The sequence below is a fragment of the Zea mays genome, chromosome 5 (assembly GCF_902167145.1).
Source record: "Zea mays cultivar B73 chromosome 5, Zm-B73-REFERENCE-NAM-5.0, whole genome shotgun sequence".
Taxonomy (NCBI): Eukaryota; Viridiplantae; Streptophyta; class Magnoliopsida; order Poales; family Poaceae; genus Zea; species Zea mays.
The window spans coordinates 69,667,041-69,739,129 of record NC_050100.1 but is presented as its reverse complement, the minus strand read 5'-3'; the positions used below and the strand labels follow the sequence as shown (position 1 = coordinate 69,739,129).

The 72,089-nt window shown below is 47.7% G+C and overlaps 1 protein-coding gene across 1 annotated transcript; it reads left to right on the top strand.

The window, feature by feature from the left end:
- The first annotated feature begins 29,063 nt into the window (after positions 1-29,063).
- On the top strand, positions 29,064-50,218 carry LOC100284108 (ferrochelatase-2). Its single transcript, NM_001157005.2, has 9 exons — positions 29,064-29,397; positions 30,199-30,517; positions 31,105-31,248; positions 47,285-47,386; positions 48,021-48,124; positions 48,416-48,542; positions 49,081-49,233; positions 49,421-49,521; positions 49,642-50,218. The coding sequence occupies exons 1-9, from the start codon at positions 29,309-29,311 to the stop codon at positions 49,955-49,957; spliced, it is 1,455 nt and encodes a 484-aa protein (NP_001150477.1). The 5' UTR covers positions 29,064-29,308; the 3' UTR covers positions 49,958-50,218.
- The last annotated feature ends 21,871 nt before the right edge of the window (positions 50,219-72,089 follow it).

The window sequence follows — 72,089 nt, the reverse complement described above, 5'->3', positions numbered from 1 at the left end:
CAGTCCGGTGTACACCGGACAGTCTGGTGAATTATAGCCGATCGTCGCCAGACTTCTCCCGTGAGCGGCCTGTTCACCGGAGTTCAGCCTGGCGCACCGGACACTGTCCGGTGCGCCACCGGACAGTCCGGTGTGCCAGACTGAGTTGAGCTTTGGCTGTACACATCCAAGCCTTTTGTATTCCTTTTCTTTTCTTCTTTTCTCTGTTTCTAACACTTAGACAGATACATTAGTACACAAAAGCTGATGTACTAAGTCTAGAAACATACCTTCTCTTGACTTTCACTTCTTTAGCATTTGACATGCTTTGAGCTTTGATGTTGGACTCATAAATCATCAAGTCAGCTTGCCTTGATCTATATTAACGTTTCTGAGCTCCAACATCCTGCGAAGGTCACATAGAACATCTCCAAACATGGGAACAACCCAAACTAAAGGTCAAGGTGCACTTAGCTCTTTTGGGCTGCTTCCAGTCCTGGCTTTGACATTTGTTCTCCTTCTAGTGACCTTGTTCACTTCTTAGAGCTTGATCTTGAGCCTTATGACTTACACCACATAACTATGGCTGTTACCTCATTGGTTGTAAGTCATGTCCTTATGTAGTGATCCTTGATGTGCCATAGCTCTTCTCAACTCGATCACCCTTGACTTTGCAAGTCTTCTTCTTCACCCTTGGCTTTGGGTTCCTCAGCCTCTTTGACCTTCTCCCGTGCACTTGGTACCTCGAAGCTCTTCTTGCCTCCATCCTTGGCTTGATCAGTTGTTTCCGAGCTACGCACCCGAGTCTCACTTTATGCAATGTCCATCTTACTTGTGATGCCCGTTATCTATCCATCATCTAGTCCTTGGACCATCACACTTGTTCACTTGTGTTGAACCCTGTTAGCTTTACATTAAGCACCTGTTCAACACTTAGCATACTTGTTAGTCCTTTAATTGAGTTGTCATCCAAACACCAAAACTCACAAGAGAGCTTTCAGAGTTCGCCTGTGAACGGCCCACCGGACAGTCCGGTGCACCACCGGACAGTCCGGTGAATTATAGCCGTACACCACCGTCGATGTCCCGAGAGCAGCCTGTTTGCTCGAGCCAGCCTGGCACACCGGACACTGTCCGGTGCACCACCGGACAGTCCGGTGCTCCCAGACTGAGCATACTTTGGCTGCTCGAGCCAAGGCATTTTCAATTGGATTTTTCCTGTTTCCAGTACTTAGACACAATACATTAGTCCATAAAACAATGTACTAAGTCTGAGAAACATACCTTTATCCTTGATTTGTACTTTGTCCACCTTTTTACACTTAGGCACTTGTGTTGGACACTAAATCACCAAAATACTTAGAAATGGCCCAAGGGCACATTTCCCTTTCAATCTCCCCCTTTTTGGTGATTTATGCCAACACAACATAAAGCAAGTAGAACAAATACAAAATCAATTCAAATAAGAACTCAAATTGGTTTGATTCAAATTTGACATATATGGATCACTCTTTGCCACCACTTGGTTTGTTTTTGCAAATCAAACTCAAATTTCTATCTCTAAGTCAAACACACATGTTAAGACATAAAGAGAGTCATTCCAAGAGAAATTGATTCAAGATTTCAAATACTTCTCCCCACAAGAGGCCAACTTTTGACAAGAGAGACAATAAAAGAGTTTTGACAAACCAAAAGCTCTATTCTACTATTTTCAAAATCTCTCAAGTGGTAGCTGATCCATTTATCGCTTTGGCCTTTATTTTCTCCCCCTTTGGCATCAAGCGCCAAAACGGGATCAATCTTGGCCCTTTAACCCCATTGTCTCACCAAAATCTTCAAATAAGAGTACAAAGGCAATAAGAGTATAAAGATGAACTTGGAAAAGTTACTCTTTTCATCGGAGTGCAGTGGAAGTCTTGCATGGTCCAAGTCCACCTTTTTCCCTTTTAATCCTCCTTTGAGACTAAAACAACCAAACTCAAGTACATGGTTAGTCTCAAAGGGTCAAGTTGTAGCACAGCTCCCCCTAAATATGTGCATCACTTGCAAAAAGGACTTGTGAGGTCCAGGGAGTGTTTGTACAACTTGAGCACCACAATAAGCAACAGAATGCAGAATGAACATGATCAAAGGCATAAACACATGTATGCTACAATTCAATCCAAGTTCCGCGAATCTAAGACATTTAGCTCACTACACAGCCTGCAAAAGGTCTTCTCATCTAGAGGCTTGGTAAAGATATCGGCTAGCTGGTTCTCGGTGCTAACATGAAACACTTCGATATCTCCCTTTTGCTGGTGGTCTCTCAAAAAGTGATGCCGGATGTCAATGTGCTTTGTGCGGCTGTGCTCAACAGGATTTTCCGCTATTCGGATAGCACTCTCATTATCACATAGGAGTGGGACTTTGCTCAGATTGTAGCCAAAGTCCCTGAGGGTTTGCCTCATCCAAAGTAGTTGCGCGCAACACTGTCCTGCGACAACATACTCGGCCTCAGCGGTGGATAGGGCAACGGAGGTTTGTTTCTTAGAATTCCATGACACCAGGGACCTTCCTAAGAATTGGCACGTCCCCGATGTACTCTTCCTATCGGCCTTACATCCAGCATAGTCGGAATCTGAGTACCCAATCAAGTCAAAGTTAGACCCCTTTGGATACCAGATCCCGAAGCAAGGCGTAGCGACTAAATATCGAAGAATTCGCTTCACAACCACTAAGTGACACTCCTTAGGATCGGATTGAAATCTAGCACACATGCATACGCTAAGCATAATATCCGGTCTACTAGCACATAAGTAAAGCAAAGAACCTATCATGGACCGGTATGCTTTTTGATCAATGGACTTACCACCTTTGTTGAGGTCGGTGTGTCCGTCAGTTCCCATTGGCTTCTTTGCGGGCTTGGCGTCCTTCATCCCAAACCTCTTTAGCAAATCTTGCGTGTACTTCGTTTGGGAGATGAAAGTGTCGTCCTTGAGTTGCTTCACTTGGAACCCAAGGAAGTAGTTCAACTCGCCCATCATCGACATCTCGAATTTCTGCGTCATAACCCTGCTAAACTCTTCACAAGACTTTTGATTAGTAGAACCAAATATTATGTCGTTGACATAAATTTGGCACACAAAAAGATCACCATCGCAAGTATTAGTAAAAAGAGTTGGATCGGCTTTCCCAACCTTGAAAGCATTAGCAATTAAAAAGTCTCTAAGGCATTCATACCATGCTCTTGGGGCTTGCTTAAGTCCATAGAGCGCCTTAGAGAGCTTACACACGTGGTCGGGGTACCGTTCATCCTCGAAGCCAGGGGGTTGCTCCACGCACACCTCCTCCTTGATCGGCCCGTTGAGGAAAGCGCTCTTCACATCCATTTGGTACAACCTGAAAGAATGGTGAGCGGCATATGCTAGCAAGATACGAATTGATTCTAGCCTAGCCACAGGAGCAAAAGTCTCCTCAAAGTCCAAACCTGCGACTTGGGCATAACCTTTTGCCACAAGTCGAGCCTTGTTCCTTGTCACCACCCCGTGCTCATCCTGTTTGTTGCGGAACACCCACTTGGTTCCCACAACATTTTGCTTGGGACGAGGCACCAGTGTCCAAACTTCATTGCGCTTGAAGTTGTTGAGTTCCTCCTACATGGCCAACACCCAGTCTGGATCTAGCAAGGCCTCTTCTACCCTGAAAGGCTCAATAGAAGAGACAAAAGAGTGATGCTCACAAAAATTAACTAATCTTGAACGAGTAGTTACTCCCTTGCTAATATCACCCAATATTTGGTCGACGGGATGATCCCTCTGAATCGTCGCTCGAACTTGGGTTGGAGGTGCCTGAGGTGCTTCTTCCTCTTCAACTTGATCATCCTGTGCTCCCCCTTGATCATGCGCCTCCACTTGAGGTACCTGTTCGTCATCTTGGGTTGGGGGATGCACCATAGTTGAGGAAGACGGTTGATCTTGCTCCAATTGTTCCTGAGGCCGTACATCTCCAATCGCCATGGTGCGTATCGCGGCCGTTGGAACGTCTTCTTCATCTACATCATCAAGATCAACAACTTGCTCTCTTGGAGAGCCATTAGTCTCATCAAATACAACGTTGCTAGAGACTTCAACCAAACCCGATGATTTGTTGAAGACCCTATACGCCTTTGTATTTGAATCATAACCTAATAAAAACCCTTCTACAGCTTTGGGAGCAAATTTAGAGGTTCTACCTTTCTTCACAAGAATATAACACTTGCTCCCAAATACACGAAAATAAGACACATTGGGTTTGTTACCAGTCAGCAGCTCATATGAAGTCTTCTTGAGGAGGCGGTGAAGGTAGACCCTGTTGATGGCGTGGCAAGCCGTGTTCACGGCTTCCGACCAAAAGCGCTCGGGGGTCTTGAACTCTCCAAGCATAGTCCTCGCCATATCTATGAGCGTCCTGTTCTTCCTCTCTACCACACCATTTTGTTGAGGTGTGTAGGGAGCGGAGAACTCGTGCTTGATCCCTTCCTCCTCAAGGAACTCCTCCACTTGAAGGTTCTTGAACTCGGACCCGTTGTCGCTCCTTATCTTCTTCACCTTGAGCTCAAACTCATTTTGAGCTCTCCTGAGGAAGCGCTTGAGGGTCCCTTGGGTTTCAGACTTATCCTGCAAAAAGAACACCCAAGTGAAGCGGGAAAAGTCATCAACAATAACTAGACCATACTTACTTCCTCCTATGCTCAGATAGGCGACGGGTCCGAAGAGGTCCATATGCAGCAGCTCTAGAGGTCTTAAAGTGGTCATCACATTCTTGCTGTGATGTGCTCCTCCCACTTGTTTACCTGCTTGACAAGCTGCACAAGGTCTATCTTTTTCGAATTGCACGTTAGTCAAACCTATCACGTGTTCTCCCTTTAGAAGCTTGTGAAGGTTCTTCATCCCCACATGTGCTAAGCGGCGATGCCACAGCCAGCCCATGCTAGTCTTAGCAATTAAGCATGCATCTAGACCGGCCTCCTCTTTTGCAAAATCAACTAAATAAAGTTTGTCGTCTAGTACACCCTTAAAAGCTAATGAACCATCACATCTCCTAAAGACAGACACATCTACATTTGTAAATAGACAATTATATCCCATATTACATAATTGACTGACTGATAGTAAATTATATCCAAGAGACTCAACTAAAAACACATTAGAGATAGAGTGCTCATTTGATATTGCAATCTTGCCTAAACCTTTCACCTTGCCTTGGTTCCCATCACCGAATATGATTGAATCTTGGGAATCCTTATTCTTGACGTAGGAGGTGAACATCTTCTTCTCCCCCGTCATATGGTTTGTGCATCCGCTGTCGATAATCCAGCTTGAACCCCCGGATGCATAAACCTGCAAGGCAAATTTAGGCTTGGGTCTTAGGTACCCAACTCTTGTTGGTTCCTACAAGGTTAGTCACAATTTCCTTAGGGACCCAAATGCAATTTTTATCACCCTTGCATTTTGCCCCTAATTTCCTAGCAACTATCTTCCTATCCTTTCTACAAATAGCAAAGGAAGCATTTAAAGCATGATAAATTGTAGAGGGACCATTCATAACTTTTCTAGGAACATGAACAATATTCTTTCTAGGCACATGATGAATATTTTTCCTAGGCATATCTCTACCATTCATATAGGAAGAACTGGAAGCATACATAGCATAAGAATCATAGGCATGTGAATCAAAAGCATTACAACTCCTATGAGACTGTCTTCTATCATTGTACATAAAAGCATGGTTCTTTTTAGTACTACTTGCCATAGGGGCCTTCCCTTTCTCCTTGGTGGAGATGGGAGCCTTATGGTTTGTTAAGTTCTTGGCTTCCCTTTTGAAGCCAAGTCCATCCTTAATTGAGGGGTGTCTACCAATCCTGTAGGCATCCCTAGCAAATTTTAGTTTATCAAAATCACTTTTGCTAGCCTTAAGTTGGGCACTAAGACTAGCCATTTCATCATTTAACTTTGCAATAGAAGCTATGTGTTCACTACAAGCATCAATATCAAAATCTTTACATCTATTGCAAATAACAACATTTTCTACACAAGTTGTTGATTTACTAGCTATTTCTAACTTGGCATTCAAATCATCATTAATTCTTCTTAAGCTAGAAATTGTCTCATGGCAAGAAGATAATTCACAAGAAAGCATTTCATTTCTTTTAACTTCTAAAGCATGAGATTTTTGTGCTTCTACAAATTTGTCATGTTCTTCATACAACAAATCTTCTTGTTTTTCTAAAAGCCTATTCTTATCATTTAAGGCATCAATCAATTCATTAATTTTATCTACCTTGGTTCTATCTAGGCCCTTAAATAAACATGAATAATCTATTTCATCCTCATCACTAGATTCGTCCTCACTTGAAGAAGCATAGGTAGAGTCTTGAGTACATACCTTCTTCTCCTGTTGGGGGCCTTTGTCCTCCGAAGGTCCTCAAAAACATGATTTGACAATATTTTCCAAGTGAAATGTATGAACAGGTATCTTCGGACTCAAATTATGAACATGAAGTACGATCAGGACGAAGCTTAAGCTAGACGAAGGAGGATTGAGATGAAGGACGGGCTGATCACCAAGCTGTACGCAGGATGGTGCATAGCCGAAGCTATGCGCAGGGGAGCTTCGGCATGGTGGCAGAAAGGGGAACCGACTTAAAGATGAAAAGACTACTTAGGCCTTGACAGATCCCCATAAGTCATTAGCAAATGTAGTGGACATGAATGTAATTTTACATGGGCTGCGTCCCACGTCTATAAATAGATGAACAGTACTCCCGTACTGTTCACGCTGACTTGGCATTTGCTTTTGCGTCACACTTGTATTTTCATCTCCTTCCAAGTCGAAGGTACATTTGTAATTCGATATTGTCTCTATTTTTCTATGATGATATAATAAAGTTAAATTGATGATGTTATATGATTATTCATGCTATCTTTTATGTTTCATATGCTTCGTCTTTCATTAATGTATACTGTGATGATGAAGGTTCGTCCTTCATATCCTTCGTCCGAAGATCGTTATATCCTAAGGGAAATAATGCTTCAAAGGACGAAGGACTTTATCGTTTAACATTCTCTGTGTTGCCTTGTTCTTAACTCATAGCATTTGAGAACAAGTCCCCAACATTGGCACCCACCTCCGGTGAACTCACTTCCACTTCGAGTTTTTTGAACACCTTCGGAAGCCATAGACCCTCGCTATGGCACCGAAGAAAGCTTCAGCGACTGGGGCTGCAGCTCTGCAACCGCTGGACCCTAACCAGGAAACTGTCTCTCTTCAGGAGGCCCGAAGCCAGAAGAGGAAGGCCGTCAGCCCGACGCTTCAGGAGGATGAGCTAGACCAAGAAATCAGGGATATGGAGATGCTACATCAACAGGTGCAGAGGAAGAAGGAGAAGATGGCCCGACTAGCTGAGTTGCAAAGGCAGATAGACGAAGCCTCTGAGGAAGTTCGCCATCTTTCTCACGATGAGCAGAACCGAAGGCCTCAGCAGAAAGACCTTCATCAGGAGGGCTTCGTCAACGAAGATGACTGGTATGACAATTTCCATCAGGGAAATTTTGTTTTCGATGATGCTTCTCCTCTGTCTGCTGAACTGCAGGCTACACCTTGGCCCCCGTCCTATAAGCCACCCCAACTTCCCATCTTCGACGGCCATTCAGACCCGAAGCAGTTCTTGATGAGCTACGAAGCAACAGTGTCTTCGTATGGTGGCAATGCTGCAGTCATGGCAAAATCTTTTGTTATGGCTGTCAGGAGTGTTGCTCAGACCTGGTATTCCTCCCTTCGACCAGGAACAATCACTTCATGGCAGAAGCTGAAGGATATGTTGTTAACCAGCTTTCAAGGGTTTCAGACGAAACCGGTCACTGCTCAAGCCTTGTTCCAGTGCACTCAGGATCATGAAGAATACCTTCAGGCGTATGTCAGAAGGTTCTTGCGTTTGAGGGCGCAGGCACCAACGGTGCCCAATGAAATTGTCATCGAGGCCATGATCAAGGGGCTTCGTCCTGGACCTGCAGCTCAATATTTTGCTAGGAAGCCTCCTCAGACTCTGGAGAAGCTGCTCCAAAAGATGGACGAGTACATTCGTGCCGACAATGATTTTCGCCAAAGAAGGGAGGAGGCTTTCAGATTTTCTGAGATGACCAGGGGCTTTGGAGGAAGATCCTATCCGAGGCATGTCAGGTCCATCCATAACTCTAAAAGTGATGATAAGGGGAGTCAGCAGCACAGGCCGCAGCCCTCCTCACAGGTTTCGGGGCAACAACAAAGCTTCTTCCGGCCACCAGCTCCAAGAGGTAGAGGCGCCAGGGGCTTTGGCGGAAGATTTGGAGATCAACCAAGGAGAATATTTTGCTTGTTTTGCGGTGAAAACAAGGGCCATACCACCAGGATGTGCCATGTTACCATCCAAAAGCAAAAGGAGATAGCCGAAGCTGCAGCACAACAAGCTCAGCCGAAGCAGGTCATGCATACTGCTTCGTACCATGTGCCTTACATCCCAGAATACGTAGGTAACCACCCTGCAGTTTCTGTTGCTTCGGCAAGTCAGCCTCAAGCTTCCTGGCAACAACCTCCGCCTCCACCATCGCTGCAACAAGGCCAACAGCCAGAAGGGAGCCAATATGCTCCACACCAAAGGGACTTCAGAGAGCAGTCCGAAGCTCGTACAGTCAACAGCATCGTGCCGGAGTCAAAGCACATTTATTGACAAGTATCCTACCTTGATAGCAGTCTTTTCCATTTAGTTCTATTTTCTGTATAATAAAGAACATTTCGATTTTCATGTAATAGTTTTGTGGTTGGTTATAAGGGAAATCTATTTTCTCCGAAGGCTTAAGTTGCTGAAGCTTGAAAGTTTGCGGAGGATCTTCGAATTATTAAAAATCCTTCGAAGTAACAAAAAGCCGTTCCAAAGGGAGCGCAGTGTAAGTTTTTTGCTCCAAAGACGTTCCTAAGGGAATGCAGAGCATACAGCGAAAAGTCAACGCTGATACCGCCTAAGTAAAAGGCGAAGAAGCTCCAAAGACGTTCCTAAGGGAATGCAGAGCTTATACCGCCTAAGTAAAAGGTGAAGAAGCTCCAAAGTCGTTCCTAAGGGAATGCAGAGCTTACAGCGAAAAGTCAGCGCTGATACAAAAATATTGTGTGGGGATATGTGTGTATCTTTCGGAACAAATGTCATCTACATAACATATCATCACATCATTTTGCATAGCATAAGCATCATACATCATGTTGCATATGGCATAAGAAGGGGACACAATATTGATCTTCGGAAGTATGCTTTGAAAGAGTGAAAATCGTGTTAAGTCACAAGGAGACACAATCTTCATCTTCGGAGTATAGCTTCGGAGAATGTTTTCACGAAGCTTGGATATTCTTCATCAGAGCACTATGGACATTGTTGTGATACATAAAAATTTTTCTTCACGAAGCATGAAAAGAAGGGAAGGTGTTTTTTCGCCAAAGGCTCAAAAGCGGTACGTATGTAAAGTTCGCATCGTAAAGAATTGAATAATGAAAAGAGACTTGTATATTACATTCAAATGTACAAAATATTACATAAATCACACTTCAAATGTTTTTCCTAATAACACCTAGTCTTCTCTTAATACTACTTCGGCAGCCTCATTTAGAAGCTGTTCAACAACTTTATCCACGATAGTTTCGGCCATTTGTTTAATTTCGTCATCCCCTTTTGTGTGAGGGTCAGCAGACGATCCAGCAGGTTCTGAGGGAAGAGGATATTTTTACATTACTATTACAAACCGCGAGCAAAGTTTGGAATAAAAATTACAACACGATACAAACTATTAATTAATACCTAATTGACCTTCGGGCTCTGCGCTCTTTTCAGCAGCCTTAGCCACTTCTCTAGCATCGTGAATGCCCTTTTCACTTCTTTGAATAATTTCTCCTGCCATTTCTCGGCCACCATTATCCCAGACGTCGGTGAAAAATTTTCCACCAACTTGGCTAGCTTCGGTCGAGGGGTCTTTAATATCTTCAGCGGATAAAGTGGCTTCGGATTGCGCAAGCAGCTTAATATGATCACAACCTTTCTTCTCTAGAACAGTAGTAACTCCTCTGGCGCCCGAAAATGCGCAGATATCACCGCGGCTGCTCAGGATTTCCTCGAAAGCTTCTGCTTCATGACTAATCCATTCCAATGGACCTTCGGGATTGCCTCTGGAAAAACTTTCTTCACTAGAAAATGCGCCAACGCTGGCGAAGCTGGATTTTATCTTTTTGACGCATTCTATAGATTTAACATAGCATTTCCTCTGGGATGCACGAAGCTCCTGAGCACTTAACTCTAAATGATTAACCAACTGATCACTAAGCTCTCGTTTTGTTTCTTCAAGCACACGTTCCTCTTTAGCTCTAGCTAGCTGTTTCTGAAGATCTTTAATCTCACGTTTTTGGGCTTCGGCCTGGATCTTTGAGGCAGCTTCGTCCTTTTTTACCTTGTCTATCAATGTAAGCAGAATTTTATCCTTTTCCAGAGCTTCGTTTCTCAGTTTAATAACTTCTGACCGAAGGTTGTTGAACGCAATTTCATAGCTCTCATCTTCGGCACTCTTTTGTGCTCTTAATGCGTTGCTTAGGATTAAACCCTATATGTAAAGACTTGGTATAAGAATAAAAGAATGAATTACGTATTGTAAAATTTTTTCAAAACGTCTAATTCCCATACCTTTAGGCTGTTATACGCAAGACTGTCCGCGAGATCCTCCTTCGTCATAGCACATAATCCAGCTTCGAGCTTCGGGAACCCCATACTTCTAGCCATCTCCCGACAGACAGATAATTCTTTGTTATCAGGGAGGCAATATAAGAAGTCATCCTCATTTGTCCCATTGAACACCACTGCTCCCTTTGGATATTTTAACTCTCTGGCATAGTGATTGGCTTCATAAGTCTCTTCTTCAGATAATTTTTTTCCCCGAAGCATGTCGTATGATATAATCGCATGTGCTGGCAGGAGCTTCGGGGACGGCAGTGTCAATTTCCTCAACCAAAACTGGTTCTGATGTTTTTTCGGTTTCCAAAGATCGTTCCTTGGTGGGCTCTGAAGGCCCAGCTTCAGCTTCAGCTTCAGCTTCAGCTTGTTGCTTCGAAGCTTCAGTAGACGCTTCAGCAAGTTCAACAGTCTTCTTTGGAGTTGTGCTTGAAGACATAATTGTCTCCAAGACATCTAATACGTTCACCATTCTTTTTCTTTTTGGGGTCACCAATGGGCCCTTTTGGATTTTTCTTGTTTCGACATTTGCTGAAGGACTTAAGATTTCCAATATTTTTTGTCCTTCAATTCTCGGTTTTTCCGCCTTCTCTGCTAAAGGCGCTTCAGATTTCTCTTCTATCTTCGGCACTGGAGCTGGTTCTATAGCTTCAGAGGCCAAGGAAACTTCACCAATGAATTCTGGCACTGTGGCCGGCTCAATAAAGCGCGCTCGGTGGGTGAGCACCTTCATCTTTTTCCTTTGCGGCGCTGGCTCATTAGTGGCACTTGTGGTAGTTTCTGTTGCAGGAGAAGTATTCTTTCTTTTGCGACCCAATACCAGATAGTGATAGTCAGGGTAGACAAACCCGACTGCGTCAAATACCCGGTTGAGTCTTTTCTTCTTTCGGCCTCCGAAGGCTGCTGATAATGCAGTGTTCTCGGCCTTCGAATATGCCCCAAGCAGTTCGTCACTTAATGTTTCAATGCTTTTCAACCAGTCGTCATCAGGTTCAACAAATTTATCCCCGTATTTGAATGTGTATTTTAGTCTGACAAGTCCGCCTTCGTCGGACTCTTTGATGGTCTCCTTCGGCATTTCCCACTTCCCTGCAAGTGGCCACACCCTGAAGGCAATATGTTCTTGAATCAAGTCCCTTGTCCCAATAAAAGAGCAGACTACGCCGAAGGCTCTTTGGCATTCCTCGGCTGCTTCATCCATTTTAACCTTCGGCCTTCGAAGTCCGAAGCGTTGCCAGATGGGGCGCATAATGATACTCTTGACATCTTCTTGCGCTGTTAGGTCATTCTTTACATAGAACCATTCAGTCATCCAGGCTCCGGGCCATCTCTTCCGAAAGGTCGACACGGGGCAGCTTGACCCGGAGCGGGCAACGAAGCTGTAACACCCAAAGTTGTTGTGATATTGTTCTTTCCCCCAGGGCTTCGTCTCATATAACAACTCATGAATGTTGCAAAAGCTTTTGGCATTTGGTTCTAAACCTTGGCTTCTCGCAGCCCAGACAAACATCCCCATTCTTATGATAGCTTCGGGAGTAATTTGATGAAGGTAGATTTGAAATGTTTTCAGAACTTCAACAACAAAGTTGCTTAGGGGGAATCGAAGCCCAGCCTTGAGAAAGCTTCGGAAGATTACGACTTCATCTTCTTCGGGGGTGGGAGAAGTTTTTTCTCCAGCGTCAGCTCTCACAATAGATATATCTCGAAAATACCGCCCCCTCATATTATCAATATGACTCTGCTTAATGGTGGTTTTCCCGAAAACTGCGTGACTTGGCCGCCATGGCCGATCTTCGGACTCTTCCCCACCACTTTCTACATCGTAACTGTCGCTGTCACCAGTATCTTCAGACAAGCCTTCAAGGATCTCCTTGGTGATTTTTTCCGTATTGGTCTCCGCCATCGCTATAAGGAACCCCAGGTTCTTCTCTTCAGAGAGACTCAGCTTCATCTCGGGACCGGCCTTTTTGTCTTCAGACATCTTCGGAAATGCTAAAAACTGTTTTCAATGCCGAAGCTTCAAAACTAAAAGCTCAGTAAATTTTTGCGCGCAAGAGCTAAAATTGAGTAAGCGGGGGCAGATGGCAAGTGTGCGTACCAAAATGAGTTTGTGGTATGATCTTATTTATACGCCCAGTGCGTTGAAAATTGAAAGACCCGCTTGTCAGTGAATGTTGCTATTCTAGCAAAGGGAAGGTGTTTTTTTCGGACCTTCGGCTTAAGGCCTTCGTCCATATCGCAATCTAAATTTATCACTAACAAATTAATATTGCGAGGGGCTACTGTTGGGGGCCTTCGTCCTCCGAAGGTCCTCAAAAACATGATTTGACAATATTTTCCAAGTGAAATGTATGAACAGGTATCTTCGGACTCAAATTATGAACATGAAGTACGATCAGGACGAAGCTTAAGCTAGACGAAGGAGGATTGAGATGAAGGACGGGCTGATCACCAAGCTGTACGAAGGATGGTGCATAGCCGAAGCTATGCGCAGGGGAGCTTCGGCATGGTGGCAGAAAGGGGAACCGACTTAAAGATGAAAAGACTACTTAGGCCTTGACAGATCCCCATAAGTCATTAGCAAATGTAGTGGACATGAATGTAATTTTACATGGGCTGCGTCCCACGTCTATAAATAGATGAACAGTACTCCCGTACTGTTCACGCTGACTTGGCATTTGCTTTTGCGTCACACTTGTATTTTCATCTCCTTCCAAGTCGAAGGTACATTTGTAATTCGATATTGTCTCTATTTTTCTATGATGATATAATAAAGTTAAATTGATGATGTTATATGATTATTCATGCTATCTTTTATGTTTCATATGCTTCGTCTTTCATTAATGTATACTGTGATGATGAAGGTTCGTCCTTCATATCCTTCGTCCGAAGATCGTTATATCCTAAGGGAAATAATGCTTCAAAGGACGAAGGACTTTATCGTTTAACATTCTCTGTGTTGCCTTGTTCTTAACTCATAGCATTTGAGAACAAGTCCCCAACATCTCCCTTGCCATAAGGCATGTGTGACGCTCGTTGGGGAAGAGGGATGACTTGTTGAAGGCGGTGGCGGCGAGTCCTTCATTGTCGGAGTCGGACGAGGAGCAATCCGAATCCCACTCCTTGCCAAGATGTGCCTCGCCCTTTGCCTTCTTATAGTTCTTCTTCTCCCTCTTGTTCCCTTGATCCTGATCACTATCATTGTCGGGACAGTTAGCAATAAAATGACCAAGCTTACCACATTTGAAGCATGAGCGCTTCCCCTTTGTCTTGGTCTTGCTTGGCTGCCCCTTGCGACCCTTTAGCGTCGTCTTGAATCTTTTGATGATGAGGGCCATTTCTTCATCATTAAGTCCGGTCGCCTCAATTTGTGCCACCTTGCTAGGTAGCGCCTCCTTGCTTCTTGTTGCCTTGAGAGCAAGGGGTTGAGGCTCGGTGATTGGACCATTCAATGCGTCGTCCACGTACCTTGCCTCCTTGATCATCATTCGCCCGCTTACGAATTTTCCAAGGACTTCTTCGGGCGACATTTTGGTGTACCTGGGATTCTCACGAATATTATTCACCAAATGAGGATCAAGAACGGTAAAGGACCTTAGCATCAGTCGAACGACGTCGTGGTCCGTCCATCGCGTGCTTCCGTAGCTCCTTATTTTGTTGATAAGGGTCTTGAGCCGGTTGTATGTTTGTGTCGGCTCCTCGCCCCTTATCATCGCGAATCGTCCAAGCTCGCCCTCTACCAACTCCATCTTGGTGAGCAAGGTGACGTCGTTCCCCTCATGTGAAATCTTGAGGGTGTCCCAGATCTGCTTGGCGTTATCCAAGCCGCTCACTTTGTGGTATTCATCCCTGCACAATGAAGCTAGAAGAACAGTAGTAGCTTGTGCATTCTTATGAATTTGCTCATTAATGAACATGGGACTATCTGAACTATCAAAGTGCATTCCACTCTCTACAATCTCCCATATACTAGGATGGAGAGAGAACAAGTGACTACGCATTTTGTGACTCCAAAATCTGTAGTCCTCTCCATCAAAATGAGGAGGTTTACCAAGTGCAATAGATAATAAATGAGCATTTGTACTTTGAGGAATACGAGAGTAATCAAAAGAAAAGTTCGAATTGACCGGTTTTCTTCTCTCGTAGTCGTTGTGGTCGTCGTCCTTTTGGGAAGAAGTAGACTCATCACTGTCGTCGTAGTAGACGATCTCCTTGATGCGCCTCGTCTTCTTCTTCTTCCCATCTTTCCATCTATGGCCCGAGCCCGAGTCGGTAGGCTTGTCATCCTTCGGCTCGTTGACGAAAGATTCCTTCTCTTTATCGTTGATCACGATACTCTTCCCCTTAGGATCCATCTCTTCGGGCGGTTAGTCCCTTTGTGAAGAGAACGACTCTGATACCAATTGTGAGCACCTAGAGGGGGGGTGAATAGGTGATCCTGTAACACTTAAAAACTTAGGCCACAAAAACTTGGTTAAGTGTTAGCACAATAACCGCCAAGTGGCTAGAGAGGAATCTTCAACAAAACACAATAACCAACAAGATCAATCACACAGATGGCACGGTGGTTATCCCGTGGTTCGGCCAAGACCAACGCTTGCCTACTCCACGTTGTGGCGTCCCGATGAGGGTTGCAATCAACCCCTCTCAAGCGGTCCAAAGACCCACTTGAATACCACGGTGTTTTGCTTGCTTTTTCTCAATCCCGTTTGCGAGGAATCTCCACAACTTGGAGCCTCTCGCCCTTACACTTGAAATTCACAAAGAAGCACGGAGCAAGGGAGGTATTAGCAACACACTCAAGACAAGAAATCACAGCAACACCACGCCCACAAGTCGCAACGAGAGCTCACAACACAACTCAATGAGTTCACTACTCAACTAGAGCTCTAATTGCTATCGCAAAGAATCAAAGGCGCGGAATTGATGTCTTGGTGCTTAGAAATGTTGTAGGAATGCTTTGTGTGCTCCTCCATGCGCCTAGGGGTCCCTTTTATAGCCCCAAGGCAGCTAGGAGCCGTTGAGAGCAATCTAGGAAGGCTGATCTTGCCTTCTGTCGACTGGCGCACCGGACAGTCCGGTGCACACCGGACACTGTCCGGTGCCCGATTTCCTTCCATAAATGGCACAGTCGACCGTTTGCAGCCTGAGAGCCATTGGCGCACCGGACATGTCCGGTGCACACCGAACAGACCGGTGCCCCCTTCTAGCCGTTGGCTCGGCCACGTGTCCCGCGCAGATCGCGCGGCCGACCGTTGGCCCTGCCGACCGTTGGCTCACCGGACAGTCCGGTGCACACCGGACAGTCTGGTGAATTATAGCCGTACGTCGACGATGAATTCCCGAGAGCGACGAGTTCGCCTGTGAACGGCCCACCGGACAGTCCGGTGCACCACCGGACAGTCCGGTGAATTTTAGCCGTACACCGCCGTCGACGTCCCGAGAGCAGCCTGTTTGCTCGAGCCAGTCTGGCACACCGGACACTGTCCGGTGCACCACCGGACAGTCCGGTGCTCCCAGACTGAGCATACTTTGGCTGCTCGAGCCAAGGCATTTTCAATTGGATTTTTCCTGTTTCCACTACTTAGACACAATACATTAGTCCATAAAACAATGTACTAAGTCTGAGAAACATACCTTTATCCTTGATTTGTACTTTGTCCACCTTTTTACACTTAGGCACTTGTGTTGGACACTAAATCACCAAAATACTTAGAAATGGCCCAAGGGCACATTTCCCTTTCACATCTCCTCGTTGTCGAGCTTGGAGGCGTCGATGGGAAGTCTACTTGATGTAGACTCTTCTTTCTTCTCCTCTGTCACCTTGAATGCGACAGGTTGCATTTCGGGTGTGGAGGAGACGCCTTGCTCGATGATTTTCTTGGAGCCTTTGATCATCAATTCAAAGCTCACAAATTTTCCTATAACCTCCTCGGGAGACATTAGCTTGTATCTAGGATCACCACGAATTAATTGAACTTGTGTAGGGTTAAGAAATACAAGTGATCTTAGAATAACCTTGACCATTTCATGGTCATCCCATTTGGTGCTCCCGAGGTTGCGCACTTGGTTCACCAAGGTCTTGAGCCGGTTGTACATGGCTTGTGGCTCCTCTCCTTGGTGAAGCATGAAGCGATCGAGTTCCCCCTCGATCGTTTCCCTCTTGGCGATCTTGGTCACCTCGTCTCCTTCATGCGCGGTCTTGAGTACGTCCCAAATCTCTTTGACGCTCTTCAACCCTTGCACCTTGTTATACTACTCTCGACTTAGAGAGGCGAGGAGTATAGTGGTGGCTTGGGAGTTGAAGTGCCGAATTTGGGCTACTTCGTCCGAATCATATCCTTCATCCCCCACGGATGGTTCCTGGACACCAAACTCAACAATGTCCCAAATACTAGCGTGGAGTGAGGTTAGATGGTGCCTCATTTTATCACTCCACATACAATAATCTTCATCGTAAAAAACCGGTGGTTTGCCTAGTGGGACAGAAAGTAAAGGGGTACGTTTGGAAATGCGAGGATAGCGTTAGGGGATCTTACTAAACTTCTTGCGCTCATGGCGCTTAGAAGTGACGGAAGGCGTGTCGGAGCCGGAGGTGGAGGGCGATGAAGAATCGGTCTCGTAGTAGACCACTTTCTTCATTTTCTTCTTCTTGTCGCCACTCCGGTGCGACTTGACGCGGGGAGGTGATTCCTCCCGCTTCTTGTTGGCGGACTCCCCCGATGGAGCCTTCCCGTGGCTTGTGGCGGGCTTCTCGCCGGTCACCACCATCTCCTTCTTGGCGTGAGCTTCCGACATCACTTTGAGCGGTTAGGCTCTTAATGAAGTACCGGGCTCTGATACCAATTGAAAGTCGCCTAGAGGGGGGTGAATAGGAAAATCTGAAATTTATAAAGTTTAAGCACAACTACAAGTCGGGGTTAGTGTTAGAAATATAAACGAGTCCGAAAGAGAGGGCGAAAACAAATCACAAGCAAATAAGAGCGGATGACACGATGATTTGTTTTACCGAGGTTCGGTTCTTGCAAACCTACTCCCCGTTGAGGTGGTCACAAAGACCGGGTCTCTTTCAACCCTTTCCCTCTCTCAAACGGTCACTTAGACCGAGTGAGCCTTTCTCTTCAATCAAATGGGACACTTAGTCCACTACAAGGACCACCACAACTTGGTGTCTCTTGTTTTGATTACAAGTGAGTTGAACACAAGAATAGAAGAAGAAGAAAAGCAATCCAAGCGCAAGAGCTCAAAAGAACACAAAAGTCTCTCTCTCTCTAGTCACCAATATGTTTGGAGTGATTCCAGACTTGGGAGAGGATTTGATCTCTTTGTTTGTGTCTTGGAATGAAGTCTAGAGCTCTTGTATGAGGTTTGATGGCTGAAAACTTGGATGCATTGAAGTGTGGTGGTTGGGGGGTATTTATAGCCCCAACCACCAAAAGAACCGTTGGTGAGGGTTGCTGTCGTAGGGCGCACCGAACAGTCCGGTGCGCCAGCCACGTCACCAGGCTGTTGGGTTCCGACCGTTGGAGCTTCTGACAACGGGGCCACCGGACAGTCCGGTGGTGCACCGGACAGGTACTGTTCATTGTCCGGTGCGCCACCTGACGCCTGCTCTGACTCTGCGCGTGCAGTCGGCACTGTTCCTGTTCACTGTAGCCGTTGCAGACGACCATTGGCGCTTGGAGCCATTGCTCCGCTTGGCACAACGGACAATCCGGTGAATTATAGCGGAGCGGCCTCCCGAATTCTCGAAGGTGGCAAGTTCGGAGTGGAACTCCCTGGTGCACCAGACACTGTCCGGTGGCACACCGGACAGTCCGGTGCGCCAGACCAGGGCTGCCTTTGGGTTGTCTTTTGCTCTTTTTATTTGAACCCTTTCTTGGACGTTTTATTGGTTTGTGTTGAACCTTTGGCACCTGTAAAACTTATAATCTAGAGCAAACTAATTAGTCCAATTATTTGTGTTGGGCAATTCAACCACCAAAATTATTTAGAAAAGGTGTAAGCCTATTTCCCTTTCAGGACCTAATTAGGAAGAAATGATATATTATTGAAAGATCTCTTGTGAGTTTTGGTGTTTGGATGACAACTCAATTAAAGGACTAACAAGTGTACTAAGTGTTGAACAGGTGCTTAAGGTAAAGCCTACAGGGTTCAACACAAGTGAACAAATGTGATTGTCCAAGAACTAGATTATGGATACATAATGGACATCACAAGTAAGATGGACATTGCAAAAGTGATACTCGAGTGCGTAGCTTGGAGACAACTGATCAAGCCAAGGATGGAGGCAAGAAAAGCTTCGAGGTACCAAGTGCACGGGAGAAGGTCAAGGAGGCTGAGGAACCCAAAGCCAAGGGTGAAGAAGAAGGCTTGCAAAGTCAAGGGTGATCGAGTTGAGAATAGCTACGGCACATCAAGGATCACTACATAAGGACGTGACTTACAACCAATGAGGTAACAGCTACAGTTATGTGGTGTAAGTCATGAGGCTCAAGACCAAGCTCTAAGAAGGAGATCAAGGTCACTAGAAAGAGAACAAGTGTCAAAACCAGAACTGGAAGCAGCCCAAAAGAGCTAAGTTCACCTTGATCTTTAGTTTGGGTTATTCCTATGTTTGGAGATGTTCTATGAGACCTTTGCAGGATGTTGGAGCCAAGAAATGTCAATCTAGATCAAGTCAAGCCGACTTGATGATTTATGAGTCCAACATCAAAGCTCAAGCATGTCAAATGCTATAAATGTAATAATTAAGAGAAGGTATGTTTCTAGACTTAGTACATTAGTTTTGTGGACTAATATACTTGTCTAAGTGTTAGAAACAGAAAGAAGAAGAAAAGGAAAGAGGTGCAAAGGCTTGGCTGTGTACAGCCAAGACTCAGCTCGGTCTGGCACACCGGACTGTCCAGTGGTGCACCGGACAGTGTCCGGTGCGCCAGGCTGGCTCGAGCGAACTGGCCGCTCTCGGGAATTCACCGACGACGTACGACTATAATTCACCGGACTGTCCGGTGTGCACCGGACTGTCCGGTGAGCCAACGGTCGGCCGGGCCAACGGTCGGCCGCGCGATCTGCGCGGGACACGTGGCCGAGCCAACGGCTAGATGGAGGCACCGGACTGTCAGGTGTGCACCGGACATGTCCGGTGCGCCAACGGCTCCAAGACTGCCAACGGTCGGCTTCGCCATAGAAGGAAAGAAATCGGGCACCGGACAGTGTCCGGTGTGCAACGGACTGTCCGGTGTGCCACCCGACAGAAGGCAAGATTTGCCTTCCTGGATTGCTTCCAACGGCTCCTAGGCCCCTTGTGCCTATAAAAGGGACCCCTAGGCGCCTCAAGCAATGTAGAAGCGCAGCCAACAAGTGTAGACTTCACTCGAATCAATTCTCACTCTCCCTCTTGTGTGTAACTCTATAGTTTGTGTAGAAGGCACAGCTGTAAGCCTTTAGAGAGAGGAGAAGTGCTGCTAAGAGCTAGAGCAAGGTCTTGAGCATATTGTTACTCTACCGAGGTGCTGCCAAGAAGTGTGTAAGCAGCCACAGTATTGTTGTAACCCAAATCAATAGTGAAAGGCTCTATCTGTCATACTAACAGATCTGAGCAAATGGAGGAAGGAGTTGAAATAGACTCCAAGCCCAGGTGTGGCTAACTCCAACGAGGACTAGGCAAGCATTTCAGGCTTGGCCGAACCTCGGGATAAATCCTTGCGTCTGTGTGCTCTGTTCTGTATTGTATCCTGACTCTCTGCCTTACTTGTCTTTATATCTGCACTTCAATACTTATCTGTGGTATAAGCTTTATTTGAAGTGCAGGACATTTTGAGACAGGATCTTCTATTCCGCTGCAACCTACTCGAAGAGTCTTCTCACTCCACTGCGTACTAAGTCTTCGAGTAGAGTAAGATTTTAAGTTTTAAAGTGATAAGTTTTATTCGCCTATTCACCCCCCCTCTAGGCGACATCCAGATCCTGTTCCCGGGTCAAAGGGAACTTTCAATTGGTATCAGAGCTAGGCCTCTCCAGTGTGGGCTTAGCCGTCCGGAGATGACGATGTCGTCACAAGAGGTAACTGTAGAACTTCTTCTAGGCGATGGCTCTAATTACAAGTCTTGGTCTGTCTCTATTTATAGTGCTTTCATGAGTGTTGATCCTGATTTGAGACAGATCTTTAGTAGAAGTATTTTTCCATCTGATATTAGTAAAAATCCCTCTAATGATGAACTAGGATGTTTATCTCTCAACCACCGTGCTTGCAACATCTTAGTTGATTCTCTTTCTAGAGGTGCTTATTTTGCCATCATGAGGAGTGATAATGATTTATTTGTTGATGCTCATGATTTATGGAATAGAATTAAAGTAAAATATTGTGTGGCAAATTGTACTGCTTCTACTCCCTATATTGCTTGTGATACTAACCTTTCAAAGGGAGAAGATCAAGAACGATGGGCACCCAACGATGAATCCACCTCGTCAACAGGTTCGGTCTCCACTAATAATAAGTGTTTTATTGCTAACAATGACGGTGGAGACAAAAGCCATGATGAGGAGGAATATGAGGATGATAGCGAGGATGAATCTTCATCACCTCAAGGTACATTTTCCTATTTGGCTTCCACTGACATTAATGACATGGAAAATGAGACCGATGATGTGGAAGAAGAGGAGATTCGCCGTTTCTACATCCATCTCAACAAAGAGGACAAGGCACTCTTGGTTAAGCTGTTGAGAAGGAACAAGGAACAAGGCGAGACGCTTCTCAGGCTAGAGGAGTCCCTCATCAAAACCGACAACAGCCTGGAGAAGATGACCAAAGAACATGAGAAGCTAAAGCGCTCTCATGATGATTTGGTCCAAAGGTATGAATATGTTTTAATTGAGCAAAGAAATAGTCATGATGCATTATCTAATATTGCTCAACTTAAAACGGAAAATTCTATGCTTAAGAGTCAAGTAGAAACAATGGACTTAGAAAAACGTGCTCTAGGTAAAAAGTATGATATGTTGTCAAATTCTCATAATAAATTAGTTGATGACCATATCATGCTTAATGTTGCTCATGAGGTTATAATTGCAAACTTAAATTCATGTGAACCTCATTCTCGCACGTGTGCGCATTTGAATTGTATATCACCATGTGCTAACCCATGTTGCTCAAAAGAAAGCCAATCATTGATTGAGCTACAAGTTTTAGGGTCACAAAAGAAATTCTGTGGGAACAAGAAGCAAAGACAACTAAGGAGAAGACACATTGCTCAACTCTCTCAAGATATCCACGGGCGCGTGGTGAAGAAGCTTGAGAAAGGAAAAACTGCAGCAAGTGTTAAGCTCAATAAGAAGAATGTTCCCAAAGCTATAAATGAATAAATCAACATGAAAAAGGAAAAAGGTAAAAATTCAATTAGTCATGTTGTTTGCACTGATCATCTCTCCATGTCATTCAAGCACAAAAAGGGAAGAGGAAAAAGGAAGTGCTTCAAATGCAAGGAGATAGGCCACCTCATCGCGTCTTGTCTGTACAAAGACAAGGATGAAGGGACAAGAAGTTGCTTTGGATGCAAAAATAAGGACCACATGATCACTTCATGTCCGGTCATGAATAATCAAGGATGTGCATCCTCTAAGATGACCCTCACCAAGGAAAATGACAAACAGCAAGCGTCATGTCAGGTTGAGCGACGCCTCTGCTACAAGTGTGGTGAGCAGGGTCATATATCAAAGGTATGTGATGAAGGTAAGGTTCCTAAGCAAGTAAATTTGTCTCAATCTCATTCGCTTAGGAGACCCAAATCATACACTTGTGCTAGATCTATAATGAGATCACCTAGAACTAGCACAAAGGCCATTTGGGTACCAAAGGCACTTTTAGTTGAACGTCATGGACCCATTCCGAGATGGGTACCAAACTGTGCTAACTAGACCATGCAGGTGCCTTGAGATGGACTGGAGTCCATGGGAGAGCTTAAGACGGTTATCTAAAACTCTATGTTTAAGCTATTAATTGTTTTGGTGTTTATTGACCCAAGGTTGAATTATTGTAAAACACTAATCCCATGTTCATCTCAAGTGAAATAAGGTGTATAGGTCCTGAATCATTATTGGTGAATCAAATAAAGGACTTTGATGAGAATCTACAACTTGCTCTCCAAAGGATGGTACCCGTGTATTTTAAGTACATAATTGCAATTTAGTATTGCTCTTAAGTTGGCTTGTTGTGCTACCTGTCTTTGGAGTAGTTATGCTTTATGATTGCCTGTGTTAAATGAATCATAATGATGTCTGCTTAATCATGACTGGTGCTATATAGGATATATCTTTTGAATCATTCATGGGTAGCTTTTTCATTTGTTATATCCACAACGATTAACTCTCTTGGTGTATATGGATTAACCTGTAACTTTTTATAAGTCATGCTATGTGCAAATATGACATTTTGTTTAGTCCATGTTCACATGATTACCCTAGTTTGGTACTATGTGAATTTCAAATCCATGTCATGCCCTTTTGAGCTATGAGGTGCATGAGCAAAAGGAGCCCTGAATTGGTGATAACAAGTGCTCTCATAAAGGCAAAGGTATGGAAAATGGAACTGTGCAATTTTATTGAATATCTTGAAGTTCCATTGATAGTGATCATAGTTGTGCTCTTGCATTTCATTGGTAGTATTGTGGCTTAGGAGACTTTTGCCTTAAAATGTTGTTTCTTTTGGTGTACCTAAAGAACCTTCTTAACTATGATGTGCTTAGACATGATCATGTTGTTTTTCAATTAGTATATGTGATGCAATGATAGTTAAGTATGAAGCTTGCCTAAGTTGCGTGTAAATGTTATACTTCCTGTGAGTATTCAATTGGCTTAGGTGCCACTGAGGCATGCATTGTTGTATTTAGTCAACCTTTCATTTAGCCATCAATTGGTGTTAAGTGGCTTTTCATTTGATATTCAAATTGGCATCTTTGGGTGATGAAAGTGATAGAGTATGCCTTGACCAAGGTATGTTGTGATTCCCTCTAGTTCTAAGGAAGCTAGAATGTGCAAAGTGCAAGTCATTCAAATACTTGATGCACAACTTGAGGGGGAGCGCACATAACTTGTGTCTTTTGAGACTAACTGGTTCTTGAGCAATCTTGTATAGTCTCTAGGTGGAAAAGAGAAGATGAGCAAGAAATGGAGCAATCAGGACTTGGGTACCTCTGTAAGTCAAGAAATTGGTATCTCAAGTTGTGAGTAAGTGCATATTTTTAGATTGCTCATGCTCTATAATATCTGGTGATAATAGATGCTTATTCTTAAATATCATGGAGCTATGATAATAAATGAACTTTGCAATTGGTATCTTTCAATTGGTAGCCATGATAGTTTGCTTCAATTGACATCTTTTGATAATCATTAGAATAGAAGTTTCTTCTTGTGCCCAATACTATAACTTGTTCTAAGTTTGGTGTCTTAGTAACAAGAAAAAGTTAGGATAAAGAATCAGGCACAAGTGTGGAGAAGCTCTGGAGAGATTAAATACTTTCAAGATGGGAAGTACACTACAACATGGTAAAGGTACAAAAGGAAGTATTAATCTCTTTGCATATATGTATCTTACCTAAATGTTGATAGTACATATGTTCAATAAGTAAGGGGGAGTGTTGATAGTGTGTTTTTCCTCCAAAACACCCTGCTGTCCCTTGACATCATCCTATGTTCTTGCTTGAGTATGGTTTTTGGTGTTTGATGTCAAAGGGGGAGAATTTGTGTATTAAAGCTTATCTCAACCTGAGAGGAAAGCTTATCCTAAGGGGTGATGTGTTAGTTGAGCTTTGCCAAGTGTGATATTCATATGCTTCTTGCAGTATTACATGTGTTGCATCATATGGACTAGTGTTTCCGCTGCGATGAATTATTTGGCTTCTATAGTGTAATAGATAGTCATGTGGTTAATGGTGCTTTAAGATTGTTTTAAATTAGTATCTTAGTTTAAATTGGTATTAGTTTGAATTGGTATCTTAATGGTGAATAGTGGTAGGTTGATATTCCTGTGATATATCCACTAATTTGAATGGTGTTTAACTCTGATTATGTGCATTTGTGTGTTATAGCATCATGGTTTGATTTCTGACACAATGCATCCTAAAAAGTGCTAAGGTGTAGAAATGTTTCGAATTGCCTAAGTATGTGCAATTTGGCGTCTGAGGCCAAAATTATGTTTTTGAAGTAAGCACATATTTAGGGGGAGCATTCTATAAACTTAGAATTCAGAATTTGTGCATAAAATCTTATTCTTATGTAAGCTTTAATTGTGTTGCCATCAATCACCAAAAAGGGGGAGATTGAAAGCTCTCTTGTGAGTTTTGGTGTTTGGATGACAACTCAATTAAAGGACTAACAAGTGTACTAAGTGTTGAACAGGTGCTTAAGGTAAAGCCTACAGGGTTCAACACAAGTGAACAAATGTGATTGTCCAAGAACTAGATTATGGATACATAATGGACATCACAAGTAAGATGGACATTGCAAAAGTGATACTCGAGTGCGTAGCTCGGAGACAACTGATCAAGCCAAGGACGGAGGCAAGAAAAGCTTCGAGGTACCAAGTGCACGGGAGAAGGTCAAGGAGGCTGAGGAACCCAAAGCCAAGGGTGAAGAAGAAGGCTTGCAAAGTCAAGGGTGATCGAGTTGAGAACAGCTACGGCACATCAAGGATCACTACATAAGGACGTGACTTACAACCAATGAGGTAACAGCTACAATTATGTGGTGTAAGTCATGAGGCTCAAGACCAAGCTCTAAGAAGGAGATCAAGGTCACTAGAAAGAGAACAAGTGTCAAAACCAGAACTGGAAGCAGCCCAAAAGAGCTAAGTTCACCTTGATCTTTAGTTTGGGTTATTCCTATGTTTGGAGATGTTCTATGAGACCTTTGCAGGATGTTGGAGCCAAGAAATGTCAATCTAGATCAAGTCAAGCCGACTTGATGATTTATGAGTCCAACATCAAAGCTCAAGCATGTCAAATGCTATAAATGTAATAATTAAGAGAAGGTATGTTTCTAGACTTAGTACATTAGTTTTGTGGACTAATATACTTGTCTAAGTGTTAGAAACAGAAAGAAGAAGAAAAGGAAAGAGGTGCAAAGGCTTGGCTGTGTACAGCCAAGACTCAGCTCGGTCTGGCACACCGGACTGTTCGGTGGTGCACCGGACAGTGTCCGGTGCGCCAGGCTGGCTCGAGCGAACTGGCCGCTCTCGGGAATTCACCGGCGACGTACGGCTATAATTCACCAGACTGTCCGGTGTGCACCGGACTGTCCGGTGAGCCAACGGTCGGCCGGGCCAACGGTCGGCCGCGCGATCTGCGCGGGACACGTGGCCGAGCCAACGGCTAGATGGAGGCACCGGACTGTCCGGTGTGCACCGGACATGTCCGGTGCGCCAACGGCTCCAAGACTGCCAACGGTCGGCTTCGCCATAGAAGGAAAGAAATCGGGCACCGGACAGTGTCCGGTGTGCACCGGACTGTCCGGTGTGCCACCCGACAGAAGGCAAGATTTGCCTTCCTAGATTGCTTCCAACGGCTCCTAGGCCCCTTGTGCCTATAAAAGGGACCCCTAGGCGCCTCAAGCAATGTAGAAGCGCAGCCAACAAGTGTAGACTTCACTCGAATCAATTCTCACTCTCCCTCTTGTGTGTAACTCTATAGTTTGTGTAGAAGGCACAGCTGTAAGCCTTTAGAGAGAGGAGAAGTGCTGCTAAGAGCTAGAGCAAGGTCTTGAGCATATTGTTACTCTGCCGAGGTGCTGCCAAGAAGTGTGTAAGCAGCCACGGTATTGTTGTAACCCAAATCAATAGTGAAAGGCTCTATCTGTCATACTGACAGATCTGAGCAAACGGAGGAAGGAGTTGAAATAGACTCCAAGCCCAGGTGTGGCTAACTCCAACGAGGACTAGGCAAGCATTTCAGGCTTGGCCGAACCTCGGGATAAATCCTTGCGTCTGTGTGCTCTGTTCTGTATTGTATCCTGACTCTCTGCCTTACTTGTCTTTATATCTGCACTTCAATACTTATCTGTGGTATAAGCTTTATTTGAAGTGCAGGACATTTTGAGACAGGATCTTCTATTCCGCTGCAACCTACTCGAAGAGTCTTCTCACTCCACTGCGTACTAAGTCTTCGAGTAGAGTAAGATTTTAAGTTTTAAAGTGATAAGTTTTATTCGCCTATTCACCCCCCCTCTAGGCGACATCCAGATCCTGTTCCCGGGTCAAAGGGAACTTTCAATTATGTCAGAGCAAACTCTAACGTGATTTATCTTGTCCCCTAGGTTTCGTCTCCGGTCCTTACGGTTGTGGGTGACTTCTCAAGATTTCATGAAATTTCTATCTCAATAATAAGAGTGAAGTCTTTAGTATCTTTAAATCATTTATCATTAAAATTGAAAATAAGTCTAAATTAAAAATCTCCATCACGTTTGAACCTTGGAAAAGATTATGAAAATCTTGGGCATCTCCTAAATGTAAGATGTTTCTTTGGTTAGCCATGAGGGACAAATGTTGGACTACGGACAGACTACACAAGCATGGTTTACCACACCCTGATGCTTGCCCTCTGTGTGATCAAGAGGATGAGACAATGCAACATCTCCTAACATCCTGCATCTTTGCTCACCAATTTTGGTACAACATTTTGTCTCCCTTTAGGTTTGGTCATCTCATTCCAAGATCGACGGAGTCCTCCTTTGCTGATTGGTGGGCTGGGGTGTGTTCTAAGGTCCACAAAGACAAAAAGAAGGGAGTTAATAGTGTCATCATGCTTGGGGCTTGGTGTCTTTGGTTGCAACAGAATAGAGTGGTTTTTCATAAGATCCCCCTACTAACATAGTTCTAAGAAGCATCCTGGATGAGCTTTCTTATTGGGTGATGGTTGGAGCTAAGCATCTAGGTAGCTTTAGGTAGCTTTGTTGTAGCTGATGCCCTCATGGCAATTGGTTAACACCTTGATTGGTTTTTTGTGTTGTGTGGGTTTGTAAGGGCGTGGTGTCTTTATGTAAGACATGTTTTCTCTTTTATCTATAAAGATGCGCAGTTCTCTCGCACTTTCGAAAAAATAATAATGAAAGTGAGTTTAGAAACTCAAGAGTGGATGAACTATGTAATGACATTTGAATTAAGCATAAGATTCCAACCAATTTTACTAAACAATCTATTGGATTTGTTTTTTTAAAATAGAACACTTATTGATGATCCATGTGTCGTTTCTGGAACCGGGGGACAATAAGGTTTGTGTTCAGTAGGGATGCTAGCGCGGACTCACTCCGAATGGTGAGCTACGGGGGCTTGAAGGTGGATCTGAGACGAGTGGGTTATAGTGGTTCAGGCCGAAGCCCTGGTCTAGTGTAGTGTTAATAGTAGTATTGCTTGGAGCGTGTTACAATTGGGAGCTTGTGTGAAGCTGTGAGATGTCTCTTGAATGATGGGGTTATCTTGCCCTTTTATAGCTCAAAGGTAAACATTACAATAAGAACTTGTATTCTATTGGGGTGGAGTTCGGCCTCCTGCTTCTAGGTCTCTTACCCCCTATGGTGTCGTATGCTGGGTCATGCTTCTGGGCCTCGTAGCCCATATGGAGTCGTTTGCTGGGTAGTGCGCAGTCGTACCTCTGGTATGGCGTCGTGTCTCGTCCGCTTTCCAATGGGTTCATGTAGCTACTCCGATTTAGATGTGGCAGTGCTTGGTGGGTCCTGCCGAGTCAGCTCAATGTGAGGTTTAGGGATGTCTTCAGTATAGCTCCATCTTTCGTCATCCCCTTAGCGTCACCTTTCATCACGCGTAGGCATATGCCTGGTATGGCGTATTGCTCATCCCTTCTGATGTATGGGTCACTATAGAGACTTCGATGCTGAGGTCTCTGCGGCTGGGGTTGTTCGGTCCCACTGGTCAGCGGGGATACGTATCCGGCGTCATGCTTCATAAAGACCATTCGGTATCTCTTTCACGGTGTGGGCATTGGTTGGTGATGTCCCATCGTGCCGACGTGGCTCGATGGTACTAGGTAGGATCTTCCTTTCAGTAGAGGTGTTCGTCTGAAAGCCGACTGTCGTCTTGCTGGGTTGCTCAGTGGTCAAGTTGAATGATAGCCCTGTCTCACTGGGTTACTCGGCTCGGCAGGTAGGTTGATCCGTAGCCTGCTGGTTTACTCGACAGTACTTATTCAGCGAGCGGATCGGTCAGCTTTGCGGGTCATCACCGGTAGGCCATTTGGACTTTTACGTCGAGCTGCTCAGCATGTGAGCCGCCCGGTTAGTGGACCGTCATTGGATGCATTTGGGCCTTTTTCGAGTAGCCTGTTCTCAGGTTTTGTGAGTTCTGTCATATCTACGTGTAACGCTTTTTCAAAATTCCTTATGGAAGCTGAAGAAGTAGCGTGGATTTGTCATCTCGCGCTGCCACGTTTGACTTTGGACTTGCTGCCACGTTTGGTAGTTGCTACTTGCTACACCGGAGGAAGAAGAACAAGTAGTGCTTTTCTTCTCTTGTCACGTTCACGGGGCGGCCGATCGACCGTTCACCTCGCCCGACGGCCCAAGCAGCCCATGTCTTCGTCGGGCCCCTCCCCGGCGACGGGAATCCACGCGTCGCCGCCGTTGGGCCTTTTGCCGGCGACGGGAACCCATCACACCAGGTATGCCGTATGCCCGCCCGCACCTTCTCTTCCCTCCCCTTCCCCATGTGCAAAATCGAGCGCCGTAACCCCCTAACATGACCCGCCGTTTGGCTCTCTGTATCCGGATCTCGGATCTCGGTAAAGCCGTGGGATTCTGGAATTATTCATGATGATTATTTGGTTTCCCATTCTGATATTCTTTTTTTCCCCACTAGTGATCCATCGTTAACCCATCAGAGCAACCCTCGTTTAGGAAATTAGTACCCAAGATCAATTTCTGTTCGATCCTCAAATCAAGATATGTTACTGGAAGGTTTGCTTTGCGAACAATGTTATTTGGGTTTGTATTTTCTGGGAGAAGGTTTTTATGCTATGTGACCCACCCCAAAAAATGTTATTTGTCGATTATTTTGTTATACACAGAAAACTGAAATATATGAATCTTAAAGGACCATTTTAATTTTATATTGCTAAATCAGGGCATGATGCAATTGGACATTCAAGTTATGTAAGCATTTAAGAATATGAAAGCATTTGATTATATTGCTAAATCAAATTTGATGCTAGCTAGTGACATTCAGATTTGAACCCATAGTGGATCAGGGCTCGATGCTATTTAACACTTTACACTTCACCCCTCCACATCACTACTGTGCGGTCTTTTAGAGATGTGTTACAGGCTGTGCTTAGACGATATTGCCACTGCAGATGGACAGACGGAATTGCCCTTTTTTCTTCTTCCAATTGGACGATATGTTCTGTTGGCATCAAAGCATACATCATAGGTTCTATATTTGATTGTTTTTCTACTATTGGCAGGTCATGGGGCAAAACAACCTCCACAAGTTTTACTGGTTCTACCACCAAACATGAGCAGAGCTTGCATGGAAATGTTAAGCCGTTGCAATTGGCGGCAAATGAATCCTCTCGTTTGGCTTACAGAAGTCCAGCACTTAAAAACCAGTGGAATCTTCCTGCTAGTTCTTCCTCCACTAATGTGGTTACCACCTTTGATGATAACGAACACGTGTCTTCCAGTGTTATTGAAGAAAAAGTTGGAGTACTGTTATTAAACCTTGGTGGTCCAGAGACACTTGACGATGTTCAACCATTTTTATTCAACCTATTTGCTGATCCAGTAAGTGGTTATATTATACCCAATTACCACCGCCATTGTAATTTTCCTGCCAGTGGACCTGTTCATTATTTGTATCTAGCCAATTTATTAAATGCTATCTGACAACTTTGGATGATTGTATGCAACTCCTTAACATGGGCTTCTGAACTAATCAGCCTAGCAATTGTGGAGCCTAAAGAAAAAAATAACCTTATTTGTGTGTTTTACCAATTGAAGATTCTATTTTAATTCCTCTCCCTGGTAGTTGATTCTTGAATGAGTGCCAACTAAAACAAAAACTTCTGTTTGTCTGTGCTACTGAACACAGCAAGAACTAATTTACTAATGGCTTGTTTGGTTGCCGCCCTGGCCTGGGAGCGCTGGCCAGGCAGCTCAATCCAGCCCCAGGCATTGAAAATCGGACGCTTGGGATTGCTGCCTAGGCCAGGCAGGTTTCCTAGTCTTCAAACCAAACAAGCCCTAAGATCTCTCATTAGTTATGTAAATTTCTAAATTCAGATTCCATCTTCCTTGTATGTGTACTGAATTTGTTTTCTTCATCGTTACAGTACAGTTTTAAAAGTTATCATAATTTTTTTATTGGTCAGGATATCATTCGACTCCCTAGGCTCTTCAGGTTTCTTCAAAGACCACTGGCCAAACTTATTTCTACTTTTAGAGCTCCTAAGAGTAAAGAAGGGTATGCTTCAATTGGTGGTGGGTCGCCGTTAAGGAAAATTACTGATGAACAGGTATAAGTTCACAAGGCTGACCTTATTTCAAAATCACTGTTGCATTTTGTCAGGGCCTAAGGAGGCCCACGGAGGGGCTGCGATAGCAGCAGCCATGGGACCTCCAAGGGAGATTAGATAAGGATAGTTAGAGATAAGATTAGAAGATTAATTGATATTTGTCGGGGACCATAATTAGGGGTACCCTCAAGACGCCTAATTCTCAGTTGGTAACCCCCATCAGCATAAAGCTGCAGAGGCCTGATGGGTGCGATTAAGTCAGGGATCAGTCCATACGAGTGACTCGATCACGCTTCGCCCGAGCCTAGCCTCGGCCAAGGGCAGCCGACCTCGAGGGACTTCCGTCTCGCCCGAGGCCCCCCTTTTAACGGCGGACGCATCTCCGGCTCGCCCGAGGCCTTGGCTTCGCTAAGAAGCAACCCTGACTAAATCGCCGCACCGACTGACCGAGTTGCAGGAGCATTTAACGCAAAGGTGGCCTGACACCTTTATCCTGACGCGCGCCCCCCGGCAGTGCCGAAGTGACCGCCGTCACTCCGCCGCACCACTGACCGGTCTGACAGAAGGACAGCGCCGCCTGCGCCACTCCGACTGCACTGCCACTCGACAGAGTGAGTCTGACAGGCAGTCAGGCCTTGCCAAAGGCGCCATAGGAAGCTCCGCTCCGCCCGACCCAGGGCTCGGACTCGGGCTCAGCCCCGGAAGACGGCGAACTCCGCTCTGCCCGACCCCAGGGCTCGGACTCGGGGTAAGACCCGGAAGACGGCGAACTCCGCTCCGCCCGACCCCAGGGCTCGGACTCGGGCTAAGACCCGGAAGACGGCGAACTCCGCTCCGCCCGACCCCAGGGCTCGGACTCGGGCTAAGACCCGGAAGACGGCGAACTCCGCTCCGCCCGACCCCAGGGCTCGGACTCGGGCTAAGACCCGGAAGACGACGAACTCCGCTCCGCCCGACCCCAGGGCTCGGACTCGGGCTAAGACCCGGAAGACGGCGAACTCCGCTCCGCCCGACCCCAGGGCTCGGACTCGGGCTAAGACCCGGAAGACGACGAACTCCGCTCCGCCCGACCCCAGAGCTCGGACTCGGGCTGAGGCCCGGAAGACGACGAACTCCGCTTCGCCCGACCCCAGGGCTCGGACTCCGCCCTGGCCTCTGCCGAACGACCTCCGCCTCGCCCGACCCAGGGGCTCGGGCTCGGCCTCGCCCACGGAAGACAGACTCGACCTCGGCTTCGGAGGAGCCCCCACGTCGCCCGACCTAGGGCACGGGCCCGCCACGTCAACGGGAAGCGCCATCATCATCCTACCCCGAGCCGACTCGGGTCACGAAGAACAAGACCGGTGTCCCCTCTGGCTAGCTCCGCCAGATGGGCAATGATGGCGCCCCACAAGCTCTGTGACGACGGCGGCTCTCAGCTCTCTTACGGAAGCAGGGGGACGTCAGCAAGGACTCGACCGCTCCGACAGCTGTCCCTCCGCCAGGCTCCGTTGCTCCTCCGACAGCCACGACATCACGCCAGCAGGGTGCCAAGATCTCTCCGGCTGCCACATTGGCATGTACTTAGGGCGCTAGCTCTCCCTCCGCTAGACACGTAGCACTCTGCTACACCCCCATTGTACACCTGGATCCTCTCCTTACGCCTATAAAAGGAAGGACCAGGGCCTTCTTAGGGAAGGTTGGCCGCGCGGGGACGAGGACGGGACAGGCGCTCTCTTGGGGCCGCTCGCTTCCCTCACCCGCGTGGACGCTTGTAACCCCCCTACTGCAAGCGCACCCGACCTGGGCGCGGGACGAACACGAAGGCCGCGGGATCTCCACCTCTCTCACGCCCGTCTCCGGACACCTCGCCTCTCCCCCCTTCGCGCTCGCCCACGCGCTCGACCCATCTGGGCTGGGGCACGCGGCACACTCACTCGTCGGCTCGGGGACCCCCCGGTCTCGAAACGCCGACAGTTGGCGCGCCAGGTAGGGGGCCTGCTGCGTGCTGACGAACAGCTTCCCGTCAAGCTCCAGATGGGCAGTCTCCAGCAACCTCTCCGGCCCGGGACGGTGCTCCGTTTCGGGAGTCTTGAGTTCATGTCCTTCGACGGCAGCTACGACATGATACTCCTTCCACCGCCGCGCGACAACGACAATGGCGCCCGACATCCCGCCCGCCGGCGGCGAAACCGACGACATCTTCCCCGCGCGGTGGAAGAACAACATTCGAGCTCGCCCCGTCCTCTCCCCCGCCAACGGAGGAGGAGGCGGGGCAACCAAGGCCAAGCGGGAGGCCACGCTTCGTCGGCTGTCGAGCGAATCGACGTCCCCAGCGCCCCGACGGAGGGCACGCCGGGCGTCGACCTCGCGTTCGAGACGAAGGCAAGCGCCGTCCCCCCGCGACACGCTGATCCCGAGCAAGAAGACGACGCCAGCACGCTCGCGGAAAGCCTGCAGGACGTCGCCCTCGTACCTGAGATGACGGTGCAACCAGTCCCCGATGTGACTACGTCGCTCCGCGTCGACCAAAAGGTACTAACTAACTCTCATCTTACGTCATTTCGACTCGGCCTCGACCCGCCAAGCGACCTCGCTTTGGCGGGCGCTCTCATTGAGGCGAGTGCAACCCCACTAGGGTTTCGTATGCGGTCGCCTTGGGACCGATTGACGGACGTCTCGACCTACGGGCCCTCTGGGTCCGAGGAAGATGACGATCCCAGCATCTGTTGGGGTTTCTCTGGACTTGGCAACCCCAGTGCCATGCGGGACTTCATGACCGCATGTGACTACTGCCTCTCCGACTGTTCCGACGGAAGCCGCAGCCTTGACGACGAGGACTGCGGCCCAAGCCGCGAATGTTTCCACGTCGAGCTAGGGGATCCCTCCGAAGGCAACCATCTTGGCATGCCGGAGGACGGTGATTTTCCTAGGCCGGTGCCTCGCGCCGACATCTCGCGGGAGCTAGCTGTGGTCCCCGTTCCGGCGGGGGGTCACGACCCACAGCTCGAGCAAGTCCGCGGGGCGCAGGCCAGGCTCGACGAGGGAACAGGGGCGCTTGAGACGATCCGCCGGGACGTCGGGCAGGTATGGGCGGGCCAACCCCCGGCCGGAGAAATACGTCACCTGCCCCAAGGTCTCCAGCACCGCGTCGCCAACGATGTCAGGCTCAGGCCGCCGCCCGCATCCAGCGGGGTTGGTCAAAACCTGGCAGCCGCAGCGATGCTCCTCCGCACGATGTCGGAGCCATCAACCACCGAGGGTCGGCGAATCCAAGAAGAGCTCAAGAATCTCCTGGAAGGCGCTGCGGCCCGACGGGCCGAGAGCGCTGCCTCCCGGAGGCAGGGATACCCCTCGGAACCTCACGCCGCGACTTCCCGATTTATGCGGGAAGCCTCGGTCTATACCGGACGCACGCGCAACACCGCGCCTGCGGCCCCGGGCCACCTCGGCAACGAGCACCATCGACGCGACTGTTGGGCCCACCTCGACGAAAGGGTGCGCCGAGGCTACCACCCCAGGCGTGGGGGGCGCTACGACAGCGGGGAGGATCGGAGTCCCTCGCCCGAACCACCCGGTCCGCAAGCCTTCAGTCGGGCCATCCGACGGGCGCCGTTCCCGACCCGGTTCCGACCCCCGACTACTATCACGAAGTATTCGGGGGAAACGAGACCGGAACTGTGGCTCGCGGACTACCGCCTGGCCTGCCAACTGGGTGGAACGGACGACGACAACCTCATCATCCGTAACCTCCCCCTGTTCCTCTCCGACACTGCTCGCGCCTGGTTGGAGCACCTGCCTCCGGGGCAGATCTCCAACTGGGACGACTTAGTCCAAGCCTTCGCCGGCAATTTCCAGGGCACGTACGTGCGCCCCGAAAATTCCTGGGACCTTCGGAGCTGCCGGCAACAGCCAGGAGAGTCGCTCCGGGACTACATCCGGCGATTCTCGAAGCAGCGCACCGAGCTGCCCAACATCACCGACTCGGATGTCATCGGCGCGTTCCTTGCCGGCACCACCTGCCGCGACCTGGTGAATAAGTTGGGTCGCAAGACCCCCACCAGGGCGAGCGAGCTGATGGACATCGCCACCAAGTTCGCCTCTGGTCAGGAGGCGGTTGAGGCCATCTTCCGAAAGGACAAGCAGCCCCAGGGCCGCCCATCGGAAGAGGCTCCCGAGGTGTCTACTCCGCGCGGCGCCAAGAAGAAGGGCAAGAAGAAGTCGCAATCGAAACGCGACGCCGCTGACGCGGACCTTGTCGCCGCCGCCGAGTACAAGAACCCTCGGAAGCCCCCCGGAGGTGCTAACCTCTTCGACAAGATGCTCAAGGAGCCGTGCCCCTACCATCAGGGGCCCGTCAAGCACACCCTCGAGGAGTGCGTCATGCTTCGGCGCCACTTCCACAGGGCCGGGCCACCCGCGGAGGGTGGCAGGGCCCACGACGACGACAAGAAAGAAGATCACCAAGCAGGAGAATACCCCGAGGTCCGCGACTGCTTCATGATCTACGGTGGGCATGCGGCGAATGCCTCGGCTCGGCATCACAAGCAAGAGCGCCGGGAGGTCTGCTCGATGAAGGTGGCGGCGCCAGTCTACCTAGACTGGTCCGACAAGCCCATCACCTTCGACCAGGCCGACCACCCCGACCATGTGCCGAGCCCGGGGAAATACCCGCTCGTCGTCGACCCCATCGTCGGCGACGTCAGGCTCACCAAGGTCCTGATGGATGGGGGCAGCTGCCTCAACATCATCTACGCCGAGACCCTCAAGCTCCTGCGCGTCGATCTGTCCTCCGTCCGGGCAGGCGCTGCGCCCTTCCACGGGATCATCCCTGGGAAGCGCGTCCAGCCCCTCGGACGACTTGACCTCCCCGTCTGCTTCGGAACGCCCTCCAACTTCCGAAGGGAGACCTTGACGTTCGAGGTGGTCGGGTTCCGAGGAACCTACCACGCGGTACTGGGAAGGCCATGCTACGCGAAGTTCATGGCCGTCCCCAACTACACCTACCTGAAGCTCAAGATGCCGGGCCCCAACGGGGTCATCACCATCGGCCCCACGTACAAACACGCGTTCGAATGCGACGTGGAGTGCGTGGAGTACGCCGAGGCCCTCGCCGAGTCCGAGGCCCTCATCGCCGACCTGGAGAACCTCTCCAAAGAGGTGCCGGACGTGAAGCGTCATGCCGGCAACTTCGAGCCAGCGGAGACGGTTAAGGCCGTCCCTCTCGACCCCAGTGGCGACACCTCCAAGCAGATCCGGATCGGTTCCGGGCTCGACCCCAAATAGGAAGCAGTGCTCGTCGACTTTCTCTGCGCAAACGCCGACGTCTTTGCGTGGAGTCCCTCGGACATGCTCGGCATACCGAGGGAGGTCGCCGAGCACTCGCTGGATATTCGGGCCGGAGCCCGACCCGTCAGGCAGCCTCTGCGCCGATTCGACGAGGAGAAGCGCAGACTGATAGGCGAGGAGATCCACAAGCTAATGGCAGCAGGGTTCATCAAAGAGGTATTCCATCCCGAATGGCTTGCCAACCCTGTGCTTGTGAGGAAGAAAGGGGGGAAATGGCGGATGTGTGTAGACTACACTGGTCTCAACAAAGCATGTCCGAAGGTTCCCTACCCTCTGCCTCGCATCGATCAAATCGTGGATTCCACTGCTGGGTGCGAAACCCTGTCCTTCCTCGATGCCTACTCAGGGTATCACCAAATCCGGATGAAAGAGTCCGACCAGCTCGCGACTTCTTTCATCACGCCGTTCGGCATGTACTGCTATGTCACCATGCCGTTCGGTTTGAGGAATGCGGGCGCGACGTACCAGCGGTGCATGAACCATGTGTTCGGCGAACACATCGGTCGCACAGTCGAGGCCTACGTCGATGACATCGTAGTCAAGACAAGAAAGGCTTCCGACCTCCTCTCCGACCTTGAAGTGACATTCCGATGTCTCAAGGCGAAAGGAGTCAAGCTCAATCCTGAGAAGTGTGTCTTCGGGGTGCCCCGGGGCATGCTCCTGGGGTTCATCGTCTCCGAGCGAGGCATCGAAGCCAACCCGGAGAAGATCGCAGCTATCACCAGCATGGGACCCATCAAGGACTTAAAAGGCGTACAGAGGGTCATGAGATGCCTCGCGGCCCTGAGCCGCTTCATCTCACGCCTCGGCGAAAGAGGTCTGCCTCTGTACCGGCTCTTAAGGAAGACCGAGTGTTTCGCTTGGACCCCTGAGGCCGAGGAAGCCCTCGGGAACCTGAAGGCGCTCCTTACAAAGGCGCCTGTCTTGGTGCCCCCCGCTGATGGAGAAGCCCTCTTGGTCTACGTCGCCGCTACCACTCAGGTGGTTAGCGCCGCGATTGTGGTCGAGAGGCAAGAGGAAGGGCATGCGTTGCCCGTTCAGAGGCCAGTCTACTTCGTCAGCGAGGTACTGTCCGAGACCAAGATCCGCTACCCACAAGTTCAGAAGCTGTTGTATGCTGTGATCCTGACGAGGCGGAAGTTACGACACTACTTCGAGTCTCATCCGGTAACTGTGGTGTCATCCTTCCCCCTGGGGGAGATCATCCAGTGCCGAGAGGCCTCGGGCAAGATCGCAAAGTGGGCGGTGGAAATCATGGGCGAAACAATCTCGTTCGCCCCTCGGAAGGCCATCAAGTCCCAGGTGTTGGCGGACTTCGTAGCCGAATGGGTCGACACCCAGCTACCGACGGCTCCGATCCAACCGGAGCTCTGGACCATGTTTTTCGACGGGTCGCTGATGAAGACGAGAGCCGGCGCGGGCCTGCTCTTCATCTCGCCCCTCGGGAAGCACCTGCGCTATGTGCTACGCCTCCATTTCCCGGCGTCCAACAATGTGGCTGAGTACGAGGCTCTGGTCAACGGGTTGCGGATCGCCATCGAGCTAGGGGTCAGACGCCTCGACGCCCGCGGTGACTCGCAGCTCGTCATCGACCAAGTCATGAAGAACTCCCACTGCCGCGACCCGAAGATGGAGGCCTACTGCGATGAGGTTCGGCGCCTGGAAGACAAGTTATACGGGCTCGAGCTCAACCACATCGCTCGGCGCTACAACGAGACTGCGGACGAGCTGGCTAAAATAGCCTCGGGGCGAACAACGGTTCCCCTGGACGTCTTCTCCCGGGATCTGCATCGACCCTCCGTCAAGATCGACGACGCTCCAGAGCCCGAGGCACCCTTGGCACAGCCCGAGGTGCCCTCGGCACAGCCCGAGGCACCCTCGGCTCAACCCGCGGCACCCTCGGCTCAGCCCGAGGCGTCCGCGGTTCAGCCCGAGGTACCCTCGGCCCCCGGGGGTGAGGCACTGGACATCGGGGAGGGGCAGAGCGGGGCCACGCCTGATCGAGATTGGCAGGCCCCGTACCTGCGATATCTCCGCCAGGGAGAGCTACCCCTCGACCAAGCCGAGGCTCGGCGGGTAGCTCGACGCGCCAAGTCGTTCGTCTTGCTGGGCGATGAGGAGGAGCTCTACCACCGGAGCCCCTCGGGCGTCCTCCAGCGATGCATCTCCATCGCCGAAGGTCAGGAACTCCTGCAAGAAATACACTCGGGGGCTTGCGGCCATCATGCAGCGCCTCGAGCCCTTGTCGGGAATGCTTTCCGGCAAGGCTTCTACTGGCCGACGGCGGTGGCTGACGCCACTAGAATTGTCCGCACCTGCGAAGGGTGCCAATTCTATGCGAAGCAGACCCACCTGCCCGCTCAGGCTCTGCAGACGATACCCATCACCTGGCCCTTTGCTGTATGGGGTCTGGACCTCGTCGGTCCCTTGCAGAAGGCGCCCGGGGGCTACACGCACCTGCTGGTCGCCATCGACAAATTCTCCAAGTGGATCGAGGTCCGACCCCTGAACAGCATCAGGTCCGAGCAGGCGGTGGCGTTCTTCACCAACATCATCCATCGCTTCGGGGTCCCAAACTCCATCATCACCGACAACGGTACCCAGTTCACCGGCAAAAAATTCCTGGATTTTTGCGAGGATCACCACATCCGGGTGGACTGGGCTGCCGTGGCTCATCCCATGTCGAATGGGCAAGTAGAGCGTGCCAACGGCATGATTCTACAAGGGCTCAAGCCTCGGATTTACAACGGCCTCAACAAGTTCGGCAAGCGATGGATGAAGGAGCTCCCCTCGGTGGTCTGGAGCCTGAGGACAACGCCAAGCCGGGCCACGGGTTTCACGCCGTTCTTCCTGGTCTACGGGGCAGAGGCCATCTTGCCCACTGACCTGGAATACGGCTCCCCGAGGACGAGGGCCTACAACGATCAAAGCAACCAAGCTAGCCGAGAAGACTCACTGGACCAGCTGGAAGAGGCTCGGGACAAGGCCTTACTACACTCGGCGCGGTACCAGCAGTCCCTGCGACGCTACCACGCCCGAGGGGTCCGGTCCCGAGACCTCCAGGTGGGCGACCTGGTGCTTCGGCTGCGGCAAGACGCCCGAGGGAGGCACAAACTCACGCCCCCCTGGGAGGGGCCATTCGTCATCGCCAAAGTTCTGAAGCCCGGAACATACAAGCTGGCCAACAATCAAGGCGAGATCTACGGCAACGCTTGGAACATCAAACAGCTATGTCGCTTCTACCCTTAAGATGTTTTCAAATTGTTCATATACCTCGCACCCACGCAAAGTTTAGTCATCAAGGAAGGGTCGGCCTCGCCTCGGCAAAGCCCGACCCTCCCTCGGGGGCTAAAAGGGGGGAGACCCCCTCTGCGTCGAAATTTTCCTCGAAAAAGGATCTCTTTTTAGCAGAACTTCTTTCGTGCTTTTTGACTACTTCGAAAAGCGGATCCTGGAAACGACGGAGTACACATAAGCAGCCAAGGCTGACCGAGCCGAGGGACTCCTACGCCTCCGGGATACGGATACCTCACTCATCACCTTCTGCGATAAGTAACTCGCGTTCGGATAAAGCGACTCCGTGGACCGAACAAGTCTTCACGTTCGGAAGCTCTTCTGCCAAAGCGGTCCTTCAAGCTTTCTCGACTAAGTCGGAGACAGGGCCTCATGGACGGGCGAAAGTACGCGTAAGCGGCAAGGCCGACCGAGCCGAGGGACTCCCACGCCTCTGGGATACGGATACTTCACTCATCACCTTCCGCGAGAAGCAACTCTCGCCCACACAAACATCCCTGTTACCGACGGAAAGTCCAGATGCTCGGAACAAGAGGAAAAGAGACGCAGCTTTACAAGCGCAGCGAGGGTGTGTTTTCTGGCCTCAGCGACCGCAGAAGGCACACACTACAAGACAATCTGATCCTGCAGGCTCGGGTCTTCACGCTGAAGGGGGCTGCAGCACCCTCGGCATCGACGACGCCTTCAGCGAGGTCCGACCCAGCCTCGGACGGCGACGCGGTCCAGGGACTTCTCCGGGAATCCGGCCCGAGCAGGCGGCTCGGCCGGTTACCCCTGGGGCCTCGGCCAACCATTTTCCAAGGGCGCCAGCCCGACCCGAGGCCTCGGCTGATCGACTCCGGCGTCGGCCCCGCTGACGGGCAACCCGGCTAGGCTCCGGCCAACCAGGTTCCCATTTTCGAGCCAACTCCGCCTCTGTTCGTACTGATATCGCTACCCCTGGCCTCGGCTCATCGAAGAGCGGCCAAGGGGTCCCTTTAACTAAGCTAGAGGAGCCTCAGACAACAAGGCCGATCGAGCCGAGGGACTCCTACGCCTCTGGGATACGGATACCTCACTCGTCACCTTGACACGGGGCGACTCATGCTTGGTGAAGCGGTTCAGATAATCGACAGGCGAGACTTAGTGCTCGAAAATAAGGAAAAAACACGGCTCCGTGCCGAAATTACATACATGTTCAGGCCTCGACAGCCACAATGAACAAAAACACTGGCATGTGCCATCACAAACGGAACTCCGGTTCCCCCTCCGCAGGTACGAACAACCCCACTCCGAGGGGGAAGGCCTGCGGAGCAACGGAAGGCCGACGAACGGCGCGCCGTCACCTGCTCCAGCAGCGGCGACGACGACGACTTCTGCTCCGGGGGGTTGAACAGCGGCAGCACTGACCTCAGGGCGGGTGCTGCCGCTAGGAGGCCCCCGCCCATGCCGAAACTCGTAAGGCAAGGACGGGCAGAAGGCCGTAGAGTTGGAGGTCAGCCCGTGGCCGGCCCTGGCTATCACGCCGGCGGAAGAACCTCTTCCAGCTGCCGCGGCAGACGCCGGCGTCGCGAGCGGCTCCGAAGCCACTCGCGTCCGAAAGCCGGGCACGCTGCAGCTGCCAGCGCCACGGACAACAACCGCTCCTCCGCCCATCACTGGGTGAAGGAGCGGGCCACCGCCCACGCAGGGGCCGACTCCAACTCGGCACTCTCCCCTCCCCAGCCTTGGTGATGAAAATCCTTGAGGCTGAGGGAGGGGCAGAGGCCGCAGCCCGGCTCGCTTTCCCCCACCATCAAGCCGGAGGTCACCATCCGGGGTGACCGCCGGTGGAGGGGTGCGGCCGGGCTGCATGATGAAAATCCTTGAAGCCGAACGATGGCTGAAAGGTACCAACTCCCACGGAGTTGCGTTCCTCCAACGAGGAGGCGGAAAGACGGCGGATACCCCCCATCCGGCGGCTTGGAAGATGGAAAGACACGACGCATAAGGGAGGAAGAAGACATGGTTGCCTTCCGAAAGGGGTCGCCCTCTTTTTAAAGACGACTCTCCCTACGTGCGCCCCCAAACGCCACGGGCCGAGTCTTCTCCAACACGCTCCAAGGCCCTTCCCTGCGGCGCGGGGGCTAGGTCCCGCATGTCATGCAAACCGGCTCAGAGCAGAAGAAGCCAAACCGCCGCGCGTGGTGCACGCAACCGCCCAGCGGTTACAAGCGACCCCCCACTTTTGCCCAGACCAACGGGCGGAAGGGGCGGGCAGCCATGCAGGCGGCGTGCAACCGCGCCAGGTGGACGCGCTTCTCCGACTTCGGACACGCCAGCTTGGAGGCCCAGGCCCACGCGTCACGCAACCAGCGCGCCAGTTGCTGCATGCAAGCAACCGCACCGCCACTTGTACCACCGTCGCACCTCTTCGGTTGCGGAGCCTATGCCGCGACTCGAGGCGACCCAGCGCACGACCCAGCAGCGCCAGCCTGGCGCAACGGTCAATGCGGCCGAAAGTGGGCCGGCAGTAATGACGGTGGCAGGCGGGCGGGAGCAGCGGTCACGTCGTCAGCCAGGCTCACGTCCCATCCAGGGACAGCAAGAGAGCCTCCTCCCACGGCGTGAAGACGGTGCGCCCGTGACCCGTTCCTCGAACGGCTCGCGCACGCGAAACGGCCGCCTCGCCAACCACTCGCCCCGTCGCATTAACTCCGCGGCGGGACAGGCGGCGCCTCTGGCAGGAGAAGCGGACGACGCTTCGCCTTCGCCGTAATAACCGCGCCAAAAAAGGTACGCCACATCGTTCGATTTCGTATCCTTTTCCTTTTTTTTCCTCTTTCTCTATCTCTTGCAACAGGGACTGGGAAAGGGGGATACCCCGAAAGGGATCCTTCTCTGCGAAGGAACAGGGCTCCGAGCCCCCCCTACTGATCAGAGGTGCGAAGGCTGGCCCTCCGAAGGGTTCAACAGTCGCCTCAGATCGCGTGGGCCCGACACCCACTACTGGTCAGGGGTTCGAAGGCCAGCCCCCCGAAGGGCTCCATGGCCGCCTCAGGCTACTCGGGCTCCGCGCCCATTACTGATCAGGGGTTCGAAGGCTGGCCCCCGAAGGGTTCACAGTCGCCTCAGACGCCGAGCGAGGGATGACCAGGGGTACGTTCGATACATAACCGAGGCTCGGGCTGCGCTCCCGAGGTACCCTAGGACATTTCCGAGACCAGCGGGAACGATCTTGTAACGGAATCCCATCGGAGGGAGGCATCGAGCCCTCGGACCCCGTCGCCAGGGGACCGGGTCCGGCAGATCACCCGCAGGTACTTTTGGGCGTGCCTCTGGGCCCCTAGCCGACCCCCAACGAACGGGGCACGGACGTCCACTCGGATCACCCGCTCGCAGCTCACCGGAGACACCATGTTCGGTGCCCATCGAGGGTAACATGGCGCTTTCCTTCCTCCTCCTTGCGGAAAGGCGACGCAGGGGCGTATGTAAAAAAGCCGAGTCTGTCCCTGATCGTCCTCTCGCCCTGTGCGGAGGCTCGGGGGCTGCTCTCGCAAACCCGGCTCCGGCCAGACCGTTGACAGCGTCAACATACCAGCCCGAGAGCTTGGGCCCCGACCGTGCACCCGGGCTACGGCCAGTTCGCATGAGGGAACAACCAGACCAGCCGAAGCATTACGCAAGGCATTAAGACCTCGAAGGAGTGAAACCACTCCTCCGAGGCCTCGGGGGCTACACCCGGCGGGTGCGCTCGCGCGCACCCACCGGAACAAAATGCAACCGAGAAAGGCTGGTCCCCTTGCAAAAAAGTGCGACGAAAGCCTCCAAGCGAGTGCTAACACTCCCTTCGAGGCTCGGGGGCTACTGTCGGGGACCATAATTAGGGGTACCCTCAAGACGCCTAATTCTCAGCTGGTAACCCCCATCAGCATAAAGCTGCAGAGGCCTGATGGATGCGATTAAGTCAGGGATCAGTCCATACGAGTGACTCGATCACGCTTCGCCCGAGCCTAGCCTCGGCCAAGGGCAGCCGACCTCGAGGGACTTCCGTCTCGCCCGAGGCCCCCCTTTTAACGGCGGACGCATCTCCGGCTCGCCCGAGGCCTTGGCTTCGCTAAGAAGCAACCCTGACTAAATCGCCGCACCGACTGACCGAGTTGCAGGAGCATTTAACGCAAAGGTGGCCTGACACCTTTATCCTGACGCGCGCCCCCCGGCAGTGCCGAAGTGACCGCCGTCACTCCGCCGCACCACTGACCGGTCTGACAGAAGGACAGCGCCGCCTGTGCCACTCCGATTGCAGTGCCACTCGACAGAGTGAGTCTGACAGGCAGTCAGGCCTTGCCAAAGGCGCCATAGGAAGCTCCGCTCCGCCCGACCCAGGGCTCGGACTCGGGCTCAGCCCCGGAAGACGGCGAACTCCGCTCTGCCCGACCCCAGGGCTCGGACTCGGGCTAAGACCCGGAAGACGGCGAACTCCGCTCCGCCCGACCCCAGGGCTCGGACTCGGGCTAAGACCCGGAAGACGGCGAACTCCGCTCCGCCCGACCCCAGGGCTCGGACTCGGGCTAAGACCCGGAAGACGACGAACTCCGCTCTGCCCGACCCCAGGGCTCAGACTCGGGCTAAGACCCGGAAGACGACGAACTCCGCTCCGCCCGACCCCAGAGCTCGGACTCGGGCTGAGGCCCGGAAGACGACGAACTCCGCTTCGCCCGACCCCAGGGCTCGGACTCCGCCCTGGCCTCTGCCGAACGACCTCCGCCTCGCCCGACCCAGGGGCTCGGCCTCGGCCTCGGCCACGGAAGACAGACTCGACCTCGGCTTCGGAGGAGCCCCCACGTCGCCCGACCTAGGGCACGGGCCCGCCACGTCAACGGGAAGCGCCATCATCATCCTACCCCGAGCCGACTCGGGTCACGAAGAACAAGACCGGTGTCCCCTCTGGCTAGCTCCGCCAGATGGGCAATGATGGCGCCCCACAAGCTCTGTGACGACGGCGGCTCTCAGCTCTCTTACGGAAGCAGGGGGACGTCAGCAAGGACTCGACCGCTCCGACAGCTGTCCCTCCGCCAGGCTCCGTTGCTCCTCCGACAGCCACGACATCACGCCAGCAGGGTGCCAAGATCTCTCCGGCTGCCACATTGGCATGTACTTAGGGCGCTAGCTCTCCCTCCGCTAGACACGTAGCACTCTGCTACACCCCCATTGTACACCTGGATCCTCTCCTTACGCCTATAAAAGGAAGGACCAGGGCCTTCTTAGGGAAGGTTGGCCGCGCGGGGACGAGGACGGGACAGGCGCTCTCTTGGGGCCGCTCGCTTCCCTCACCCGCGTGGACGCTTGTAACCCCCCTACTGCAAGCGCACCCGACCTGGGCACGGGACGAACACGAAGGCCGCAGGATCTCCACCTCTCTCACGCCCGTCTCCGGACACCTCGCCTCTCCCCCCTTCGCGCTCGCCCACGCGCTCGACCCATCTGGGCTGGGGCACGCGGCACACTCACTCGTCGGCTCGGGGACCCCCCGGTCTCGAAACGCCGACAATATTATTTTGGAGAGTAGTTGAGATTATCTAGGAAGGTTATCAATTAGTAGTTTGTTGAGAGTTTTTAGGAGAGTTTTAAGGAGATAAGGATCTCTAGCTAGATAGAGACATCCAACTGTCATATTTATGTAATCAATGGATGAGAAATAAAGTAGGCAAGAATTAGAAGGGAGAAACTCTTCTCTTGCTCGGCCGTGGGCAGAGGCCCCCGGCCGACGTTCATGCCCATCGATACCCTTCTCCAATCCCTCACCGATCTAGCAACCATAACATCTGGTATCGGCTAGCTTGGGTTTCGATCTGATCCTATGACTTCTGCTGCCAATTTCGCGGCGTCATCCTGGCAACCGGCGTCCCCATCTCCATAGACTGCGCCGCATGTCACCTCCGTCACGTCGTCCTGGCAACCGACGTCCCCATCTCCATGGGCTGCGTCGTATACCATCTTCGTCACGCCATCCTGGCAACCGGCGTCCCCATCTCTATGGGCAGCATCGCCTGTCAATTTTGTCACCACATCCTGGACGTCGGCGTGCCCATCTCCAGGGACAACACCAAATTTCGTCACATCATCTTCGTTGACGCCGTCTCCGTCCCCATGGGCGACGCCACTAGGGGCAACCAATGACTCAGCAATCACCAGCTCCATCGATGGGGGACTTGTAGACCAACATAAGGGCTGATCTCGCAAAGATACCAGCCACGCTCCAAAAGGTTGAGCAAGGGCTACTGCAAATTAAGGTAGCAGTGCAACATGAGCAGCACCAGCTGGCGTTGTCTGCACGGCTCCAGACGTCGGCGGCTGTGGGCATACAAGCCGCTGCTCGTGGCTTCCTTGCACGACAGAGAGTGCGGGAGATGCGCCGACAGATGCTCGAGGCAGCCTTGGTGACGGTTGACCTCGGTACACGGGGGCGCGACCTCACCCTGTCGGACGGCCATCAGCAGCGGCACCGGGCCGCTATCTCCAAGTGCGAGCATGGTACATGTCCCACGGGCGACGAACTTCCAACTCTACGGCAACGGCGGTAAGGAAGGCACTCCCCTCGTCATCGGCAAGGGCGCACTATTTAGCGCCACCACATTCCGCTACCGGCCGCCACGAGGGCGCCTCCGCTGGTTATTGTTACGACCTATTCCAGGTGCCCGTCCATGTGCTCCCCTTTCGTCCAGATGGCGTCCATGGGATCCAGGTGGCTGCACACATGCAACTCCAATGCGCGGAGGGTGTCTGCCTTATCTTATGGGGTCAAAAAAATTCAGATTCCGAATAATAAGACAAGCTGAGATGTAAAAGGCTTGTCTTCTAGGTGTCTGGTTTTGGGTCAAGTAGACTCGATATTTGAGCACCCGTCATGTTGCAGCTCGAGGACGAGCTGCTTGTCCAGGAGGGGTGTATTGTCAGGGCCTAAGGAGGCCCACGGAGGGGCTGCGATAGCAGCAGCCATGGGACCTCCAAGGGGATTAGATAAGGATAGTTAGCGATAAGATTAGAAGATTAGTTGATATTATTTTGGAGAGTAGTTGAGATTATCTAGGAAGGTTATCAGTTAGTAGTTTGTTGAGAGTTTTAAGGAGATAAGGATCTCTAGCTAGATATAGTCAGCCAGCTGGCATATTTATGTAATCAATAGATGAGAAATAAAGTAGGCAAGAATTAGAAGGGAGAAACCATTCTCTTGCTCGGCCGTGGGTAGAGGCCCCCGGCCGACGTTTCTGCCCATCGATACCCCTCTCCAATCCCTCACCGATCTAGCAACCATAACACATTTCTTTACTTTTGACCTATTTCATTGATTGTGGTTTTATCAGCTTGTTCAAAACTTTTAAATCTGTAAATCTCCCAGGACATTTATATCATTACAGTGTAAATCACATTCTTAGTGAAATAACTGATATTTCAGGCGAATGCTTTGAAGATTGCCCTGGAAAAGAAAAAATTGAACGCAAACATATATGTTGGGATGCGGTATTGGTACCCTTTCACAGAAGAGGCCATTGATCAAGTAAATTGCTGTGCCCATCTTTTATGTCTCTTCAGCATTCAATCACTTTCCAAATGTATTTCATTCTAGCATCTAGCAGAAAAGCATTGTCATGCATTCGAAAGACCATAGTACCTACCTTCATTGAGTGGCATATGTAGAGTTGTCCCTAATAACTCCGGCACTCCGCCTGCATATGTGTTTGCCTGGCCATGTATGAGCTAACAATAAGCACATGATAGGTACATTTTTGCAGCCTTCATTGTTTCAGACGGATCCTCTGTGATTGAATTCAAAAGGAGAATAATTTTTTTGAGAGAAATTGACAAAGTAATAATCTGGCTAAGTGGCTACTTCAATTTTGATTGCAAGTTCTTTACCTTTTAGTAATGATGGTGTATCAGAAAAGTAATTTTAAGTAATCTCGAAATTTTAGACTGAAAATATGTTTATTATCGAGATTTAGAAGCTAGAATAATATAACCTGGAATGTATTATTTTAAATATATATTTCTCATGTGGAGTCAATGCTTGCATTATTTTATTTGACATTTTGATCCTCTTTTACATAAGTTTCATATGTTAGAATGATCATTCCTTGTCAATTCAACTCTTGTCTGATGATTAACTATTTCTTGTTTTTGGTTAATGATAGATTAAAAAGGATAAGATTACCAAGCTCGTTGTTCTTCCCCTTTACCCTCAGTACTCCATATCAACAAGTGGGTCAAGCATTCGTGTTCTCCAAGACATTGTCAAGTAGGATCCCTTCTCTATACAAGACCCTTTTTTATTTTCTCTAAACGCAAGAGAGCTGTATATATTTTATATTAAGAGGAAGAGGGTAAAGAAATCAAACAACACACACAACCTCACTCCTAGGTGCTGAACATTACACTCAAGAAACTACCGCAACCAACAAAACATTGCCACTAATTATTCCCTCATTGTAAGGCCACAATGAAGGACATCGACACCAGCTCTAGCATATAGATCCTATCGTCTTTGATGCTACAAGAACCTGAAATACTTATGACCGTTTCCATGCAGGGAAGATTCATATTTTTCTGGTTTGCCAATTTCCATTATTGAATCATGGTACCAACGAGATGGCTATGTGAAATCAATGTCTGACCTAATTGAAAAGGAGCTCTCCGCCTTCTCCAATCCTGAAGAGGTGCACTATTGCTAATTCCACCTCCATCTTTATTCTACAGTTAGCATGTGATAGCAGAGGGTTACTTGTTTCATCTACACATTCCAAATTTAAGTACATCCATTCACTAACTGAACAATTCCCTTCAAAGAGGAAGTTTATTTGAACAATTCCTTTTCTAGACCCCACTCCTGTTGGAGCCTCCGGCACTGGGTCTGCCCTTATTATTTGGCATTGTTATAAGTATCTTTCTCAGGATAAACTTGATCAGTAATATACACAAATGTGTTAAGCGTAGCTAATGCAAATGTTATCAGTAGTTCTATAAGGCACTAACAAAATAATACCTCCATGGCACTTTGATTTGTTACCTTTACTAACATACTAGCACAAAATCATTAGTCTAAGATGTGTTCTGACATCCATGTTATTTTCCTAGTAGTACCAGTTATTGTTTTTGCTAAAAGCAGCATGACAGTTAGTTCATAGATAATCATGAAAAATTCTGCTGTAATTTCATTCTCATAATACTTTATATTGTTGTGAAAATGAATGACAGGTTATGATATTCTTCAGTGCACATGGTGTGCCACTTACCTATGTTGAGGATGCTGGAGATCCTTACAGAGATCAGATGGAGGATTGTATTGCTTTGATCATGGGGGAGTTAAGATCAAGAGGAATCTTAAATAGTCACACTTTGGCGTACCAGGTAAATGCTATTAAAATTTGGTAGGTAATTGTTTCACTAACAACGGAGTTGTGCCCTTATGTTTTAATGATCACCTTGTAAGAACACTAGGAATGGAAACTGCCAAGTTATATAGGCTTCAGGAGTTACCAGTTCCTTAATTTTCCAGGTCACCATTAACTAGTGTTAACATTTATTGTACACGCAGAGTCGGGTGGGGCCAGTTCAATGGCTGAAGCCATATACTGATGAAGTTTTAGTAGAACTTGGTCAAAAGGGTGTGAAGAGCCTCCTGGCTGTTCCAGTAAGGTAATCAAGTTTAGCATTTCTGGCCATCTACTCGCCATCTCTGTTTGCAAAAAATCTTGCATTTTGTTCCCTTGCAATAAATAGTTGTACTAATGAACGGGGAACTTATTCCAAACACAGCTTTGTGAGTGAGCACATCGAGACATTGGAAGAAATTGACATGGAGTACAAGGAGTTGGCTCTGGAATCAGGCATCAAGAACTGGGGTCGGGTTCCTGCTCTTGGATGCACTTCAACATTCATCTCCGACCTTGCAGATGCTGTCGTCGAAGCCCTGCCCTCTGCTTCAGCGCTCGCGACCAGAAAGCCTGACGACATCGATTCCAGCATGGACCTGACGCATTACCTCACCAAGATGCTGTTTGGCTCAATCTTGGCATTTGTCCTGCTGCTATCACCAAGGCTAGTTTCCGCCTTCCGGAGCACCATGCTTTAAGTTTTTCTCCAAAGCACTAAATTTGAGATTGAGAATGAGATATTTCATTTTGGACCTTTTTTTCCTCCTTAATAGAATGATGTGCAGTTCTTCTGCTCGTTCCAGAGAAAAAAATAACTGCTAGGAACTCACAAGGTAGTAGGGGATTGCAAAAGGGATGTGAACAGCTGTTTTGATCGAAGTTGTCTATAAATACCGTGCTCACGGACTCTGTATTTTAATGGTTTCTTGTGCTCGACTAATTTTGTTGTTCTTGTCCAAGGTTTTGCGAACTCTTTCTTTTTGGTTGTTTTTTTCTTCTTGGTTGTATTCACGATGTCCGGAGAAAAACTTGCCTTCACAACTTGTGCCGGTTCCGAGGAAGACCTGCCTCTGCTGGGCATCGATGCCCCCGTCACCAGGTTACCATACTCTGGAGCCAGTAAGCAGATGGAGGATTAGACAGAAACAGGTGGTTCGATTGACTGGTTAGAGAGAAACAGATGAGGATGCCAGCCAATAAAATGTCGACTAGATGCTGGTATGAATTCAGCTGAATTAAGTTGATCATCAGACACTCGTACATATATATCCATCTTGTACATCCATTGCCCCTAGCTAGTAGGTCCTATTTAGGATGTTGTTTGGTTCATATAATTGTAACGTGATACCGATAACGCTAAATCATGTTTGTTTAAGTCCAATATAATCAGATACCACACTAAAAATGGATACAGGCTTATTCAAATTTATTACCGTTGTGAATCATTAATGTTGTTTAGTTCACAAAATGTAACGTAAATGGTAACGGTAATGATTCACGCTTGAGTATCAGCGGTAACAAATTTGAATAGGCCGATATCAAATCGTAATGTGGTATGCGATTACGGTTGGACTTAAGGTTTAACGTTATCAGTTATCTGTCACATTACAAATATGTGAATCAAATAGTACTTGGTGACAGGAAAACAAAATTGAATGAAGAAACATAAGCGTGGTCCCTGGATGATATATAGATAGATGATGTGTACTCTAGCTGCCGCTGCTAGCAGAGCTTATTAGCAAGGACATAGTACCAGCAGCAAGTAGGAAGTGTGCAGCATTAATAATTTGCTAGCTCGCGCAGACAGTGCCGTATGGTACATGCAATTGCGAAATGCAGCTGATGATCCATGATGCGACAGGACTTGACCACTACCTGCTTTGCTTGTATATAGACATTTATGATTTATGCAACGTATTGCAACTGCTTAAGGGCCTGTTCGTTTGACATGGAACGAAGGGAGGGAATAAATCTGGCTTGGATTCCTTCAATAATTACTATAAGTTTTGGAGATTTGGAATTAATCTTGGTCTATTCCAGCAGAAACGAACGGGCCCTAACTGGTCTCCCAATGTGATTTTAACATCTTCACCATATTTCGTGAGCTATAGCTCACTGATTTTTAGGTGTTTTTTGGGTCCCAGAACTATCAAGCCCTTGATATTCTTAGGCCACTAGATGTACCTTAGTTGAGACAACAATTTTCTAGCTAGTTTCTGCTCACAAATAAGTGGTTCTTTGGAATTTCTTCACTTGGGGAAGATCAAATACCCGAGGTCATGCGTTTTTATTTTGCCATTTTGGGTTTGTGATTCTTTGGCTTTTTGTTTGCTTCACCATGTCAAATATGAAAATCTAGGAACTTATCCATATGTTATTTTTCTTAGGCCTATTTTCTTGTGTAGAATTTTGACATCTCATGTTCTCGGGCCGATTTTCATGAGCCATAGCGCACTTGTTTTAGGTGTTTTTGGGTCCCAGAACTATAGTCCTAGACATTATTAGGACACTATTATGGCCAACAAGATGTACCTAGCCGAGGTAACATTTTTCTAGCTTGTTTTTTGCTCACAAACAACAAGTCCTTTAGCATTTCTACATCCGCGAGTAGCTCAAATACCGAGTCATGAGTTTTTTTTCAATAATTTGGGTTTGTGACCTAGGATTTTTGTTTCTTGTAACATGTTAAATATGGCAATCTAAGAACTCGACCACCTGTTATTTTTCTTAGGCCCATTTTGTTTTGTAGATTTTGACGCATGTTTTCACTATTTTTCATGAGCCATAGCTCACTTGTATTAGGTTGTTTCTGGAGTGCCGTAACTATAGACAGGTGTACGACAAGCGTAAATCACATTCTTAGATTTTTCTGGAGACTATTTGTTTGTGGAAAATTCATAGGTGTTAGCGTTTGGTACTACCGAAAAGGATAAATTATGACCATTTTGGAGAAAAATACCGGTTGCATGCCCATTGATGATTGGTGAGAGGCTCCTATTCCTCACTCCATATGTTTTTACCATAAATCATATTCTTGGATTTTTGGTGAAGACTATTTCTTTGTGAAAAATCCATAGGTGTCCATGGATCATTGGTGAGAGGCTCTAAATCCTTATCCCACAAATGTTTCCATGCCATAACTCAATTTCTTGGATTTTGTTTGGAGACCGTTTCTTCATGAAAAAACTATATCTGTTAGCCTTCGATGTTGCTGAAAGCGGCTATTCATAACGGGTTTCAACAAAAATATTGATTGTATCCCCCATCGATGCATGAGTTTTCGTTAATGCCGATGGCTAACACCTATGGATTTTTTACCGATAAATGATCTTCACCAAAAACCAAATAAAGTGGTTTATGTCAAGAAACATGTGTGGGTTAAGTAATAGGAGATTCTCACTCACAATCAATGGGCGTATGGCCAGCATTTTTGGCCGAAAACAGCTAAAGCGTGAGTTTTGTTTAATATCGAAGGCTAACACTATGAATTTTTAGCCAAGAACCGCCAAAGTGTGAGTTTTCGTTAATATCGAAGGCTAACATCTATGGATTTTTTACCGATAAATGGTCTTCACCAAAAACCAAATAATATGTTGTGCGTCAAGTAAAAATGTGTGGGGGTAAGTAATAGGTTGGTCTCCACAAAAAACTAAATAATGTGGTGTGCATCAAGTAAACATGTGTGAGGTGAGTAATAGAAGACTCTCACTCACGATCGATGGGTGTATGCCAAGTATTTTTGGCCGCATGAATTTTTGTTAATATCGAAGGATAACACTTATGAATTTTTTACAGACAAACGATCTCAACAAAAAACCAAATAATGTGATTTATGTCAAAGAAACACGTATGGGATAAGCAATATAAGCCTCTCACTGACAATCAATGGGCATATGGCTGACATTGTTGGCCGAAAACAACCAATACATCGGTTTTCGTTAATATTGAAGGCTCCACCAAAATCCAAATAATATGATTTATGTTAAGGCAATATGTGTGGGGTAAGTAATAGAAGACTCTCGCTCATGATCAACGGGCATATGACAACCATTTTGGGCCAAAAACGGCCAAAGCGTGAGTTTTCATTAATATCTAAGGCTAGCACCCATAGATTTTTATAGACAAATGGTATCCACCAAAAACTAAATAAAATGGTTTCTGACAAGGAAACATGTGTGGGTCAAGTAATAGGAGACTCTCACTCACGATCAATGAGCATATGGCCAGCATTTTTGACAAAAAACGACCAAAGCGTGAGTTTTCGTTAATATTGAAGTTTAACTTCTATGGATTTTTCTGATAAATGGTCTCCACCAAAAACCAAATGATATGGTTTATTCCAAGGAAACATGTGTGGAGTAAGTAATATGAGATTCTCACTCACGATCAATGGGCATATTGCTGGCATTTTTAATCGAAAACAGACAAAACGTGAGTTTTTGTAAATATTGAAGGCTAACACCCATGAATTTTTGACCGACAAATGGTCTCCACAAAAATCCAAATTATGTGATTTATGTTAAAGAAACTTGTGTGGGGTATGTAATAGGAGACTCTCTCTCTCTTACGATCAATAGGTATATGGCCAGCATTTTTGGCCAAAAACGGCCAAAGCGTGAGTTTTCGTTAATATCTAAGGCTAAAACCTATGGATTTTTACAGACAAATGGTATACACCAAAAACTAAATAATGTGGTTTATGCCAAGGAAACATGTGTGGGTTATGTAATAGGAGACTCACTCTCGATCAATGGGCACATGACCAACATTTCTGGTTGAAAACAGCCAAAACGTGAGTTTTCATTAATATCAAATGCTAATACCTATGGATTTTTCTATCAATAAATGGTGTCCACCAAATATAATTAATGTGGTTTATGTTAACAAAACATATGTGGGGTAAGTAATAGGAGACTCTCGGTCAAGATCAATGGGTATATGGCCAGGATTTTTGGCCGAAAACGGCCAAAGCGTGAGTTTTCATTAATATCTAAGGCTAAAACCTATGGATTTTTACAAACAAATGGTATACATCTGTCGGTACCCTGAAATAGAGGTACCCCTTACTACAGTATGAAGACGCGATACCCACGCGGCTATCTCTAGTCGCGAGGTAAACAGCGACCGACCCCACCACATGGACGGCTCCGGGGCCGCCACGTGGCTAGAGAAGACAATATCCCCCAAGGTATCAACAGTGGGTCTGGACCCCCATAGGAAAGTGTCGGACCCCTGCATATACAGACTGGACCCCTGGGTAAGGTCCAGGACCTCCACGGGCGCGAACCGGACCCCTGGGACGGGTCCTGAACCCCTCTGTGTGGGGTCCGGGCCACTCACAACAGGGTCCCGGGATTCTGGGACAAAGAATACCTAGGCCTTAATCAAGGCCAGGCGGGGTCCGGAGTCGACACGTGTCTGGACCATACCGTGTGCGCTTCTGCTCCCCGCTCAGGCGGAGACCCGTTGCTGCCACGTGGCCTACTGCCCGTGACGTAAGCCACCGGGCGGAGCCTGACGTAAGGCCTCTGGGCCGCACGACCTCTGCATTTATTGCGGATAAGGCGCGCCGCCTGTCCATTCCACTGGCAGGTGATGTGCCGCCTTGGCATTTAATGAGCCATGTCCATTCCACTGGCAGGCGATGTGCCGCCTCAGCATTTAATGAGCCCTGTCCACTCTGCTGACGAGCGGCGACCAGGCCATCCTGTGGCGGCGTGCCTGTCCATTCCGTTGGCAGGCAGTACGCCCATGCTACCGCGTGTACTACACCCATCATGACTTGCGCGTTACCGATGAAGCAGCACGACATATCAATACTATATGCACTATGGACATTATGGCACTCGAAGATCGCCCAGGCGCTACAGGCATTAGTTACTTCCCTCCATTTTGCCCCTAGGCCCACATGTCGGGGCTCAGTATCCTTGTACGTGCCCCCCTTGAGCTATAAAAGGGAGGGCACACGAAGTTACAAGGCAAGCTCAGGCTCACTCAGACCCAACTTAGACGCTCTCACACTCACTCATACTCACAAGTTCATACAAGCTTTCAATACTATACACAGTGGAGTAGGTGAAAGGGAAATGTGCCCTTGGGCAATTTCTATTATGTTTTGGTGATTAAGTTCCCAACACATTTAAATAAGTTCTTATATGCTAAATGAAGAGAGAAGTGCAAATCGAAGAGAAGGTACGTTTCTAGACTTAGTACATAGTTTTTAAGTACTAATATGTTTTATCTAAGTGCTAGAAACAGTGAGAAGAAAAGAAGAAAAGAACCAAAAAGACTTGGCTCGGTGTAGCCAAAACTCAGCTCAGTCTGGCACACCGGACTGTCCGGTGGTGCACCGGACAGTGTCCGGTACGCCAGGCTGGCTTCCGGTGAATAGGCCACTCTTGGGAAAAATCAGCGGCGTACGACTATAATTCACCGGACTGTCCAGTGGTGCACCGGAATGTCCGGTGAGCCAACGATCGCCAGCGCAACGGTCGGCTGCGCAATCCGCGGGCGACGCGTGGCCCGCGCCAACGGTCGGCAGGGGGCACCGGACAGTGTCCGGTGCACCATCTGGCCCAGAGATGCAACGGTCGTCTGCGCCAGAATAGGAAGGAGATCGGCACCAGACCGTCTACAGTGACTGTCCGGTGGCGCACCGGACTGTCCGGTGCGCCACCCGATAGAAGGCAAGGATAGCCTTCCTTGTTGGCCTCCAACGGCTCCTAGCTGCCTTGGGGCTATAAAAGGGACCCCTAGGCGCATGGAGGAGTCACCCAATCTAACAAGAAACATTCTAAGACTCCAAGACTCCAACTTCGCGCATTTGATCCTTTGAGATAGTGACTTGAGCTCCATTTGAGTTGTGAACTCTGTGTGTTGTGTCTTGAGCTCAAGTTGTGGCTTGTGTGCGTGATTGTGCTTTGGATTTGAGTCTTGTGTGTGTTGCTCTCCCCTCCCTTACTTCCGTACATCTTTTGTGATCATCATTGTAAGGGAGAGAGGCTCCAAGTTGTGGAGATTCCTCGCAAACGGGAGAAAGACAAAGAAAGGAAAAACCGTGGTATTCAAGTTGATCATCGGATCACTTGAAAGGGGTTGAGTGCAACCCTCGTCCATTGGGACCCCACAACGTGGAAGTAGGCAAGTATTACTTGGCCGAACCACGTGATAAAAATTGTGTGTCTCTTGTGTGCTTTCTCTTTGATTATCTGTGTTCACAAGAACTAGCTTCAAGCTACTTAGCCGTTCTAACTTTCATAATCAAGTTTTGTGGCTATTAGTGTTGAATTTTTAGGATCACCTATTCACCCCCCCTCTAGGTGCTTTCAATTGGTATCAGAGTCGTTCTCTTCATCTAAGGGACTAATCGCCCAAAGAGATGGATCCTAAGGGAAAGGGGATGGTGGTCAACGGCAAGGAGAAGGAGTCCCTCTTCAACGAGCCAAGGGATGACAAGCCCACTGACTCAGGATCGAGTCACAAGAAGAGGGACGGAAAGAAGAAGAGGCGCATCAAGAAGATCATATACTACAACAACGACGCCTCCTCTTCTTCACCAAGAGACGACGACGACGATGACTCGTCTAAAAAGAAACCGGTTAATCAAAACTATTCATTTGATTATTCTCGTATTCCGTTCAATTCCAATGCCCATTTGCTTTCAATTCCACTTGGTAAACCTCCACACTTTGATGGAGAAGACTACTCTTTTTGGAGTCACAAAATGCGTAGTCACTTATTTTCTCTCCATTCTAGTATTTGGGAGATAGTTGAAAATGGAATGCATTTCTATAGTACGGATAACCCTGTGTTTATTAATGAGCAAATTCATAAGAATGCACAAGCTACTACTATTTTGCTAGCATCCTTGTGCAGGGATGAATACAACAAGGTGAGCGGCTTGGACAACGCCAAGCAAATTTGGGATACCCTCAAGATATCACATGAGGGAAATGACGCCACCATGATCACCAAAATGGAGTTGGTGGAAGGCGAGCTGGGAAGATTCGCGATGATCAGGGGAGAGGAGCCAACGCAAACATACAATAGGATCAAGACCCTGGTCAACAAGATCAGGAGCTATGGAAGCACAAGATGGACGGACCACGACGTCGTCCGACTAATGCTAAGGTCATTTACGGTAATTGACCCCCATCTTGTCAACCTTATTCGTGAGAATCCCAGGTACACCAAGATGACGCCCGAGGAGATTCTTGGGAAGTTTGTGAGCGGGCGCATGATGGTGAAGGAGGCTCGATATGTGGACGATGCTCTAAACGATCCACTAACCGTCCACGAGCCTCAAACTATTGCCCTCAAAGCAACCAGCAATAGGGAGACGCTACCAAGCAAGGTGGCACAAGTGGAAGCCACGGGCCTCAACAAAGATGAGATGGCGCTTATCATCAAGCGCTTCAAGACTGCACTAAAAGGACACAAGGAGTACCCCAACAAGAATAAGACAAAGGGAAAGCGCTCCTGTTTCAAATGCGGTAAGACTGGTCATTTTATAGCACAATGCCCCGATAATGACAATGACCAGGAACAAGAAAAGCATGGGAAGAGAGAGAAGAAGAAGGTTTACAAGAAGGCGAAGGGCGAGGCGCACCTTGGCAAAGAGTGGGATTCGGACTGCTCTTCATCCGACTCCAACGATGAAGGACTGGTAGCCTCGGCCTTCAACAATTCTTCGCTCTTCCCCAACGAATGCCAAACTTGCCTCATGGCCAAGGAGAAGAAGGTAAGCTTTCGAGATACCTCTAAGTATACTACTTCTAGTGATGATGATTCTAGTGATGATGAAGTAGATTACTCTAGCTTATTTAAAGGATTAGATAGAGCTAAAGTAGAAAAGATTAATGAACTAATTGATGCTTTAAATGAAAAGGATAGACTTTTAGAAAAGCAAGAGGATATTTTGTATGAAGAGCATGATAAGTTTATTAGTGTTCAAAAATCTCTTGCTCTAGAAATTAAGAGAAATGAAATGCTATCTTCTGAGTTATCTGCTTGCCATGAAACTGTGTCTAGTTTAAAGAGTGTAAATGATGATTTAAATGCTAAGCTAGAGGAAGCAAATAAATCTAGTTCATGTGTAGAGCATGTTAGTATTTGTAATAGATGTAAGAATTTTGATGTTGATGCTTGTGATGAACACCTTATGTCTATTACCAAATTAAATGATGAGGTGGCAACTCTTAATGCTCAACTTAAGACTTGCAAAACTAATTTTGATCAATTAAAGTTTGCTAGGGATGCCTACACCGTTGGTAGACACCCCTCTATTAAGGATGGACTTGGTTTTCGAAAGGAAACCAAGAACTTAACAAGCCATAGGGCTCCCGTTCTCAACAAGGAGAAAGGAAAGGCCCATATGACTAGTAGTCCTCAAAGGAACCATGCCTTTATCTATAATGAAAAAGTTGCTAGTCGTTCTCATTATAATAGAAATTATACTCATACTACTTATAATGATTCACATGCTATGTTTGCATCAAGTTCTACTGTTGTGCATGGTAGAAGTAGGCCTAGGAGAAGTAATGTTGCGCATCATGTGTCTAGGAGAGTATGTAATGAACCTTCTACTATTTACCATGCTTGCAATACTTCTTTTGCAATTTTATGTAAGAATGAAAAAGTAGTTGCTAGGAAGTTGGGATCCAAATGCAAGGGAGATAAGGCTTGTATTTGGGTTCCAAAGGCTATTGTGACTAACCTTGTAGGACCCAACAAGAGTTGGGTACCTAAAACCCAAGTGTAAATTACCTTGCAGGTTTATGCATCCGGGGGCTCAAGCTGGATTATCGACAGCGGATGCACAAACCACATGATGGGGGAGAAGAAGATGTTCACCTCCTACGTCAAGAATAAGGATTCCTAGGATTCGATCATCTTTGGAGATGGGAACCAAGGCAAGGTTAAAGTATTGGGGAAGATAGCCATTACATTCGAGCATTCTATCTCAAATGTGTTCTTAGTTGAATCGCTTGGGTACAACTTTGAAAGTCGCCTAGAGGGGGGTGAATAGGCAAATCTAAAATTTATAAACTTTAAGCACAACTACAAGTCGGGGTTAGCGTTAGAAATATGAACAAGTCCGAAAGAGAGGGAAAACAAATCAACAAAGAAATAAAGCGGATGAACATGGTGATTTGTTTTACCGAGGTTTGGTTCTTGCAAACCTACTCCCCGTTGAGGTGGTCACAAAGACCGGATCTCTTTCAACCCTTTCCCTCTCTCAAACGGTCAGCTAGACTGAGTGAGCTTCTCTTCTCAATCAAATGGGACACTTAGTCCACTACAAGTACCACCACAACTTGGTGTCTCTTGTTTTGATTATAAGTGAGTTGCACACAAGAATAGAGGAAGAAGAAAAGCAATCCAAGCGCAAGAGCTCAAAAGAACACAAATGTCTCTCTCTCTAGTCACTAATTTGGTTGGAGTGATTTCAGACTTGGGAGAGGATTTGATCTCTTTGATTGTGTCTTGGAATAAAGTCTAGAGCTCTTGTATGAGGTTTGATGGCTGAAAACTTGGATGCATTGAAGTGTGGTCGTTGGGGGGTATTTATAGCCCCAATCACCAAAGTGACCGTTGGTGAGGGCTTCTGTCGTATGGCGCACAAGACAGTCCGGTGCGCCACCGGACACTGTCCGGTGCGCCAGCCACGTCACCAGGCCATTGAGTTCCGACCGTTGGAGCTTTGACAAGTGGGGCCACCAGACAGTCCGGTGGTGCACCGGACAGTCACTGTTCACTGTCTGGTGCGCCTTCTGACGCCTGCTCTGACTTTTGCGTGCGCAGTGAACACTGTTCACTGTTCCTGTACCGTTGCAGACGACCGTTGGCGCTTAGAGCCGTTGCTCCGCTTGGTGCACCGGACAGTCCGGTGTTACACCGGACAGTCCGGTGAATTATAGCAAAGCGGCCTCCCCAAATTCCCGAAGCTAGCGAGTTGGAGAGAATCCACCCTGGTGCACCGGACACTGTCCGGTGGCACACCGGACAGTCTGGTGCGCCAGACCAGGGCAGCCTTAGGTTGCTTTGCTCCTTTATTTTTGAACCCTTTCTTCTAACTTTGTATTGGTTTATTGTGTACCTTTGGCACCTGTAAAACTTATAATCTAGAGCAAACTAGTTAGTCCAATTATTTGTGTTGGGCAATTCAACCACCAAAATCAATTAGGAAAAGGTGTAAGCCTATTTCCCTTTCAATCTCCCCCTTTTTGGTGATTGATGCCAACACAAACCAAAGCAAATATATAAGTGCAGACTTGAACTAGTTTGCATAAGGTAAGTGCAAAGGTTACTTGGAATTAAACCAATATACATTTCATAAGATATGCATGGATGCTTTCTTTGTATTTAACATTTTGGACCACGCTTGCACCACTTGTTTTGTTTTTGCAAATTATTTTGTAAATTCTTTTCAAATTCTTTTTGCATATAGTCAAAGGTAAATGAATAAGATTTTGAGAAGCATTTTCAAGATTTGAAATTTTCTCCCCCTGTTTCAAATGCTTTTCCTTGGACTAAACAAAACTCCCCCTCAATAAAATCCTCCTCTTAGTGTTCAAGAAGGTATTAGATATTAATTTTAAGAGAGGTTATACCAATTTGAAACACTTCTTTAAATACAAATTGAAAGACTAAATTTTTGAATTTGGTGGTGGTGCGGTCCTTTTGCTTTGGGCTAATACTTTCTCCCCCTTTGGCATGAATCGCCAAAAACGGATACTTGTGAGTGAAATATAAGCCCTTGGTTACTTTCTCTCCCTTTGGCAAATAAAATAGGAGTGAAGATTATACCAAATTGGAGAGCGGTGTGGAGCAACGGCGAAGGATGAATAACATGATGGAGTGGAGTGGAAGCCTTGTCTTCGCCGAAGACTCATTTTCCCTTTCAATCTATGACTTAGCATGAAATGCACTTGAAAACACATTAGTCATAGCACATGAAAGAGAGATTATCAAAGGTATATAAATGAGCTATGTGTGCAAAATATCAATCAAAATTCCTAGAATCAAGAATATTTAGCTCATGCCTAAGTTTGGTAAAAGTTTTCTCATCTAGTGGCTTGGTGAAGATATCGGCTAATTGTTCTTTGGTATTAATATAAGCAATCTCGATATCCCCCCGTTGTTGGTGATCCCTCAAAAAGTGATACCGAATGGCTATGTGTTTAGTGCGGCTATGCTCAACGGGATTATCCGCCATGCGGATTGCACTCTCATTATCACATAGAAGAGGAACTTTGGTCAATTTGTAACCATAGTCCCTAAGGGTTTGCCTCATCCAAAGTAATTGCGCGCAACAATGGCCTGCGGCAATGTACTCGGCTTCGGTGGTAGAAAGAGGTACAGAATTTTATTTCTTAGAAGCCCAAGACACCAGAGATCTTCCCAAGAACTGGCAAGTTCCTGATGTGCTCTTTCTATCAATCTTACACGCTGCCCAATCAACATCGGAATATCCAATTAAATCAAAAGTGGATCCCCTGGGGTACCAAAGGCCAAACTTAGGAGTATAAACTAAATATCTCAAGATTCGTTTCACGACCCTAAGGTGAACTTCCCTAGGATCGGCTTGGAATCTTACACACATGCATACGGAAAGCATAATATCCGGTCGAGATGCATATAAATAGAGTAAAGATCATATCATCGACCGCTATACCTTTTGATCTATGGACTTACCTCCCGTGTCGAGGTCGAGATGCCCATTGGTTCCCATGGGTGTCTTGATGGGCTTGGCATCCTTCATCCCAAACTTTGTGAGTATGTCTTGAATGTACTTCGTTTGGCTGATGAAGGTGCCCTCTTGGAGTTGCTTGACTTGAAATCCTAGAAAATACTTCAACTCCCCCATCATAGACATCTCGAATTTTTGAATCATGATCCTACTAAATTCTTCACAAGTAGATTTGTTAGTAGACCCAAATATGATATCATCAACATAAATTTAGCATACAAACAAATCTTTTGCAATAGTTTTAGTGAATAGAGTAGGATCGGCTTTTCCGACTTTGAAGCCATTAGAGATAAGAAAATCTCTTAGGCATTCATACCATGCTCTTGGGGCTTGCTTGAGCCCATAAAGCGCCTTAGAGAGTTTGTAAACATGGTTAGGGTACTCACTATCTTCAAAGCCGGAAGGTTGCTCAACATAGACCTCCTCCTTGATTGGTCCATTGAGGAAGACACTCTTCACGTCCATTTGATAAAGCTTGAAGCCATGGTAAGTAGCATAGGCAAGTAATTTACGAATTGATTCAAGCCTAACTACGGGTGCATAGGTTTCACCGAAATCCAAACCTTCGACTTGTGAATATCCCTTGGCCACAAGTCGGGCTTTGTTCCTTGTCACCACATCATGCTCATCCTGTTTGTTGCGGAAGACCCACTTGGTTCCTACAACATTTTGGTTAGGACATGGAACTAAATGACATACCTCATTCCTCGTGAAGTTGTTGAGTTCCTCTTGCATTGGCAACACCCAATCCAAATCCCTTAATGCATCTTATATCCTGTATGGCTCAATAGAAGATACAAAGGAGTAATGTTCACAAAAATGAGCAACACGAGATCGAGTGGTTACCCCCTTTTGAATATCGCCGAGGATGGTGTTCACGGGGTGATCTCGTTGTATTGCTTGATGGACTCTTGGGTGTGGCGGTCTTGGACCGTCATCATCTTCCTTGTCTTGATCATGGGCATCTCCCCCTTGATCATTGTCACCTTCTTGAGGTGGCTCATCTTCTTGATCTTCATTTTCATCCTCTTGAGCTTGATCCTCATCTTGAGTTGGTGGAGATGCTTGCATGGAGGAAGATGGTTGATCTTGTGCTTGTGGAGGCTCTTCGGATTCCTTAGGACACACATCCCCAATGGACATGTTCCTTAGCGCGACGCACAGAGCCTCTTCATCATCTAGCTCATCAAGATCAACTTGCTCTACTTGAGAGCCATTAGTCTCATCAAACACAATGTCACAAGAAACTTCAACTAGTCTAGTGGACTTGTTAAAGACTCTATATGCCCTTGTGTTTGAATCATATCCTAGTAAAAAGCCTTCTACAACCTTAGGAGCAAATTTAGATTTTCTACCTCTTTTAACAAGAATAAAGCATTTGCTACCAAAGACTCTAAAATATGAAACATTGGGCTTTTTACCGGTTAGGAGTTCATACGATGTCTTCTTGAGGATTCGGTGAAGGTAGAGGCGGTTGATGGCGTAGCAAGTGGTGTTGATTGCTTTCGCCCAAAACCGGTCCGAAGTCTTGTACTAATCAAGCATGGTCCTCGCCATGCCAAGTAGAGTTCTATTCTTCCTCTCCACTACACCATTTTGTTGTGGCGTGTAGGGAGAAGAGAACTCATGCTTGATGCCCTCATCCTCAAGGAAGCCTTCAATTTGAGAGTTCTTGAACTCCGTCCCGTCGTCGCTTCTAATCTTTTTTATCCTTAAGCCGAACTCATTTTCAGCTCGTCTCAAGAATCCCTTTAAGGTCTCTTGGGTTTGTGATTTTTCCTGCAAAAACAATACCCAAATGAAGCGAGAATAATCATCCATGATAACTAGACAGTACTTACTCCCGCCGATGCTTATGTAAGCGATTGGGCCGAATAGGTCCATGTGGAGCAGCTCGAGTGGCCTGTCGGTCGTCATGATGTTCTTGTGTGGATGATGAACACCAACTTGCTTTCCTGCCTGACATGCGCTACAAACCCTGTCTTTCTCAAAATGAACATTGGTTAGTCCCAAAATGTGTTCTCCCTTTAGAAGCTTATGAAGATTCTTCATTCCAACATGGGCTAGTCGGTGGTGCCAGAGCCAACCCATGTTAGTCTTAGCAATTAAGAAAGTGTCGAGTTTAGCTCTATTGAAATCAACTAAGTATAGCTGACCCTCTAACACTCCCTTAAATGCTACTAAATCATCACTTCTTCTAAAGACAGTAACACCTAAATCCATAAAAAGACAGTTTTAGCCCATTTTGCATAATTGACAAACAGAAAGCAAATTGTAATCTAAAGAATCTACAAGAAAAACATTGGAAATAGAATGGTCAGGAGATATAGCAATTTTACCAAGTCCTTTGACCAAACCTTGATTTCCATCCCTGAATGTGATAGCTCTTTGGGGATCATGGTTTTTCTCGTAGGAGGAGAACATTCTTTTCTCCCCAGTCATGTGGTTTGTGCATCCGCTATCGATGATCCAACTTGAGCCCCGGATGCATAAACCTACAAAACAAGTTTAGGCCTTGTTCTTAGGTACCCAAACGGTCTTGGGTCCTTTCACATTCGAAACAAGCACCTTGGGTACCCAAACACAAGTCTTTGAGCCCTTGTGTTTGCCCCCAACATATTTGGCAACTATTTTGCCTGATTTGTTAGTGAGCACATATGAAGCATCAAAAGTCTTAAATGAAATATTAGGTTCATTTGATGCAATAGGAGTTTTCTTCTTAGGCAATTTAGCACAGGTTGATTGCCTAGAACTAGATGCCTCACTCTTATACATAAAAGCATGATGAGAGCCAGAGTGAGACTTCCTAGAATGAATTCTCCTAATTTTGTGTTCGGGATAACCGGCAGGGTATAAAATGTAACCCTCGTTATCCTAAACCATGAGAGCTTTGCCCTTAACAAATTTGGACAATTTCTTGGGGGCATTAAGCTTGACATTGTCTCCCTTTTGGAAGCCAATGCCATCCTTAATATTTGGCCGTCTCCCACTATAGAGCATGCTTCTAGCAAATTTAATTTTTTCATTTTCTAAGTCATGATCATTAATTTTGGCACTAAGTTGAGCTATGTGATCATTTTGTTGTTTAATTAAAGCTAGATAATCATGAAGAGCATCAACATTAATATCTCTACATCTAGTGCAAATAGTGATATGCTCAACGGTAGATGTAGAGAGTTTGCAAGTATTTAATTCAACAATCTTAGCATGTAAAATAGCATTCTCATCTCTAAGATTGGAAATAGAAACATTGCAAACATTTAAGTCTTTAGCCTTAGCAATTAATTTTTCATTCTCAATTTTAAGGCTAGAGAGCGATGCATTCAAATTGTCAATCTTAGTAATCAAACTAGCATTATCATTTCTAAGACTAACAATTGAATCATCACAAATATCTAACTTCTCAACCTTAGCAATTAGTTTGGCATTTTCATTTCTAAGGTTGGAAATAACATCATGGCAAGTACTTAGCTCACTAGACAGTTTTTCACATTTTCTACTTCCTGAGCATAAGCATTTTTAACTTTAACATGCTTCTTATTTTCTTTAATAAGGAAGTCCTCTTGGCTATCTAAGAGTTCATCCTTATCATGAATAACACTAATTAATTCATTTAATTTCTCCTTTCGTTGCATGTTTAGGTTGGCAAAAAGTGTAAGTAAATCATCCTCATCATCACTAGAGCTAGCCTCATCACTAGATGTTGCATACTTAGTGGAGGATCTAGATTTTACCTTCTTCTTCTTGCCGTCCTTTGCCATGAGGCACTTGTGGCCGACGTTGGGGAAGAGAAGACCCTTGGTGACGGCGATGTTTGCGGCGTCCTCGTCGGAGGAGGAGTCGGTGGAGCTTTCCTCGGAGTCCCACTCCCGGCAAACGTGGGCATCGCCGCCCTTCTTCTTGTAATACTTCTTCTTTTATCTCCTCTTTCCCTTCTTGTCGTTATCCCTGTCACTATCACAAGATAAAGGACATTTAGCGAAAAAATGACCGGGCTTACCACATTTGTAGCAAACCTTCTTGGAGCGGGGTTTGTAGTCCTTCCCCCTCCTTTGCTTGAGGATTTGGCGAAAGCTCTTGATGATGAGCGCCATCTCCTCGTTGTCGAGCTTGGAGGCGTCGATGGGGAGCCTACTTGATGTAGACTCTTCTTTTCTTCTCCTCTGTTGCTTTGAAAGCAATGGGTTGTACATCGGGTGTGGAGGAGACACCTTGCTCGATGATTTTCTTGGAGCCTTTGATCATCAATTCAAAGCTCACAAATTTTCCTATCACTTCCTCGGGAGACATTAGTTTGTATCTAGTATCACCACGAATTAATTGAACTTGAGTGGGATTAAGAAATACGAGTGATCTAAGAATAACCTTGACCATTTCATGGTCATCCCACTTGGTGCTCCCGAGGTTGCGCACTTAGTTCACCAAGGTCTTGAGCCGGTTGTAAATGGCTTGTGGCTCCTCCCCTTGGTGAAGCATGAACCGACCGAGCTCCCCCTTGATCGTTTCCCTCTTGGTGATCTTGGTCACCTCGTCTCCTTTGTGCGTGGTCTTGAGTACGTTCCAAATCTCTTTGGCGCTCTTCAATCCTTGCACCTTATTATACTCCTCTCGACTTAGAGAGGCGAGGAGTATAGTGGTGGCTTGGGAGTTGAAGTGCCGGATTTGGGCTACCTCGTCCGAGTCATAGCCTTCATCCCCCACGGATGGTTCCTGTGCACCAAACTCAACAATGTCCCAAATACTAGCGTGGAGTGAGGTTAGATGATGCCTCATTTTATCTCTCCACATACAATAATCTTCACCGTAAAAACTGGTGGTTTGCCTAGTGGGACGGAAAGTAAAGGGGTGCGTTTGGAAATGCGAGGATAGCGTAAGGGGATCTTACTAAACTTCTTGCGCTCATGGCGCTTAGAAGTTACGGAAGACGTGTCAGAGCCGGAGGTGGACGACGACGAAGAATCGGTCTTGTAGTAGACCACTTTCTTCATTTTCTTCTTCTTGTTGCCACTCCGGTGCGACTTCACGCGGGGAGGTGAATCCTCCCTCTTCTTGTTGGCGGACTCCCCCGATGGAGCCTTCTCGTGGCTTGTGGCGGGCTTCTCGCCGGTCACCACCATCTCCTTCTTGGTGTGAGCTCCCGACATCACTTCAAGCGGTTAGGCTCTTAATGAAGTATTGGCCTCTGATACCAATTGAAAGTCGCCTAGAGGGGGGTGAATAGGCAAATCTGAAATTTATAAACTTTAAGCACAACTACAAGCCGGGGTTAGCGTTAGAAATATGAACAAGTCTGAAAGAGAGGGAAAACAAATCAACAAAGAAATAAAGCGAATGAACACGGTGATTTGTTTTACAGAGGTTCGGTTCTTGCAAACCTACTCCCCGTTGAGGTGGTCACAAAGACCGGGTCTCTTTCAACCTTTTCCCTCTCTCAAACGGTCACCTAGACCGAGTGAGCTTCTCTTCTCAATAAAATGGGACACTTAGTCCACTACAAGGACCACCACAACTTGGTGTCTCTTGTTTTGATTATAAGTGAGTTGCACACAAGAATAGAGGAAGAAGAAAAGCAATCCAAGCGCAAGAGCTCAAAAGAACACAAATGTCTCTCTCTCTCTAGTCACTAATTTGGTTGGAGTGATTCTGGACTTGGGAGAGGATTTAATCTCTTTGATTGTGTCTTGGAATGAAGTCTAGAGCTCTTGTATGAGGTTTGATGGCTGAAAACTTGGATGCATTGAAGTGTGGTGGTTGGGGGGTATTTATAGCCCCAACCACCAAAGTGACCGTTGGTGAGGGCTTCTGTCGTATGGCGCACCGGACAGTCCGGTGCGCCACCGGACACTGTCCAGTGCGCCAGCCACGTCACCAGGCCGTTAGGTTCCGACCGTTGGAGCTCTGACAAGTGGGGCCACCGGACAGTCCGGTGCACCTTCTGACGTCTGCTCTGACTTCTGCGCGCGCAGTGAACACTGTTCACTGTTCCTGTACCGTTGTAGATGACAGTTGGCGCTTGGAGCCGTTGCTCCGCTTGGTGCACCGGACAGTCTGGTGATACACAGGACAGTCCGGTGAATTATAGCGGAGCGGCCTCCCCAAATTCCCGAAGCTAGCGAGTTGGAGAGAATCCACCCTGGTGCACCGGACACTGTCCGGTGGCACACCGGACAGTCCGGTGCGCTAGACCAGGGCAGCCTTTGGTTGCTTTGCTCCTTTCTTTTTGAACCCTTTCTTCTAACTTTGTATTGGTTTATTGTGTACCTTTGGCACCTGTAAAACTTATAATCTAGAGCAAACTATTTAGTCCAATTATTTGTGTTGGGCAATTCAACCACCAAAATCAATTAGGAAAAGGTGTAAGCCTATTTCCCTTTCAAACTTATTGTCTGTAAGTCAATTATGTAACATGGGGTATAATTGTCTATTTACCAATATAGATGTATTTGTCTTTAGAAGGAGTGATGGTTCATTAGCGTTTAAGGGTGTATTAGACGACAAACTCTACCTAGTTGATTTTTCAAAAGAGGAGGCCGATCTAGATGCATGCTTAATAGCTAAGACTAGCATGGGGTGGCTGTGGCATCGTCGTTTAGCACATGTTGGAATGAAGAACCTTCATAAACTTCTAAAGGGAGAACATGTGTTAGGACTAACCAATGTCTGCTTCGAAAAAGATAGACCATGTGCAGCTTGTCAGGCAGGGAAACAGGTGGGAAGCACTCATCACAGCAAGAATGTGATGACAACATCAAGACCACTAGAGCTTCTCCACATGGACCTCTTCGGACCCATTGCCTATATTAGCATCGGGGGAAGTAAGTACGGTTTAGTAATTGTTGATGATTTTTCCCACTTCACTTGGGTATTCTTTTTACAGGATAAATCAGAAACCCAAGGGACCCTAAAGCGCTTTCTAAGGAGGGCTCAAAATGAATTTGAGCTCAAGGTGAAAAAGATAAGGAGCGACAACGGGTCCGAGTTCAAGAACTTACAAGTTGAGGAGTATCTTGAGGAGGAAGGTGTCAAGCAAGAGTTCTCCGCTCCCTACACACCACAGCAAAACGGTGTGGTAGAGAGGAAGAATAGCACACTTATCGACATGGCGAGGACGATGCTTGGAGAGTTCAAGACGCCCGAGCGGTTTTGGTCGGAAGCTGTGAACACAGCTTGCCACGCCATAAACCGGCTCTATCTGCATCGTCTCCTCAAGAAGACCTCCTACGAACTCCTTACCGGTAACAAACCCGATGTCTCTTACTTTCGTGTATTTGGGAGCAAATGCTACATTTTGGTGAAGAAAGGTAGACATTCCAAATTTGCTCCCAAAGTTGTAGAAGGGTTTTTACTAGGGTATGACTCAAATACAAAGGCGTATAGAGTCTTCAACAAATCATCGGGTTTGGTTGAAGTCTCTAGCGACGTTGTATTTGATGAGACTAACGGCTCTCCAAGAGAGCAAGTTGATCTTGATGACATAGATGAAGATGATGTTCCGACGGCCGCAATGCGCACAATGGCTATTGGTGAGGTGCGACCACAGGAACAACAGGAGCAAGATCAACCATCTTCCTCTACAATGGTGCATCCCCCAACTCAAGATGATGGATAGGTTCATCAAGAAGAGGCACGTGATCAAGGGGGAGCACAAGAAGAACAAGTTATGGAGGAAGAAGCACCACGGGACCCTCCAACTCAAGTCCGAGCGACGATTTAAAGGAATCACCCCGTTGACCAGATTTTGGGTGACATAAGCAAGGGAGTAACTACTCGCTCAAAATTAGCTAACTTTTGTGAGCATTACTCGTTTGTCTCTTCTATTGAGCCTTTCAGGGTAGAAGAGGCCTTGCAAGATCCGGACTGGGTGTTGGTCATGCAGGAAGAGCTCAACAACTTCAAGAGAAATGACGTTTAGAGCCTGGTGCCATGTCCAAAGCAAAATGTAGTGGAAACCAAGTGGGTGTTCCACAACAAACAAGACGAGCACGGGGTGGTGACAAGAAACAAGGCTCGACTTGTGGCAAAAGGTTATGCCCAAGTCGCAGGTTTGGATTTCAAGGAGACTTTTGCTCCTGTGGCTAGGCTAAAGTCTATTAGAATATTATTAGCCTATGTCGCTCACGACTCTTTCAGGTTGTTTCAAATGGATGTGAAGAGCGCTTTCCTCAACGGGCCAATAAAGGAGCTGAGGAGGTGTACGTGGAACAACCCCCTGGCTTTGAGGATGACAGGTATCCCGACCATGTGTTCAAGCTCTCTAAGGCGCTCTATGGACTTAAGCAAGCCCCAAGAGCATGGTATGAATGCCTTAGAGATTTCCTAATTCCTAATACTTTCAAGGTTGGGAAAGTCGATCCCACTCTTTTCACTAAGACTTGTGATGGTGACCTTTTTGTGTGCCAAATTTATGTCGATGACATAATATTTGGTTCTACTAACCAAAAGTCTTGTGAAGAGTTTAGCAGGGTGATGACTCAAAAGTTTGAGATGTCGATGATGGGCGAGTTGAACTACTTCCTTGGGTTCCAAGTGAAGCAACTCAAGTACATGCAAGACCTTCTCAAGAGGTTTGGGATGAAGGATGCCAAGCCCGCGAAAACACCGATGGGAACCGACGGGCATGTCGACCTCAACAAAGGAGGTAAGTCTGTTGATCAAAAGGCATACCAGTCTATGATAGGGTCATTACTTTATTTATGTGCTAGTAGACCGGATATTATGCTAAGCGTATGCATGTGTGCTAGATATCAATCCGACCCAAGGGAATGTCACCTTGTGGCCGTTAAGCGGATTCTTAGATATTTAGTTTCTATGCCTTTCTTCGGGATCTGTTATCCAAAGGGGTCTACCTTTGACTTGATTGGATATTCAGACTCCGATTATGCTGGATGCAAGGTTGATAGGAAGAGTACATCAGGGACGTGCCAATTCCTAGAAAGGTCCCTGGTGTCTTGGAGTTCAAAGAAACAAACCTCCGTTGCCCTATCCACCGCTGAGGCCGAGTATGTTGCCGCAGGACAGTGTTGCGTGCAACTACTTTGGATGAGGCAAACGCTCCGGGACTTTGGCTACAATCTGAGCAAAGTCACACTCCTATGTGACAATGAGAGTGCAATCCGCATGGCGGATAATCCTGTTGAACACAGTCGCACTAAGCACATAGACATCCGGCATCACTTTCTGAGAGACCACCAGCAAAAGGGAGATATCGAGGTGTTCCATATTAGCACCGAGAACCAGCTAGCCAATATCTTTACCAAGTCGTTAGATGAGAAAACCTTTTGCAGGTTGTGTAGTGAGCTAAATGTCTTAGATTCACGTAACTTGAATTGATCTATAGCATACATGTGTTCTATGCCTTTGATCATGTTACTTATACATTTATGCAATTTGTTGCTTATTTATGGTGCTCAAGTTGTGCAAGGGATCCCCGGACCTCACAAGTCCATGTGTGAATGATGCACATATTTAGGGGGAGAAGTGCTACAACTTGATCCTTTGATACTAACCTTTGTGTTTGAGTGTACTTGATGTAGTCTCAAAGGTGCATTGAAAGGGAAAGGTGAACTTGGACCATGCAAAGACTTCCACTGCACTCCGGTATTAGTGTACTCACCTCCAAGTTCATACTTATGCTCTCATTGCCTTTTTGCTCTTAATTGATATTTTTGGTGAGGCAATGGGGTTAGAGGGCAAAAAATGATCCCGTTTTGGTGCTTGATGCCAAAGGGGGAGAAATTAAGGCCAAAGCAAATGGATCAGCTACCACTTGAGAATTTTGAAAATAGTCGAGTTAGAATTTTTGATTTGTCCAAAATACTCTTATTGCAAAATTTGGTCTCTTATGCGGGAGAATTTATGATTATGGGAAAAAGGGGGAGTTTTTGGCACTTGATCAATTTTTCCATTGGATGCCTAAACAAGTGTGTTTGACTTAGAGATAGGAAAATGAATTTAATTTGCAAAAACAAACCAAGTGGTGGCAAAGAATGATCCAAATATGTCAAAATTTGTGCAAATACAATTTTGTTCTCAATTGCAGTGATGTTGCACTTCTTTTAGTTGCTTTTGGATGTGTTGGC

What these genes read in the sequence shown, in the direction of transcription:
- LOC100284108 (NM_001157005.2), top strand. Translation starts at nt 29,309, where the DNA reads ATGTCTTCGTCGGGCCCCTCCCCGGCGACGGGAATCCACGCGTCGCCG. An exon ending in ACGGGAACCCATCACACCAG is followed by an intron (nt 29,398 to 30,198) that starts GTATGCCGTATG and finishes TACTATTGGCAG; the next exon opens with GTCATGGGGCAAAACAACCT. An exon ending in CTCCTGGCTGTTCCAGTAAG is followed by an intron (nt 49,522 to 49,641) that starts GTAATCAAGTTT and finishes TTCCAAACACAG; the next exon opens with CTTTGTGAGTGAGCACATCG.